This window comes from Crocuta crocuta, unplaced genomic scaffold, assembly GCF_008692635.1.
Source record: "Crocuta crocuta isolate KB4526 unplaced genomic scaffold, BGI_CrCroc_1.0 scaffold28, whole genome shotgun sequence".
Lineage (NCBI taxonomy): Eukaryota > Metazoa > Chordata > Mammalia > Carnivora > Hyaenidae > Crocuta > Crocuta crocuta.
In genome coordinates, this window is record NW_027533256.1 from 9,751,662 (window position 1) to 9,823,750 (window position 72,089).

The 72,089-nt window shown below is 44.8% G+C and overlaps 1 protein-coding gene across 2 annotated transcripts; it reads right to left on the reverse strand.

Annotated features, from left to right (window-relative positions):
* Positions 1–271: 271 nt before the first annotated feature.
* On the reverse strand, positions 272–27,599 carry TMEM273 (transmembrane protein 273). Of its 2 annotated transcripts, XM_077746483.1 has the most exons (6): positions 27,534–27,599; positions 13,005–13,058; positions 12,065–12,205; positions 10,822–10,852; positions 6,677–6,700; positions 272–1,878 (listed from the first exon to the last, which is right to left on the reverse strand). In XM_077746483.1, exons 1-6 carry the CDS (start codon positions 27,586–27,588, stop codon positions 1,854–1,856), a joined length of 330 nt encoding a protein of 109 aa, XP_077602609.1. In that variant the 5' UTR covers positions 27,589–27,599; the 3' UTR covers positions 272–1,853. The 2 variants fall into 2 exon arrangements, with proteins under 2 accessions (XP_077602609.1, XP_077602610.1); XM_077746484.1 differs by lacking the exon at positions 6,677–6,700.
* Between the last annotated feature and the right edge of the window lie 44,490 nt (positions 27,600–72,089).

Consider the following 72,089-nt stretch of genomic DNA (forward strand, 5'->3'; position numbering starts at 1 on the left):
AGCCCGACTCGGGGCTCGAACCCACAAACCGCGAGATCATGACCTAAGCGAAAGTCGGAAGCTTAACCGACTAAGCCACCCAGGCGCCCCGCTTCCAAACACTTTCATGAGCTCCTGCCCTTCGGAGCTCCTCTATCACCAGGAACTGGTACCATGGAGAGGGATTTTTTTTTTTTTACAAATAGTTTATTGTCAAATTAGTTTCCACATAACACTCAGTGCTCATCCCCACAAGTGTCCTCCTCCATGCCCATCCCCCCTCCCCCCCACATCCATCAGTCCTCAGTTTTTGTCAGCATTCAAGAGTTGGAGAGGGATTTTCAAGAGCAGATTCATAGAGCTTCCAATAGGAGTGCCACAGAAGGAAGTCAGTGAGCTTGAATTTGGGGTTTACGCCAAAGGGACCCATTGCAAAGAGTCCCATGCTGCCTCCCAGGGCATGTCAGCTTTAAAACCCAAGGAAGCAGCACTGGACTTCAGCATATTTCTCTGTGTTCTTCACCCAGGAGACCCTGTGTGGGGCTAAAGTGAAACCAGAATCCAGGATTGGCACTGGGGAAATTCATCATGACGTGGGATGGAGAAGAGGATCCTACAGTTTGGTTGCATCTATAGAAAATAAAATGATTACTGGGAATTCTGAAGCATTCACCTTAAGTTTATAAGTGTCTCTGCCATTCACCAACCAGAAGTCTTAATTAAAATGCTGTTAAAAGACGCAAATCAATTAACAGATACCTTACAAGATGGTTTATTCTATCTTACACACAGAAAATTGCTTATGAGTATCATGTTACCGCTTTAGGTTATCAGTTAACAAAGGCTGCTAATGAACTGCGTTGTTATCAAGTCAGATAAAAGACGCCCTGGGAATCCAGGCAAGTTATTATAACACAGTGCTTGGTTTTGAAATATTGCTCATCTTTCATCGCACACAAGGAAAGTAATCCAATCCAAGGAGAACCAGTCGACACACCTACTCAGATTTCTGTTGAATTGGGAAGACAAAGAGTATTCCATAGTGCAGCCCCAGAAACACAATGCTAAAATTAGGGGGAGAGAAATGCGAACAGGGCCTGTGTCACAGAACCTTAGGTTCATGTCCTCCATGCAAAAGCCATTCACGTTTGTAGTAATAACCACAAAATAATGCTATAAGCATAATAATAATCCCTTACACTTGTGTAGCTCCCTAAAAGGCACACCATCGGTTTTTTCGTTTAATCGTTTGTTGGTTCCATCATTCAAAGAGCTGCAGGACATCCCATGGTCATTGAGACCCCTTCTTCTTCATCAGCCTTTCATTTCTTTCTGTGGAAGATCAGTCTTTCGTTTATAAGGCTGTGGATGGCCCCATGGTCTTCATGTTTCAAGACCCCCGAATTTTTGCAGGGGACTCATGGCAACTGAGAAGCTGAGGCCAACAGTTCTAGAAAATGATGCTTCCCTGTTGGTAGATGGCAGTGCTAAGGAGGCTGTGTCTTGACTTTGGTCCCCATTTCTGTAAGCCATTTGTGATGGGCAGATTCCATCAATGTGGACACAACGTTATCATAGAAGCATGAACAGCTCCACCATGTTGAACCAGAGTAGGCAGTATAGATTTATCGGCTTCCGTCTTTCTTACTGCTGGATAAAGTGCTCATGCCTCACTTTATGCAGTCAGCTTCTTGTGTAAGAGAATTGACATTTTCCTTCAGGACAGAAACACTGTAGATCTGTTACTTGCCCTTGATATTGAGTTCCATATGAAGGTCCATCACTAGCTGTGGAAGCTCAAATCCAAGACATCTCTGAGATTGAAACTGGGAAGCTGTCCAGACCTCCCAACCTCTCCTGAAGAGGCCACTCATTTAGAGCTCAATCACTTGTGCATCTCTGGAAAAGAAGAGAAACATCTGGAAGACTTATTGACAAAGCGATTATGCTCTAACTAATCATGGCATGTGCTTAGGTAGCACACACAGTTAAGTAGGTATGAAAGAATTCATCAGCGTATCTTACCAAAACGGGACATTTCCTCATGCAACATAGAAAAGTACCTGAAGACCAGTGGCTTCTAGATAAAGGGAGAGTTTTTCAGATACAGCTCAACTGAAAGGCTGTCTTCTCTTGCCAAACCTCAAGCCACAAAACATCATGCATTTTGGTGGCAAAAAGGGAAGAAGCCATTCCCTAAGGCTAAGAGGCATATCTGCAAGAAAATGCCACTTCATGTGCTTGAAGAGAGAGCATGGATCTGGGAAGATGCTATAAGGAACAAGGTAGACAGACCTTTGCAAATGTAACTAGAAACTGATACCTTTAAGTCTGAACACGCGCCATTATAGTGAGACTTGTCCACACATAGCATATCTGCTCTACCTACATATCCATATGTATATAAAATTAGGAACACAGAAGAAAAGATGAGGTCACCAAAGCAGACCCCAGTATCATAGAGCTCAGGCTGAAAGTAGGGCACAGACCCTGCTGTGGCAACTTTCAGCTCAAGGTGTCACCGACACCTCCATGCACCGAGACTGAATTCACACCAACACTTCACTGTAGTTTCACATAACAGTTGTAATGACAACAGAATTACATTTATGTTTACATGGAATGCTGCATGCTTGTTTATGTCATTTGATTGTCCATGCTCATTCTCAATATCTTGCTCTCTAACATGGAAGAAGGGACAGCAGTAGCAGAAAGATAGAGCAGAGTGAAGCATCGATGGGATAAACCAAGTCAAAGGCCATAAAAAAGACAGTACCTACCTACCCCATGTGTGGAGGACCAAGGACACAGGTTGAGGTCAGGGTTACAGAGCTTGATGGCAGGCAACGTGGAAGACATACAAATTGGGACCAAGCAAGGATGGTGACAGAGAAATCTGACAGGATTCCAGGAGAGTCTAAAGGCTGTCAGATTTTCATGTTTTTCCTTTATAATATGGTGAGCTCAAAAAAACAGAGTTTAAATTGGATGGTCTAGAGGCCCACAGGCTCACAGAAGGTTCATCCATTTCTGTTCATCAACCCATGAACAAGTCCTGAGTTCAAAGGGCCCTTTCTGGTGTTGTTAGGAAGAGGATCCAAGGCAGTTGGATAAATGCAGCATTCGCCCTTGAGATACTGATGTCTACAGGAGACGGGAAAACCAGGGACGCAGCCTCCTCCTGTTCCGGGTCACCCTCAGCTGGGGAAGTGACACCTGTGAGGTACTCAATGGAGGAAGTTATTCTCCCACAGAGCAGCCATTCCTCTGCATACAGCCGTGTCACTAGCCCCTAGAGAGCCAGGCACAACCCACAAGAAAAGATAAAAACTGGGCAGAGCCTGGACTAGCAGGCGAATGAGGTTGCAGACCCGGGCTGGGTACCAAGAAAACGAGAAAGAGACATTTGGAGACTGTACGCGCCCTGTCTCCGCTATTACTAAACATAGGTGGTTTTAGCCAATGCAGTCAGAGAGGAGAACACAATCTGAGGCATTGGAACTGGGAAAGGAGATCTACAATTTGGAGATGACATAATATTATGAATATTAAATATTACAGAAAATAATATAACATTATGAAAACTCAAGGAGATCAAGAAGAAACACACACACACAGAGTAAAAGCTTTCAATAAGGCTGCCGCTATAACATTAACAAGCCAAAAAAAATCCATAAGCAATCAATGACTAAGTAGGAGACTATTTAGGAATAAACTTAACAAGAAATGTGGAAAACCCATAAGGTAAAAGCCAAAAGCTCTCTCAAGACACACAAACACAGGCTTGCAAATAAAGTCCCCTTTCCATGAAAGGCAGCTTAATGTCGTAAAGAAGTAGATCGTCTTCAGTTTAATACACGTAACTAATGCAACCTCAACAAAAATACCGAGGTGCCTGTTCTGTGGATAGACCCTGGAGATGGTTCTGAAGTTCATAGGGATAAACAAATATGCAAGAATGGCTAGCAAAGAATAGCAAGAACGTGCCCTGAATCAGAAGTGCAAGGGGAGCCCACCGGGTGGTGGAGCAAATCATGAAGCCTGCACAAGTAGGAGTGTGGTATGAGCACACGAATAATCACAGATATCACGGAAAATAACACAAAGTCCAGAAATAGTCCAGATAAGCAAGGATATTTATCATCCTTTTTTTAGATTCTCAATAGTTACTGCTTTGTCTTCCTGTATTCCTTTTACAAAACTATATTTAATTAAAATTATATATATACAATTTCTATAAAATTAAAACATATTTACATATGTACACACATATTTTTTCTAGTTGTTATAAGGTTTTGTGTTTTATTTAGATCTCTGATCCATTTGACATTTATTGTGGTGCGTAGTATGACATATGGATCCAATTTTATCTTTTTCCCAAGTGGCAATCTATTCAGCATCCTTACTGAAAATATACTTTCCCTTGTTTTATTTGCCACCTTTATGATGTTCTAAATGCCCTTGTTTAGGGATGCCTGGGTGGCTCAGTTGGTTAAGCGTCTGACTTCGGCTCAGGTCACGATCTCACCGTCCATGAGTTTGAGCCCCGTGTCAGGCTCTGTGCTGCCAGCTCAGAGCCTGGAGCTTGCCTCACATTCTGTGTCTCCCTCTCTCTCTCTGCCCCTCCCCTGCTCATGCTCTATGTGTGTGTGTCTGTCTCTCAAAAATGAATAAACATTTTTAAAACTTTTAAATAAAAATTTTAAAAAAGGAAAACAATACTCTGTGTATACAGAGGGCTGAATCTAAACAAAAAGAATTGCAAAGAAATCTTCAAGTTACTGCCAGTTTGTAGTTGTACACTGTTATGATTCTGGAAGTATTTTGTGTAATATTAGAGGGCAGATAAAGGGTAAAAACATTTAAATGGAACAGGGTTGTCACTTTGGAGGAGGCAAAACAGAAATAAGGAGCGAGGAAAGCTTAAGAAGAGCCTTCTGGTACAAGTTTGTGGTTCAAATATACATTTCCTGATTCTGTCTGTGAAGAGGGCCTGGAAGGAATGATGTTTCCAGAGCCCTGAGCACACACTGCATCTAGATCATGGCTTCTAAAAGCTATTCCACATCAAAAAAGAAAAAAGAAAAACAGGGGCTCTCAGGGGTACATGGGTGATTCCAGGTCTGAGCAGGGACAGGACACGGCGAGCCTGTGATGTTGTGATGTGTCAGCCTAGGCAATGCTCAAAAGCCACTAAGAAGTGACTGGTACTGGACACATTTGGGACAATTTGAGCATCACAAAGATCCATGATGGCAATGAATTATAATATATTGAAATCCACAGTAATGATACTCAACAAGTGAGAGAAAGAGAAAGGGGGGAAGGAAAAATTCTTTTTTTCTAGAAGAATACCAGCTATTAAGTGCAAAGAGGTTGCTAGCATTAGAAATTCCATATTCTTTAACTCCCAGGGTAATAACTGATTCAAACATGGATTGTGAACAAACGTAAAATCATTGGGCAAAGAATCATTGGAGGTCAGGATGTTCACATGGCCTCAGAGTACCCCCTTCAGATCATCAACTACTTACAAAGAGGAAAATTGGTCCCCCTGACACAGAGATCTAGCAATCGCTTCCTTAACCAAGCGATCAAACATAGCATTACCAACAGTGAGAGAGCCTGGTGTCATGATGCAATACAATAAAAGATGGCACAATATCACCTCCGTGGTATTCTTGACAAAATTCTCAATCTGCATCTACTCGGGAAGAAACAGTCAGACAAATCCAGAAGATAAGACATTATACAAAAGTACTCCCGTATGGACAAGGCAGAGCTGTCCAACACGAGAAGAGTCTATACAGAGACAAAATCAATACCATGTATCCTGGTTTGGAAGGCTTGAGCTATAAAACATATTCTGAAATAGACAGATTTGAACAGGGCAGTATAATAGGTGAGATTACTGAATTTTCTCCGTCATTCTCAGATGTGGTCATCATATTGTGATTATGCAGGAGACGCCTGGTTATGTATTTAGGGGTGAAATATGTCTACTAATTTAGGAGTGATATTGCTACTAATTTTTAAGTGGATCAAAAAAAATGTAGGTATACAGAGTCAAACAAATGGGGGAAATGTCGACTGGTGAATCTAGGTGAAGGATGTGCATGTTTTTATTACACTGTTCTTTCAACTTCTTGGTGGATTTGAAGAGTTTTCCAAAAGAAGGAAGGTGAGAGCACATGGATGGTACATGAGGTGGGGGCAGGTGGGTCCAGGTAATACGAATGGCGACCAATCCCACAAGCTCAAGCCTCATCCAGGCTGAAACCCAAAAGCAATGGGGGAAACAGATGCTTCAGCCAAACAGATAGCTTGATGACACAAAAGCTTTGGATTCTTTTCTTTTCATCGTGTGTACTAAGGTCGTTAGTTAATGGCTTGATTGGCTTTTCAAGGGAAAAATCTGATAAAGAAGAGAAAGTTAACTATCCTGCTTCTAAAATCCTGTTTTCTCAGCTCTGCCCAGGCAAATGTCCCACAGCGTCATTTTAAATCTTGCTGAAGTACCACTATATGGACTATTTTAGGGGGAAAAAGAAACCAGCCCCCGCTGATTCCTGGTTTCCCACCCATCCCGGCACAAGCAGTTGTGACTAGCAATCCCCTCCAGCCCTGCACCGGGGCTGCCTCCGGAGAGCCACTGTCTCTCTCTCTTTCAGAGCGAGCGATCACTCTTACAACTCACCTTTTGGAGAAATTGACGTGTGACCTGCAAAACAGGAGAATTGGATGTTCATTAACTCATTCCTACGTGACAAAAAGCACATGCAAAGTTTTGCTGCAGGAGAATGGCTTGCCTGCCCTTAGATTTTTCTTTCCGGTCTCACTTCTTCCTGACTCAGCCTGACTCCATCTAGTGTCAGTTTTGGAAACTTAAGTTGTGCCTCCCTTCTCTTCAAAAAGCCCTGTTTGCAGAGGAGCTCTGGTCTGCTGCTACATGCCAAGAACACTTCCCTGCACATGGTGCGGGCATATATCTCCCACCCAGCCACCCACCTCTCCCCTGCCCTTCATGTCTTCCTTCCTTCGTCCACCCACCCGCTTTCCCCTGCTTCCTTCAAGTTCCCTTTCCTGGACTTCACTTGTTCCATGTTTATTTTTGAATGACTATTCCAGCCACCTAGTCAGGATTATGGAAGTTGCCTCCTATAGTTGTGATGCTTCAAAATAATTCAGAACTTCCAAACACGCACACAAAACCGCGATGTTCTTCTGACAGGATCATACATGGGGACATAAAGCCACAGTGACTATTGCTTCAACAACAATGCTTTTAACGTGGTTTGTTTGACTGCACACAGCAGCATCTTCACATGTGTGTACACACACACACACGTGTGTGTGTCAGTCACTCGCTACGAGTCATCAGAGCTTCTCCACCCCCTCACCCCGCAGTACACACGCACACATGTGTGCATGCACCAGGATTGTAATTAGGATTTGTGAAATCTTCCATTTTTGTGAATTCCATGATTAAGACATCCCTGAAACAGGGTCTGCAGAGACTTCTAGGAGGCACAGGAGTTTCGAAGGCACAGTACCCTAACTCAAAGTGCCCCTCCATGCATGTGGGTGGTCTGGATACTCAAGGCGGCATGCCCAATCCCATGGGTGGGGGGAAGATCACTATGACCACTCCGTCACGACATGGGGCGAGAGCTGGCCACAGCAGTCTGTACCCACGTGTCCAGGGTGCGTCAGCCACCCAGCAGAGGTCCCCAGAGGCCATGCTGGGGAAAGACTCTTCACCATCACAGACATAGCCCATCTACCCCAAACTGACTCCCACCTTGTGCTCCCCATCACAGAGACCAGCTGGAACCCCAAAGGCGATGCAGGTTCTACGCCTGGGGTTCATCTATTCATTTCCGGGTCCCCTCTCCCCCTACCATCAGGAGCTAATCTTTCTCATCCCACTAGACTCAGTCCATGGCCTCCCATGCCTCCATCTTCCCAGAGCCCTGTTTGAGGCCCTGATGAAGGTCAGTCTGCCTTGACTCTACAGCGGGAGAGCCTGAGTCAGCACCCCGCCGGGAGCAGTGTGACTGCTGCCTGTGGCTGAGCCAGGACAAGGACGTCCTCCTGACAAGGGTCACAGCTGCACCCTCAGCAGAGCCCAGCACTGTGCCGATTCCCCGAGGGCTGAATGAAGACAGAGCTGCCCCTGCGACAAGGCCCCCTAGGGTGGGGAAAGACAGGGCAGTGAGAGCCAGCCAACTTGGAATTCCACCTTTCCTGCACGAGCCGTCTCAGGGATTTGGGGGCACTTGGGAGCTGTCTAACATGTGTTCTTTTATAAAGAGGAATGTGACACCTTTAGCCAGTGTGGGTCTGGGTGTGTATGAACACATGTGTGTGAGATGAGACACATGGCAATGGTCTCGCAGCCCATAAACGCCCCCCAGTACTTCCACACATTTTCCAAAGCTCCCTGGGACTGGTCCCCTGCCCCTCCTCTGCGTGAGACCCCCAGATGCAGGGGAGGTGACGTTGCCAGCAAGAGGAGAACTGTGTGGTCCCCCTGGGGCTTGGAGACCACTGCTCTATGGCCCCACTGGCCCCAGGGTGAACCCCACTAAACACAAGGTCCGGTGTTCCCAGAACTGTGCAGGTTCACGCTCATTGTCCCGACAGTTATTAGCAGGGTGTCTTCTCCACCTTTACAAAGTCCTGATTCGGATGAGAAGGTAATGGTCACCCTACTCACACTCCACTCTCTCAGGGGAGCCCCTTGCAGGGTGGCCAAATGGAGGCGGAGGTGATGGGACAGAGAGAAAGACAGTGAGAGTCAGAGGAGGAGGGGGCAATGCTTGGAGGAAGGGGTGATGAAACACGCCGTAGGGTCCAGAAACCAGAACACCTGGGGAGGAGATCCTCCGGAAAGTGACCTTCTTGAGAAAATCCATTTGCAGCTCACCACCCCCCACCCAGGCGTGGCCCTGATGACAGTGTGCCTGGCGTCTGTCTCCTTCACACGCAAATTCCTTCCATACTCATGACACAGCGCCTACTGAGTCCGAGGTCCCAGGGAGGAAGTAGAGGTGAGCCCATGCTCTGGGTCCCCTCTAAAACCTACCACCCCACTCAGCCCAGACCTCTGTCTGCATGCCAGCCTTCACTGAGCACCTCCTCTACTTGGAAGTCTCCAGAAGCCTCAGATTCACCGTGTCTAAAAAAGGAGTCGCCATCTCAGCCTGACAGCCCACAGCCCAAATGTGTTCTATCACCCACTTTCCAAGGGCAGCACCAGGCTGGGACCTTCTGACCCCCACAAACTCTGCACCATCTGGGTTCCTTCCTCTTGGTGGCTGCATCCTGGCTCAGCCCCTAGGCCCTGGGTCCTCCTCCTCAGTATCACCCGATCCTTGCTCCAGCAGGGCTTGCGGCAGGTCTGAGCCCTCTGGGGGCGTCCCTGCAGCTCTCCCTGTCTGCGGTGCGGCCCCCACTCCATGCTGCTACAGCATAAAAGATATTCCATCCCCCTCCTGCTTAGAATCCATCAGTGATTGACGAGAAGTTTCAGGATGGGGTCAGACCCCTTCACTTAGCATACAAGACCCTGAGTAGAGACTACCGATCTCTTCAGCGTCTTCTCTGCAGAGCTTCATGTGAAGCATTCACTCCTGCCACACGGCATGCTGGTTCCCTGGATGCGCATGCGGACACACGTCAGGGTGCCTTCTGCCTGAGTGCACTTCTCCTTCTCCCCCCGGTGAACTTCTCATCCTTCCATATGCAACCACACTCCTGCTCGCATCCCTAGATATCTTGCTTCCCAGCTGGGCCAGGCACCCGTGTGCATCACCAGGCACAGGCCTGGCTGTGTCACAGCACTGCCCTGACCCCAACACTGCAACGAGCACCCATGATGGGCCTGTGTCCCCTGCAGACTGAAAGGGAGCCTGTCTTCTAATCTTCAGCACCTAGCCCAGAGCCTAATGCCCATTCACTCATTCATTCAACACATATTAAGTGCCCACTCTGTTACAGGCACTGTGCTAAGTACTGGGGCTATAGAGATGGAAAAAAAAAAGAAAAAAAAGACCCCACTCTAAGGACCTTATATTTCAGGGGGGAAAACCATCAAAAGCANTACATATATAAGTGCCCACTCTGTTACAGGCACTGTGCTAAGTGCTGGGGCTGTAGAGATGGAAAAAAAAAAAAAAAAAGACCCCACTCTAAGGACCTTATATTTCAGGGGGGAAAACCATCAAAAGCAATATATCACATGATGTCAATGAATGGAAAATAATATGAAGAAAAATAAAGCTAGGGAAGGGGAAAATAATGATCAGGGGGAGGGGGCTCTATTTCAAACAGGCCATCTAAAATGAAATGGTGGCACTGAAGCAGAGATATGAAGGAAGTATAAGGCAAAGCTTGCAGCTATCTGGGAGAAAAGTCTTCCACATGACAGAAAACAACATATGCAAAGGTCCTGAGGCAGGATTGTCCTCGGAACACATAGTCTTTATGCAGAAAAGCAGTGTGGCTCATTGCTAGAGGGGAAGTCAGTTAACCTGGAGTAGGTCACATAGGCTCCCCCAGTGGGTTGGGGCAAGGGCTAGGGACCTCTCTCTGAGTGTTGGGGGGATGCACTGAGGGCATGCAGAGGCCAGCCCAAAACTCCTTTGGCTACCCTGTGCCCCTTCCTACTCATGACTCTTATCCACTGAACCAAAGAAAGGAAGAGGAGGCATGGGTGCATTCTGGTCTCCTAGGAAGCATTTTGGAGCAGAAAGAAGGACTAAGTTGACAGGTAAGGAAGCACAATGGATAAAACAGAAGGGAAAATGATACCCTCACTTACCACAGTAGCGACCTTACCTTGGGACTCTCTTCTTCACTGTGATGGTATCTAAACAGAGAAAGCAAAGTATGAGGAAGGAGACACTGGGATCTGTGGTGCAGCTCAGTCAGCGCCAGGCAAGTGGGAGCGAGTCAGAGCCAACCTGAAGCAGGCAGCTCTGAAAGGCTCCCTGGGTTGGGGGCACTGGGGAGGGGGGTGGTCTTGGGCTGAGTGCTCCTCATCCTTCCCCTTTGGCTCTGTTGCAGTTTGTCTATCCAGGTGCCATCTAGAGCCACCTTAGCCGGGCACATAAGTAGAACTGAGCCTTCCCTAGAGCCGCCCCCCCATCCTACCCTCTTTCTACCCCCATGATCCCCTTCACTTGCAGCTTCTAGACTCTCTTGCCCTAAAGGGATCCAGCAGGGCCCCCATTCTGTGAAGAAGAGGCTATTTCCTCTCCCCACCTATTCCTAAGGATACAAAAGCAATAGTAAGCAAACTCCTATGACCAAGTAAACCCCGCGTGCAGTTGGGCATGCTGGCATCTCAGAAAGCCCCCAAAGGCCGTGTCTCCTCTCCCTGGCCCAGACTTCCCCTTCTGCGTATCTTCGCAGATAGTAATTACACTTTGCAGAGACACAGTGAGGCTCCTTTCTCCTCATCCTCAGGAAAACCTCCTGGAAAACTGCATCATCATCTCATGAGGCAGACCGGGAATGATTTTTGCAAGTCCCGACTTGGGAGAAGAGGGATGCGAATCAATGTTGTATTTTGCGGTTAAAACTCACAAACTGCCTGCTCAGTGTCTGTGGGTTTCACGTCCCCGCAGATGCTATGGGACACCGAGAACCATGCCAGAGTCCCTGTGAGCCCAGCTCTGTTTGGATCAAGAGGACCCAGCACAGCTCTGAGCAAGACCAGTTTATGACAAAAAAGCAACTCGGCCCATATCATCTGAGCTCACGGCACCACCCAGCCTCATCCCCTCCTGCGGTCGATTTTATCTGCTCACATTTTTGGATATGAGAACAGACGTTTCTATCTGAAGCCAACTCCGCTCCCTTCCCTACCTTTCTCCAAGAAATCTGTTTCTTAGGAATGGAAAAGTACAGAGAGAGAGAGAAGGATGGGAGAGAGATGGACAGAGACGCAGAGAGCTCACTGCATTTCTTTTCTACCCAGTTTTTCAGTCTATCTCCAACCAAGCTTCCGAGCTCCCCGGTGCGTCAGGCTGCCCTGACCATCCTGGGCTGGCCCGGGTGAAGGTCACTGCCCCCTTACCATTAAAGCCCAGGTTTGAGCTTCTCAGGTCCGAGGAGTCATTATCAAACAAGTGCTTCTTGATCATGCAGATCTTCAGGGCCAGGAAGCAGGCCGATATGGCAAGGCCCACAGCCGTCCCAATGATGGCATACTTGATATCTGCAGGGCAGGGAGGAATTGAACAATGGCATCAACCAGTCACCAGCCTGCAAAAGTCTTATACAGCTCCTGTCACATTCCAGGTGAAGTCCAAAGTCATGTGGGGGACCCTACAATTCCACTTTCCAATCCGCTGAAGCTCAGGGGCACATTCGCTCCCTGCTCCTCGCCCACACCCTACCCCTCCTCCTAGAAGTCCATCCTGTTCTCTTCAGCTGTGGGAATCATTCCCCTGAGGCTGATGGCTCACTTCTCTGGCCTCCCACTTTCCTTCCTGACTCACCTTTTCATTAATTCATTTCTCGCATACGTGTTAATTGCCTGCTCTGTGGTGAGCAGGAAGGCAAAGGAAGAGAAAAGATCTGACTCCATCTTGAGGGGTCTGCGGTCAAGGGATGGGCTGGGGTGAGAGCCGGGAGCCTTCCCAGAGGAGGTGGTCTGCAGACTATACAATGCCTGCTGAGGCGAGCCCCTGAGGTGGAGAGGAGTTGGGACCAGCCATGCAGATAGAGGTGGGGCATGGAAGTATGGCAGAATGCAGGGCCCTGTGGGCCCTGGAGCCGCCCAACTTACAGAGAGCAGACAAGGACAGCTCTGGTGACTCATGTCCCTTTGAGGACAGGCTTTCCAGCAGGTAAAGCTGTGTTAGCTCCTCGGGCAGGTCTGGAGGTGAGTGCTGCCCCTGTTCTGGGATGACTGGCAGAAAACCAGCCACACACACCCCTGCAGGCCCCCACCTCGAGCACCCCCCTCCTGCCCCCTCAGCCCTGCATACAGAGGAAGTGGGGCAGCCACCTACCAATTTCGGCCCCAGCAGACTTCCCTGTTGCTAACACTTGAGCTCCTCCAAAATCTGTAAAGAAAGAAAACCCAGACTCTGGTTAGAACAAAACTGGTGGCTGCAATCAGGCCAGGGACAGAGGGCCAAGGCCCTGCCCCCCGCCACACCCTCCCCCACACCTGGGAAGGCCCTGTACGGGTGCCCCTCCTGCTTGGCCTCCAGCCTCGGAACACAGAGGCGGGCTGCTGGCTGCCACAGGGTGTCCTGGAGCCTGGCAGTGATGTTAGAGCCATACTCCGAACCCACACGGGAAGCGGGGTTCCCTCGAGTGCCCTCGGGGTTCCGCAGCTCTCTAACATGGTCTCCAAGACCCAAACTCTGACCCTTGCCTGCTGCTTTAGCTTCTGTCACTCCCACAAACTGGCCCACCCCAGCCAGACTGCACTGCCGTCCAGTCCCCCACCCTGGCCCGGGGCTCTGCTGCCCCTGGGCCATCACCTCTGCCTGGCCACATCTTCTCTTCTCGCCTCTCCTCCCTCCCCTCACCTTGATTCTGTGTTACTTCCTCCCGAGCCCCCACGCTGGGCTCAACTGCCCCACTGCATGCTCCCCACCCCCCCTCCTACCTTTCCACCCTCTCTCCGTGAAGCCATCATACCCGACCACACCACTTAGCTAACAATGTTACAGAGAACTGCTGTGTGCCAGGCACCCTGCATCCTAAGAGCCTCACAGCTATTAATCCATTGACTGTATCTTCTGGCCAGTCTCCCCACTGTGCTCTCCATGCCCTGTGGAGGGCTCTACCCTCAGTATTTGACACAGCGTCTGGGACGGAGGAGGTGTTAACAGATGTTCCTCAAATGGGTGAATAAGGGTGATAGAGCAGGGGTGCCTCCCTCTTCAGGCCAGGGCCTGACACCTTCCATCAGGAGACGTGGCTCCCAGGCCCAGAAGAACTAAAGCAGAGCGGTAGGTCTTGCAAGGGAAGGCACACATTAATTGGCCACTTACTTTGAGGCGATACTGGGTGCGGCACTTGCATTAATACATTTAACACTTGCAGCAACAACTGTGTGAGATAGGCTCTGTTATCATCTCCCTTTGATGAATGAGGAGCCAGAGGCATTGAAGACTTGATAATGGGCCCCAAGGCCAAGAGAAGTGGAACGTGGCAGGGCCAGGGTCTGAGCCACACCACTTGTACTGGAGAGCCCCGGCCGCCCTGCAAGTTCGAATCCCGGGGAACTAAAAGAAGGACCCCACAACCATTAAGGCCAAAGGCTGGAGGGGCTTGGGCTGGGGTGGGGGGTGGTGATGAGACCCAAGCCTGGTTCTAGGTACAAGCGTCCAGGCAGAAGCCGGAAGTGCCACGACCCTCACTGGGAGGGGCCAGGTCTTCCCCAGCTTAGCTCCAAGACAAGTCCACCTCCCACCCCCCGCCTCTGGGAGGCTGAACGATGGCCAAGGCACTAGCTCAGTAAAGACATTCCCCAGAAGGGCCACATATGCCGACGACGTTCAGTGCTTCCTGGGGTGATGTGTTGGGTGGACATCTTGCTCTGCATGTGTTTGGAGGGGAAAGGATCACCGTAATGGAGGTTAGGAATTTTCTGGTGGCCTCACTTGGTAGATGGATAAAGCTGGGAGGTTATGAAGCCAAAGTACCCAGCCTTGCTCTAATCACAGATCCTTTTGGAAATTCAATGACTTCTTTCTTCTGAAACACACACCCTTACCTGAGGCCCATCCATGCACACACACATCACAGACACCCCCACATACAGTATGACCTTGGTCTCTGTTTCTTTACGTTTCTTACATTAATCCTGCTGCTCCGGCTAGGTTGAAAACTAGTCCAGCAATGGGTCTCAGTCTTATGTGTTGCACCTAACAGATGGGCTGTTATGAGGGGCTGGGCTAGGAGCTGACTTCCAGATTGATGTCCAAACCTCAGGGCTGCATATGCTGCGTGCTCACCCCGGCTCCTTTCCTGACATCGGTCTGGCCCCTCTCCGCCATTACTGGGCACGGGGCAGAGTAAGGCAGGGCATCAGCAGGTGGGGCCAAGCCCACAAAGGGGTAGTCTCTCCCCTACCCCTTTCACACACGAACGCCTTTCCTGGGTCCTCCCCCTGGTGACCGTCCCTCTCCATGTAGACCATGCAGCATAAAAACGTTATATGAGCCCGAAATGAAACTTGAATAGAGAAGGGAGAAAGAACACAGAGTGAGATGGAAAAAGGAAACCAGGGAGAAAGAAATACAAAGAGGCATGGTTGCACAGGGACACACGGAGCCTGTGCGTCAGGAGCTCAGACCCCTGGCAGCAGGGCTGAGAAGGAAAGAGGAGAAAGAACATTTAGGGTCACAAAAGGCCAGGTCCTGCCCTGGCTCTCTGGACTTCAGACTCTCCTGCCATGTCCGAGGTCAGGGACTGAGTGAATGCCTTCCGTGGGGCCACTGCTTTTCCAGCTGCAGGCACAGGAACCCGGGCGGTGGACACATCCGGTTCCAGTCGTTCCTGCTAGCCAGCCAGATGGCCGCTCGGGGGCAGCCTTTCCCCTCCTCGGGGAGGGAACTCCCTCCATGCAGCCTTCCCCCTGCGCTCCGCGACTCTGCCCTGCGCTCTAACAAGCCCCTGGGTGAGGATCTGTCATTCGCACGCTAGCCCAGCTAACCCGACCCCCGCCTCCTGCCAGCGTCTTGAGCTAGAGGAGTCCCTCCTGGGCCATAGACCCCCTGCGAGCCCCCAGTGCTAATTTCCCGTGGTTCTGCAAAGTAGCTGGAGGATGGATGGGCCGAGCGCAGCCACAATGCGCCCCTGCACTGAGAACTGTGAGAGCCCTAGGAGGAAGCTGCAGGGCACATTCTCTGCCGGAATTCTCTGGGTTCTCTTGCAAGCGGGAGGAGGAAGCTTAGCATCCAGAGGAATGCTTAGCTCCAGCCCAGGGGAGAGTCCAAGGGGGCGGAGCAGGGGCTGGCCTTCCCAAGGCCAGGCTCCCTGGGGCCACGCAGTTCGCTGGGCGGTAGTGGGCGCAGTACTGGCCACATCTGAACTGACTGCCCGCACTCCCGGGACTGCCCACACTGAACCAGGGGCAGGGAGCAGGGACAGAGGTCCAGAGCCCGGCCCTTGCTGCCACCCAGCACAGGGAGCAGGGGGCTGCCTCCGGATGAGTCTGCACCCTCACAGCCTCCCTGTGTGCGCAGGCGCTCTCGCCAAGCCACACACCTGAGGCTATACTTGCCCAGGTCCCGGCTTCCCAGGCCTGCACATCCAGAGGATATTCGTCCCTGCCAAAATAGCCCGCCTCCAGCCCTCTTCTCTGCACCTCCTCCCACCTCGGTCATGCAGAGCACAGCCTGCTTCTGCAAGTGGTTTTCAAAGGAGAAGGAAATGGTCCTGAGGCCTTGAGGCTCCCTGGGTCCCTTCCCCTGATTAATTAGCATATTCCATCTTTCTGTCTGCAGTGATTGATTGGCTGAGAGGTGGGGCAGGTGATCCAATTCAGCCAATAAGGGAAATATGGAGGACATGGAGGGAAATACGGAGAAACAGGAGTACCTTCTGGAATTGGTAACTGTGGGGCTGTGAGGGAGGCCCACTGGGGTTGGAGAGAATCTGCTGGGATTGAAGCCCCCACAGAAGAGGGTCAAGCTGAGACCAAGTCTTAAAGACAGGCTTTGAGCGCCTGAATCCAACCATATCTGAAATACCTCCTCTTGACTTTTCAGTCACCTTAGTAAGGAAACACTTTCTTTATCTTAATCTAATCCAAGCTAAGTAACTGTCACCTACCATGAGCAGAGTCCTGATGACAGGGGTGGCAGGTCCTTCATAGAGCATCATTGGAAATCAGGTTGGCAAGGCAGGAGGGAGGGGAGCAGAGGAGGCTGGCTGTGAACAAGCTGCTCACAACACAGCCTCTAAGAAACCCAGCCAGGATCAGCAAGCAGAGCTACCATTGCACCTCTGTGCCTTGGCACATGCTGCTTTCTTTGATGTGATGCCTTCATTGATCCCATGGAAACCTCTTACTTATCCTTCAAGGCTTACCACAGGGCCACCTGGGTGGTTCAGTCTGTTGAACGTCCAACTTTGGCTCACGTCACGATCTCACAGTTTGTGGGTTCAAGCCCCGCATCAGGCTTTACACTGACAGTGTGGAGCCTGCTTGGGATTCTCTCTCCCTCTCTCTCTCTCTCAAATAAGTAAACACTGAAAAAATAAAGACTTAGCATAAAGCCACCTCTTCAGGAAGTCCCCCTTCCATTTGTTCAGGATCACCTCTGCCATCTTGTCACACCTCTGTCCCTACTCCACTCACACTACCCAGCAAGTTGTTCTATGGCACAAAGGACCCCCTTCAGGATAAGTAGTTTTCCTCCAGGACCAGGATGATATCTGAGATTCCTTGGAATTCAGATTCTCTTCCTGTGAGATGCAGAGAGAAGATGGAAGGAGAGAACCCTGAGCTGACTGGGAAACGACCCCAAAACTACTGACCATGAAACCAGAAGTGGCTTCAAGTGGTAAGACTGAGTATCTAGTACTGAGTAATAACGAGGGCTTGGAGGGAAGTAAAGTTCAGCCAAGGAGAGACAAGTGACCTTTGATCCTGTAACTCTGAGACCAGAAACACTCATGCAACACACAGGAAACGTACAGCTCACACGTGGAACACACGTGGAACACATGTGGCTGCCTTTGCTGCGGATGCCTCTGTCTTTCCTGCCCGAGGTCCCAGGTCAAGTAAAGTGCAGCCAGGATCCCGCTGGGAGAAAGGATCAGAACGGGAATTGGACGCACAGATGGAAAGTGAACAGTCCAGATATTTTTCACACAGTTTGATCCTGGGCCTCCCTTTTCTCACCTGAAAATGGGAACGTAAGACCCGAATGTGTAGAAAAGACTCAATGAGACAGCTTCTTTCTTCCTGCCCATTTGTCCTGAGCCGCCCTGAAATGCAAGCTGACCTTGGGGGCCCCAGCAGAACACGAGGTGTGCTTCTCTCATTGAGCTGGTTTGGTGCTTGTGGATGGGTGCACTTTTCCGAAAGACCAGGCCAATGGTCCTGGCCTTTTCCCTCCTCCAGGGGGCTGTTTGATGCTATGATTTAAGCACACAAGGTCCGAATGTGGGACGGAGGCTTCTGTGCTCTCCGAAACGGACACCGGAGGAGCCCTGGGTTGGCCTGGGTATGGATCGCTCCAGCTACAGGCGGCTGCTCGGTGTGTGCTGGGGTCTAGAGCCTTCCCCTGGCACAGCTCTGATTCACAGAAACCTTAGGCTCCCAGTTCACAAGCCCGGGAACCACCTGGAGCTGCTCTTCCTCGATACCTTTTTCTGATCTTGCTGAACTGACTGCAGCTACGAGTTCCAGAATTCGGCCGCTCCTCTCCCAGGGCGGAGGCGCTCCCTTCCCATGAAAGCTCCCAGACCAGGGGCAGAGCCCGCACCTGCCAGAGCCTGCAGGTTCCAGAGATAGAAAGCGAAAGGGCAAAGACAGCTCCAAGGGGGCCTCCGACCATGGCCAGAGGGCACAGGGGTCAGACCAGCAGCTCGGCAAACCCAGCTCAGCACCACGACTTGCAGCTGTGCTTCCTGGTGCCCAAAGATGCACACTGAGCCAGGAATTCCTCGCACGGGGTGCCCATAACACATGGAAACATGCAGCTGCAGCCATCCAGCCAGACCAAGGGGGATGGGCCCACCCCAGCCCAGGGGGGTTAAGCATTCTTTAAATTAAGAACAAAAAGACAAGTAGGACCTAGTGAAGACAGGGGGTGGGGGTGGGAACGGCTGTGTGGTGGAGCCACACAGGGAAGGGGTCCAGGCATAAGAAAAGGCACCAGCAAAGGCCAGGAGACTGGAGGGAGAGCCAAGGTTTGGGAATGGAGAAGGCAGCTCAGCAAGTCAGAGCGGCAAGGGCACACGGGTAAACCGAGGCTCTCAGGGTCTACCCTCATCCAGAGGATGAAGAAGTGACAGGACAAGGCCACCATGAGCAGGAACTAGAGTCAGGACCAACAGGAAGAAGGAGGGGCTGACCCCAGGCTCTAGAACACAAGGGAAAATGCCTCCAGCTTCCAGAAATAGCATCCTAATTAAGAGGAAAATAATGCTGGTGGGTGACCAGACAGTATCAAAACTTGTGCCCACTTTGTTTTTCCTGAGCAATCTTTGCTAATTAATTCTTAAAGATTCACACACGGGGATTAAAACACTCAGCTAGAAAAGCCAAACTGATCAATACCTTTCCAGGCTAATGGAGGGACTGGAGGCCGGGAGCCGGCTTCGGCCCAAAGCAGAACCAAGGGCAAGGGCACTCCAGGAATGAGAAGCACTCCCAAAGGAGCAGAGCCTCCCAGAGTGTCCCAAGTCCACGCTGGCCAGCAGGTGGTGACATCGAATGCTGTCACACCTAGCAGGGCTGCTGCTGAAATTCTGAGAAAGCCCGAGGTGCTGGAAGCCAGGGGGAGGCCGCCCGGGTGGGGTGGGGGGTGGTGTCCGGGAGGGGCAGCCAGAGCGCCCACTGTGGGAACGCCTGGCTAACCCTACACACACTGCTTGAGGGGGCTGGTCCACCTCTCAGTGTCTCTGTGGGGGCATGACAGCTTCATATGACTGAACGCACGGTGGATGGAAAGGAATGACACTTGGAACCACGACATCAGAGTCTCCATTCTGCCACTGCTCAGCCAGTGACCTTGGGCCAGACGTGACATGACGCCCAGCTCGGTGGCCGCTCTGCAACGACTGACCACAGGAAGCCTGCCGAGCCACACACAGGGTGTTGCAAGGACCCCCTGAAGGCGTGTGGGCACAGACCGAGGTGCAGGAACAAGCCCTCCTGTACAGGCCCCCAGCCACCCGCTTGAGACGGGGTTCTCGGCTTTCCTAGAGGCTGTGGGAGATGGGGGTGCATGGACAGAGAGTACCAGGAAGCAGCTCTGGGCAGAAACTCGGGTCAGAAAGGAGACTGTCCTCCCCATCAACCTTATCAGAAGCAGCAGAGCCGAGCAGAGGGCTNGGCTTCAGACCAGAGAAGGACTGTTTGCAAGAGTGCCTTTGCAGAGAGCACGGGGAAGGCTGGAAACAGTGCAGAATAACTAATTAATGATGGTAAAGTATTGTGGAAGGGGAAAACACTGCATAACCGCTAAGTGGTGGGGTTATTATTATTCATGCAATATTCATACTGGCTCTTCAGCCTCTGAGAAGCTCCGCTCCGCAGTCTTCAGGGACCGTGGAGGGAAGCATGTGCCCAGGGGGCGGGGCTGTGAGACGACAGCTGGCCTGGCCCACGGGGAAAGGGCCATGACGCTGGACACTGCAACAACACCCAGCCCACCTGAGAGCCCCAGGGGCTTGGCAATACCACACCACCTGCCTCCATCCACCAGGAGAGAGGTTCTCTGAGCCCTACTGTGTGGCAGGGTCTGTGTCAGGCATTTATCTTTTAAGGAAGCGCCTTAAAATTTGCAGGGCCAAGAGCATGCCACATGTCTAAATATTCAAAGGTTCGAGATCAAGACATACATGGCCCAACCCACTTGCCCTTCAGGGTCCTGCTGTCCACTCCCTGTGGGTTAGCTTTCCGAGGGGAAAACTCTTTTCTGCTGAGGGCCTGAAGGCTGTCAGGTCTTCTGGGCAGAACAGGAAGACGTGGGGCCTGGCCTGGGCCTCCTGGAATGCCAGGACCCTGCGGGACTCAGGACAGGGCCTGGCGCAGTCAGCCTTCCCAGCAGCCTCCTCCCCAACACCTTGATTTCCTCCCTGCNGGGCATTTATCTTTTAAGGAAGCGCCTTAAAATTTGCAGGGCCAAGGGCATGCCACATAGCATGTGTTCGAGATCTCAAAGGTTCGAGATCAAGACATACGTGGCCCAACCCACTTGCCCTTCAGGGTCCTGCTGTCCACTCCCTGTGGGTTAGCTTTCCGAGGGGAAAACTCTTTTCTGCTGAGGGCCTGAAGGCTGTCAGGTCTTCTGGGCAGAACAGGAAGACGTGGGGCCTGGCCTGGGCCTCCTGGAATGCCAGGACCCTGCGGGACTCAGGACAGGGCCTGGCGCAGTCAGCCTTCCCAGCAGCCTCCTCCCCAACACCTTGATTTCCTCCCTGCACTTCTGGCCAGCGCTGAGGCGTGCCTCCCAAACCAGCTTGCCAAGCAGAGGAAGGAAGTGAGATTTTCTGGGTATCTGCCAAGGAATGCCTGTTGGTCTCTGAAATGGAAGCAGCCCCTCCCTTGCCTTCTAGTTTCCAGGCCCCCACAAGGCTAGGTTTCCTCTCTGGACACACCACCCTCACTTTGGGCTGCCTGGTGCACACACACGTCCCCTTCCCATATGAGTGCGTGCTGACCCAGTTCTCAAACTTTGAAAGCACTTTATAAGACCAAAAAGGAAAAAAAAAAAAAGTCTTCGTATCTGGATATGTGTGTGATACGGGGGCCCTTTACAGCCAGAGTAGGGACGGGGGCCTCTCTTCCGGGGTCCATGGCCCTCATTTCTCCAGGAAGCCCCAGCAGATGAGGGCCCATCTCAGGGTCACATGCCTGAATAGGAGAGTTCTCGGGTGTGAGTCTGGGTCAGCCTGGTTCCAGGACAGGGACTCACACCAGCACACAGACTGGACAGTTTCTCAAGGTGTCATGTGTGGCCCAATGAGTGGGGCTCATGTGCAGCATGGGAGGTCCTCTATTCTCTGAGTGTCCCCTGAGGCCTTCCCCGGGTCAGCCCCCACCCACTGTGTTCTGTGGAGCTCCTCAAGGCCCAGCCACAGGCTACAACAGACACCAAACCTCAGGCCACATGCCGCCTCCGGTGGGAAAGTGGGTATGAGGTGTGTAATGTGGCCTCCAAGCCGACCCTGTGGGTGTGGCCCCAGACAATCCAGCCTGTCTTCTGTCTCCCAGGAGGGCTGCCCACAGCTGGCCCACTCGCCACACTGCAGCCGGCAGGCTCTTCCTCCAAGGCTGCAGCACAGGCCCTGCGGGATAAGGCTCGCCTTCCTCCCCCTGGCTCACCAAGCCCTCCCCCCACTAGCTTGTGCTCACTGCTCAGCCTCACCCCGAATTCCCCCCCAGGCCAGGCCACCCTCCCGCTCCTGCCCCAGCAGGGGCTGCCCTCTCTTCTTAGCGCTCCATCCTTCCTGTCCCAACCAGATGTGTGCCCGCACCCCATTCCTGCTGCCAGGTCCTGCAGACTGGCTCCTGGAAGCTGGAGGTCCGCTTCATGCATGAATAAACTCACCAACAAGTGCAGCTACTGGGCATGCGCTGGGAGGTGGCCAGGAGAGACACGGGATCCTTGCCCCGAAAGAAGTGACAGTACAGGGAGGAATGAGATCCCCAACAGGCACATATGAAGACAGATATGCCACTAAGATTGTGAGGAGCTCTGTGAGAGAGCATCTCCAGGACTCTGGGGAGCAGCGGCAAGAATCCCACCCAGAGCAGATGACTCGTGACGAGGCTTCAAGATGGGTCATGACATTGACAGACACCCCACCAGGTGGGGTGCGCTATGGGGCTGAGGAGGGACATACTAAATGCTTGGGCCTGTCCTGGTGGCAGGGGGAGGCTGTTAAAGGATTTTAAGCCAGAAAGGCACATACATGATTAACTCTCACTCAGTAAGACTCCTCCTCCAGGAAGCCCTCCCAACACCCTAGTATGGATCAGAGGCTCCTCTGTTTTCCTCCATGTTTCCTTTATCTCAGCACTCAATACACCACATTAGAACTGTCCTTAGTACAGACTGTCAGTTCCTTCAGATAGGGGCCTGACGTTGTATAGCAGCAGAGCCTGGTACAAATCAATATTTGCTTAATGAAAGAGAAAGCCCCTGTGTCCATGTGTCCCAGGATGGCAGGGTGGCCCAGGAGCCCAGCTCCACACCTTGCACCTCTTCCCCTAGACAGCAGCTCCTTGACAACATGGCCCAAAGGTTTGCCTCGGTTTCTGAGGGTGTCCAGCCAGATTCCAGGCAGAAATTCCCCAGCCACTCATCCGTTTTGTTCAGACGAGCAGGAGAGAGCAAGCCAGTTCATCTTACTGAGAACCATTAGCCCCTTATTTAATGGAATCAAATTTAATAAAAGGAGCAATTCAAGCAATTCTGGAGGATAAATGAGGGTCTGGATGTGACAGAGATGCTTACGGTGACTTTAAAGAGGAAGCACAAGTGGTTTAATTTGGAAGTGCGTGAAAAAGTCTGCTGATATGTGTGCCAGCCAGGCCAACCCCCTACAGGGTGCAAGGACCATGGGGAGTTCCCGGAAGGCACTTTGCTGAGGTCACCCCAACCGCCCTTACCCTGTGGGGCACATTCTCCCCTCAGGATCCCTCAGGTCAGTGCCGCGTGTTTGGGAGATGTCAAGTAGCCCAGACCCTTCCCCAAAGAGCTTCTCCAAATCACCCATCTGCCAGGCTCTTAAAAACTCATTTCAGGCCACCATCTCTGGAAAGCTAGAAAAGGCTTACTTTTCCCATTTCCTCTCACTAAGTATAGCTTAAAACATAGAGGTTATATGAAAACAAACAAACAGAAGAAGATCCTAAAAGGTGTAGAGAAGAAGGCAAACTGGCTGAGGACTTCGGGAGCCCTACTGGACACCGCATGTGGCCTGAGGTCACAGTGTGGCTGTCACAGCTCATAAAAATATGAGTCAATAAAATGGACTTTCACTCTCCTCTAAGATTTCTAGATTATGCGTGACAGTTCAGGCTACAGAATAACACGTCTATTGTAGTTCTCCGTCTCTGTAGAGGAAACATTGAAGAGAGGAAAGGGACAGAGACACAATTTCCTCTTTTCACTTGAACTGTGAAAATGTTGACAACAGTAGATGGTGAAATGTCTTGTATACATAATGTAATACCTACAGCAACCACTCAAAAGGCTATGAAAAGCAATATGTTCAAAACCACTATAGTCAAATCAAATAGAATTCTAAAAGATGTCCCAGTAACACACAGGAAGGTAGGGAGAAGAGAAATGAAACACAGAGAACAAGGAGAAATCAAAATATAAAGTGACAGCCTGAAAGCTCTGACATAACATAATGTAAATTGCAAATGTATACCAATTAAAAACATATTTATAAAGTCTAAATAAAAAATGATTGAGCCATATGCTGTCTACAAGAAACTCACCCCAAAAATGATGTAGACAGGCTGAAAGTAAAAGGATGGAAGAAGAAACGCCATGCAGGCATTAACAAAAAGAAAAGAGGTGTCAGTTCTATTAATATCAGATACATTTCAGAACCAAGGAAAGTATTAGGGCCAGAGATATTACACGACATTTTATTACACTACATAATGATAAAAGAGTTGATCCACCAGTAGACATAGTAATCCTAAATATCTATAATCAAACAACAGAGCTACAGAATATGTGAAGCAAAAACTTATAACACTGAAAGGAAAAATAGACTGATGCACAATTAGAGTTAAAGGCTTTGATCAGAGTGCCTGGTGGCTTAGTCGGTTGGGTGTCCAACTTCGGCTCAGGTCATGATCTCGCAGTTTGTGAGTTCCAGCCCTGCATCCGGCTCTATGCTAACAGCCCAGAACCTGGAGCCTGCTTCAGAATCTGTGTCTCCCTCTCTCTCTGCCCCTCCCCAGTTCACACTCTGTCTCTGTCTCTGTCTCTGTCTCTGTCTGTCTCTCTCTCTCTCAAAAATAAACATTAGAAAGAAAGAAAGAAAGAAAGAAAGAAAGAAAGAAAGAAAGAAAGAAAGAAAGAAAGAAAGAAAGAAAGAAAGAAAGAAAGAAAGAAAGGCTTTGGCGACCCTCTCTCAACAAGTAATAGAACAAGTAGACAAAAATCAATGATGATATGAAAAGAATTCAACGACACTATCAAGCAACAGGACCCTACATCAGCAGAATATGTTTTCTCTTCAAGCCCTGATGTAAGATATACCAAGATATCTAGACTATATTCTGCATCAAACCTCAACAAAATTAGAATAATTTAAATCAGACAAAGTGTGATCAGAATGGACTCAACTAGAAACTGACAGTAGAAAGATAACAGGAAATTTTTCAAACGCTTGGACACTAACAATACTTCTAAGTAATTCCCGGGTCAAAAAGGAAGTCTCAAGGGAAATCAAAATGTTTATTAACTAAATGAAAATGAAGACACACACATCAGAGTTTGTGCGGCACAGCTAACGCAGGGCTGGGAGGGCAATTTATACCACAAATGCTTTCATAAGAATAAAGGAAAAGTCTTCAAACAATAATCTAATATCCCACTTGAAGAAACCAGAAGAATATCAAGTAAAACTAGAAGAAGCAGAAGGAAGTAAATGATAAAGACAAGAGCAGAAGTCAATGAGTCTGAAAACAGAAAAGTAATAGATAAAATCAATGAAACAAAAAAACAACTCACCCAGTTCTTTGAAAAGATAGATCAAACTGACAAACCTCTAGCAAGACTGACAAAGAAAAAAGGAGAGATGACACTAATTACCAACATCAGAAGTGAAACAAGGATATCACTGCAAACCTTGTAGATGTCAGGGGGATAATAAGGAAATACTATGAACAAATCTACACATAAACACTGGGTGACCTAGATAAAATGGACTAATTAATTCCCCAAAAAGTACAAACTGTCATAACTCCCCCAGTATGAAACAGATACTTCGAGTAGCCCTGTAACTATTAAGGAAATTGATGATAATCGACAAACCCCAAAAGAGAAATCTGCAGGCCCATACATTTCGGGGAGAATGCTAACAAATGTTTAAAGAAAAATTTTTATCATTTATACACAAATCTCATCCAGGAAATAGAAGAGGAGGGTACACTTCCTCATTCATTTTATGAAACAACATTACCTAGACATTAAAACCAGAGAAAAAATGGTGCCAAAAAAAAAAAAAAAACCCGCAGACCAGTATCCCTCATGAATATAGATTCAAAAACACTTTCCAAAATGTTATCAAGTAGAATTCAGCAAAATGAAAGAATTATATACATTATGACCGAATGGGGTCTATTCAGGGATGCAAGGCTAGTTGGATATTCAAAAATCCTCTGATGTAATCCACCGTATTAACAAACTCAAGAATAAAATCACACGATCATATCAAGCAATGTGGGAAATGTATTTGACAGAGTTCTACAGCCACTGATGAAAAAATATTTGGAAAACTAGGAAAAGAAGGACACTGCTTCAACTTAATTAAGAATCTACCAAAAAACTTGACTGCTAGCATCATACTTAATAGTGAGAAACACAATGCTCCCATTTCAGATCTCATGGTTAGTGAGTTCGAGCCCGTCAGGCTTCTCAGTGTCAGCATGGACCCTGCTTGGGATTCTCTCTCTCTCTGTGCCCCTCCCCAGTTCTCTCTTTCTCTCTCTCTCTCTCTCTCTCTCTCAAAATGAACAAATAAACACTTAAAAAATTCCACAACAGTAATGAGAGAAATAAAGAATCTTAATAAATGGAAATACAAACCGAGTTCATAGAAAACACAACATAATGAAAATGTCCAATCTCCCCAAATGGATCTATACATTTAATATAAGTCCTATCAAACTCCTGGCAAGATTCTTTTCTCGAAATAGATAAGATTATTCTAAAATTTACATGGAAAGGTAAAGGAAATAGAATTGCTAAAAATGTTTTTTTTTTAAAGTAAGAGTAAAGTAGGAGGGATCACTCTACCATCCTGAAATGCATATACCTACAGAAATCAAAGCTGTGTGATATTGGCAGCAGAACAGACACACACATCAGTGGAAAAGAAACTACGACCCAGAAACAGTCCATAGAAGTATGATCAACTGATTTCTGACAAGGGAGCAAAATCACTTCAATAGAGAAAGAATTGTTTTTCCTACCGATGTTTCTGGAGCAACTGGTTATCTACAGGTAGCAATAATAACACCAATTAAACATCCTGAGCCAAACTCACAAATAACTCCAAATGGTCCATAGATTTAAATATACAATATAAAACTATATAACTTTATGAAAGGTGAAGTAGAAATGTTGTGACTCATGTCAAGGGTTTTTTTTAATTTCTTTTTAAAATTTTTTTACTGTGTTATTTATTTTTGTGAGAGAGAGACAGCATGAGCAGGGGAGGAGGGTCAGAGAGAGAGGGAGACACAGAATCCAAGACAGGCTCCAGGCTCTGAGCTAGCTGCCAGCACAGAGCCCCATGCAGGGCTCGAACACACGAACGGCGAGATCATGACCTGAGCCAAAGTTGGATGCTTAACCGACTGAGTCACCCAGGCACCCCTAATTTCTTTTTTTTAACATTTATTCATTTCTGAGAGACAGAGGGTGAGCAGAGAGAGAGACAGACAGACAGAATCCAAAGCACGCTCCATGCTCCAAGCCGTCAGCACAGAGCCCGATGTGGGGCTTGAACCCACGAACTGTGAGATCATGACCTGAGCTGAAGTTGGACGCCCAACCGACTGAGCCACCCAGGTGTCCCTATCAAGGTATTTTTAAAGGGAACCAGGAGGCCATGAAGGAGACAGACCGTATGCACATCCTCACCTGAATTTTTGAACTGGACCAAGCTACAAATATTGCGAGGACTCGGGCTGAACATCTACACTTGCTATATACAGGAAGAGATTGCTCATGGATAGCCTTAGCAACCAAGTATAGTCAGTCAAGATTACTCTTCTGCCGACGACACGGATCCAGCTTCTTTGTAAACAACATACAAGCATTCCCTTTGTCTTTGGACACCCTCGACCTCTGTCCCTGAAGGAGCACTATGTGGGTCGCTGCCCAAACCCCTGTGTTCCCTGCATTGCAATTCTGAGGCCCCAAATCAATGCTTTTGTTTTTATTTTAGCTCAGGCTCTTTTTTCCTTTCTTTTCTTTTCTTTTTCTTTTTTTTTTTTTTGGCTGACATCTTTTAAGAGAAAACATAAGATAAAATCTTGGAGACTTAGGGTATGCATGGTGAAAACTTCTCAAATGTGATATCAAAAGCATGATCCATAAGAGAAAAAATATCAGTAAGTTAGACTTCCTTAAAATTAAGTACTTTTGCTGTGTAAAGAACACTGGGAAGAGGATGAAGAGACCAGGTAGCGACTGGAAGAAAATATCTGCAGGTCACATGCTTGACTAAGGACTCATGTCCAGACACATGGAGAACTCTTAAAATTCAGTAGAAGAGGAAAAATGCAAGCAAACCGGTTAGAAATTGGGCAAAAGTCATGAAGAGAATTCTTGTTTGATCAGGACATTTTGCCTCGCCTTCCTGGGGTCACGACCCCTTCTTTCTTCACCTTCTGCTGCCCTTCTGAGTGACCCTAGTGTATTGTTTTCTTTTGTTACATTTGTTATAAATTGTTACACAGCAAAAGAGACCCAACAGTCAAGAATCCTTTCTTGCTGAAATCCACAGTCTGATGATTCTGAACCATTGTGTTGGCAGGAATCTGAAACAGGGGAAAAGCTGTCAGGAAAGATTTTTACAAAGATCTCAGGGACTAAGAGCCAAGGAATAAAGTGATGACTTTGACTTGTAAGATAAAAACGAATTTAATTCTCTTTACCCAGGCCTCTGCCATCTTTTCATTATAAATTAAGGCGGGGGCGGGGGGGGGGAGCCTCTGCTCTCTTCAATAACTCTGGCTCTTTCAGTGAAGAATGTTTTAGGAACGGGAACATAATTAAAGTGATATTGTATTTCTTTTATTATCATGATTATAATAATACATAGATTTCAGCGGGTGCTTTCCAACAGAATTAAAACGGAGACAGATGGCTACCGTTTGGGTTGGAATTGGAGTCCATAGGAATATTTTATATGGCAGCATTTTCAAAAGGAAGAAAATGCAAACCTCTAAGAAAATGCCTTAGAAATTTCACCATATCTTTCCAATAGCTATCCTTAGAACAATATTTTAGCAAAATTTAACAATATTGATTGGTTGGTAGTTAAGTGGCAAATAATTTATTTAGAATTGTGACAAACATAATCCAAAATCTAGTTGTAAGTCTTTTATCATCATATCAAAAGTTACACCAGGCTTTCTCGGACAGATATCTTATGCTTCCAAATGTGAAACCCTGAGAATTACCTAAGAGCGTTTTTGCATTTTCTAGCATGGAATGAATAACTGAAATCATTAGACTATCAGGCAAACTCAAAAATGAGGAATGTTCTATGGGGAGAAAAAAAAAAAGAGATGGAAGCTTCTAAAATATCAGTGTCATCAATGACAAAGGTTGTGCAGAGTTCCAGATAAAGAAAGCTAAAGAAATAAGCTTACCAAATATAACACCTTCCCCTTCCACTGGCTCCTTTGCTGAGCTCAGTGCAAGCAGCAAAGGGCGTTGGTGGGTGCACTGAAATATTGAACTGAAATAGATCATGTGAAAGGATTTTGTCAATGATAACTTTACTGATGTTGATAATTATGCTGTGGTTATGCAAAAGATTGTCTCTATTCTTACGAAATACACACTGACCCGGCTCATGGGTGGCTCACTCAGTTGGGTGTCTGACTTCGGTTTGGGTCATGGTTCAGTGGGGCTCTATGCTAACAGCTATCTCAGAGCCTGGAGCTTGTCTTTGGATTCTGTGTCTCCCTCTCTGTCCTTCCCCTGCTCACACTGTCTCTCTCTCTCAAAAATAAATAAAACACAAAAAAATATATACACTGATGTATTCAGAGGTTTAAAAAATGATATATACAACTTACTCTCAAATGGCTCTGAAAAAAAGATCTCCCTCCCTCTCTCTCTCTATGTGTGTGTGTATACATATATATATATATATAATATGTATTAATTTGTTTTATATAAACATATCTATATATAGAGAGCACAGAAGATAAAGCAAATAATGTAATTTGGTTAAGAAGTCAGCAAATCATATAGGTGTTCTTTGTATGATTTATTCTTACAACTTTTAAGTTTGAAACTTACAAATCTGAAATAGAAGGCTGAGAGAACAGTTTTAAAAGTCACGTCAGTTTTCCATGATGACACTACTACTTCCTATTCTCAACTGGGAGGCAGTTTGGTATTAGAGCTAAAAATACAGCTTTGTGGTATCAAAATATTTATATTTGAATCCCAGCATTCCCACTCACCTGCTATGTGATGTCTGGTAAGCTACTTTATCACTCTATGCCTCAGTTTCCTCATCTGTGAAATGGGCATGCTGATAAGAGCATCTGCTTTGTGGGCTATTTGTGAGAAACAAATGAGATCTACATAGAAGTGCTGGGTGAGGCACCATGCTCAGAATCAGCTCTCAGGAAGTGGGCTTTTATGATGTTTTCCAGGAAAGCATTCTACATGTAAGAGAGAAGACATAGTAAGAGCTGAGTTTAATGCCAAAGGAGAAGGACAGGGATAGGGACAGAAGAGAGCCAGGGAGAGGGAAAGGGAGAAGGAGAAGAAAGAGATGAAGGATGGGGTGCCAGGTGGTCGGTCGGTTAAGCGACCGGCTTTGGCTCAGGACATGATCTCAAGGTTCATGTGTTCGAGCCCTGCATCAGGCTCTGTGCTGACAGCTCAGAGCCTAAAACCTGCTTCGGATTCTATGTCTCCCTCACTCTCTGCCCTTCCCCTGCTTGAGCTCTGTCTCCCTCTCGCTCTCTCAAAAAAATAAACACTAAAAAAAATTTTTTTAAAGAGATGAAGGAGAAGGGATCTTACCTACAAGCTGTCGAGATTCATAAGCTACAGTAAATAAAACAGTGTGACATGACTCAATACAGAGATCGATACAAAAAGTGGCACAGAATAGGAATCCCATTAATAGTTCAAACATTCATCAAATGGGTGTAAAATAGAAGCAGCATTGAAAAGCAGGGGAGAAAGGAAAAATTGTTAAATGAATATATTAAGACAATGGATGTTTTATACAGAAAAAAGTAAAATTAGACGCTTTCTTTAGGCCATGTGCAAAATAAATTCCAAACGAATTAAAAGTCGGGTTGTGAAAAATACAACCACTTTAAAATTTTTTTTAAAAAGCCAAATTCTTAGACAAGACAGAAAAACCAAACACTCCAAAAGTCAAAGAATGGTAAATGTGATTATATCACATTTAGAGACTTCTGCAGAGCAAAGGATGACACAAAGATAAAAGATAAGCAATACACTGAGACAGCATATTTGCAACACATGGCAGAGCCCTATAATTAATAAAAAAAAATATGTAAAAGACCAATAACCAAAGAAAAATAACAAGAAACTTCCAGAAAAAGAAACCTGGCTGTCTGGTAAACATATATTCCATATTTTCACTAATAATCGGAAACATGTAGCCTAAAAACTTGGAGATAATATTTTACAACTCTGATAGGCAAAAATAATAATAATATTGAATATCACTAAATCTCTAGAGGGACAGATATATCCAGACCTCACTAATTGGGAACAATCTGACAATATCCAATAAAAGGAGAATCGTGCATCCTCATAACAGTGACCCCTATTCCAGATTGTCTCCCAAAAGAACGGGGTTCTAGAAGATGGAAAGGCCCGTTGCAGCCTACCATGCAAAAAGTTACAAACAACCTAAATCTGTCAGTACCAGAATGTATAACTACATTATGATACAATGTTTCATCAGAATGGAGTGGGCAGCTGAAACAAATGTATGTGATCAGAATGGGGAGTTCATGTAACCCGTTGAGTATGTTGTGGTGACATTCAGGTCACTGTTGAACACCTAGAAAGCAACACAGGAAGGAAGCACAGAGGTGCTGTTTCTTCCCGGAGAAGAGAAAAAAACAGGGCAGAGGAGGGGAGCCTAAAGGGCATTAACTCCATTTGTGACATTCTGTTTCTTTGATGGATGTGTTGATTTCTCTATCTCCTTTCAAATACATGTATCTAAAACAACGAGCTAAGTTTTTAAATGTGTTAATTCAAGGTGTTGGGTCCATATGTTCATTACATGGATCTCAGTTTTAAAAATAGTTGTAGAATCTTCGAAAATTACTTTTCCCAAAACTCTCCAGCTACTCTGTGTGTGGAAAATAGTGGATCATGCAAGCCTTGACCTCACTGGAATCAACAGACAGAGATGCCTACCATGTCCCTAAAAGTCCTCACACACAGCTCTCCCATACACCCTGGGGTGCCACCCTGGTCATCTGCCCTCGGTTACTAGATATCACTCCATAATCCTCCAGATCTGTTTCACCAGCTTGTAAAGGAAACTATTTCTTGGACCATTCAACAGGCTATCATGCTGTTTTTTTTTTTTTTTGGTGCATAGAAATGTATTTATTTGGTATTAAGAATATATATGATCATTATGAAAAATTTCAATCCAAAAAACTAAAAGATGCCTCATTATCCTATTTCCTAGAATGAGTAAAAGGAAACGATTAATGATTTGCTGTATTTACTTCCAGTCAATTTTTGGAGAGGCAAGCAAACATATTGCAAAATATAACAACCTAACTATAACTCTATAACTGTCACTTTGTCACTTCTTTGACCATGTCAGTCTGAGAAAGTTATGTCTTTCATGTAAACAGCTTGGATATCATTGGAAACATTCAAGCATAATTGCTTTAGCCAGATTCCGACTGAAAATCATTTCTTTCTGGTTTCCACTGGGGTCAGCGGTGCTGAAGAGAACCCCCAGTAAATATTTGGGGGAGCTTTTCTTTTGTCCTGTTATTTCATCAGGATACGTTCCTGAAGGTAGAATTTCCAGATAAAAGGTTGGGAACAGCTTACACTCTGCTACATGTTGTCAAATCGCCTTCTGAGACAATTAATTCAATCAGTGTTTCAAATATCCAACAGCAAGTGTTCCCCCCATGGCAGATACATGCTTTAAGTGCGGTAATAGACTGAGTTCTCTCAATAGCCCTATGAGGTCGGTACAATCATTATCCCCAATTTACAGATGAGAAAACTGAGCAGAGAGGATCGGCAACCTGCCCACACTCCTGGGGTGGGTAAATAGCAGAAGAGGATTAACATTCAGTGGGTGTAGAACTAGATAAACACTCCAAACGGCTACTTTCTCTACTAATAGTATCTGAAAACACTACTAACGGGTTGTGATGCCTTGGCCAGTGAATTAAAACCTCATCCTTAAAGTGCAGAAAATGGTGAGACCTATTTCATAAAACTGCATAAGGATGAAACGAGCTAATGTAAAATGTTTAAGGGAGTATGCAGCATGCCGAGTGTACTCAAAATGTTAAATGTTAAATATTTGTTTTATTATTTGCCACCTTGAGCATTTTCAAGATTTATTGTTTGTTTGGAATTCTTTACCAAGCTGTCTGTTTGTGTAATATGCACATTTTTTTCCACCGGATTTCTTAAATTTAACTTCCTCCCCACCCCCTACCCCAGGACACACTGGTTTGTATATCTATATAAGGTCAAAAGCAGAAACAGGTCAGAATATCTGCCACCTTCTGCCACTTTACAGAGCACACTTTGCATTTTCTGCCCTACACACACTTAGTTCTTGATTATTGGTTTTAGCCACCCCTCACTGCCATTGCCACTTGTTACACGTGTCCATTTCCATGTGTAAACTGATAGATGCCGAGGCGCTCTGATTGACAGGCTAGTTCCCAGAAAGCCAACGTTTTCACTCGCTCCCGGGCTGGGTGCAAGCTTCAGACAGACACCTGCCCATGGGAATAACACTGCCCATGTCCAGGATACGGGCTATTGCTTCCCCAGGCAGAAGATTCGATCTAAAGATACACTGCTTGCCTTTGAGTTTTGACCCAGTGCAAGTTCTGAAAAACAGCATCTTGATGTAGAGGGAGGATGTTTTGTTGCCTTTTTAAGAAAAAATAGTTAATTCCAAAGGGGATTTTGCAAACTCACGTGGCTGTTTCGTGGCTGTTTCAACTCTGTCTCTGTCTACACATATCATTCTAAACATCATTCTATGCCTCTATCTCTATCTCTCTTGGGTTTTTTTTTTCTCCCTGTCTGCTTCTCTGGTCTTCTATTTCTCCCTCTATATCTGGTCCTACTTTTCTATTAGTCCCTGACTTTCTCCCTTCTTCCTTCTTTTGATGCACAGAGTTAAAGATGACTTTAAAACACTGGGACACCTCTGGGTGACTAAGAGCCTACTCCACTCCATAACAAAACAGATTCACCACTAACTAGAAAAACATCTACATACCTACATTTTCTCATTTTATGTAATTCTTTCGGTTTGACTTAATTAAATCGAGCTTCATTTTCATACAGTCTTAGAAGATATGCTGTATTATCCCCCATTTTATTGGTTCAGAAACTGAGAGAGGGTCTAAGTTCACTGTAGTTTGTCAGCAACAGAGCCATGATTTAAAGCCAGATTGGTCTAGCTCCCAAACCCAAAGCTCTTTCCACCATGTGACCCTTTCCTGTCCTCTGGCCCAGAAGCATTTATAAGTTGCAGCTGGAATGAAAGAGACAAAATCATTCTTGATGTCTCATGTCTCAAACCGAGAAAAGCTGTCTATTTAAAGGGACTCATCTGTGCTCTCGGGACTGAGCCCCAGTGGGCTGATGCTCCCCCAGTGTCCCACTCACTGAGGCACCCCTGCCATGGAAGAGTCACATCCACCCCGTTTCTGCATTCCTCACTCACCTAGGAGAAGGAGGAGGGCTCTCAGCATGTTGGCCCCAGAGCCCATCCTGGCTCTCTGCTCCTGGCTTCTCTCCGAGCAAGCACTGTGGCTGTGTGACCCAAAGCTCTGAGGGACAGGAGCCAAGTTCCACGTGACAGACAAGGAGGAAGCTGCTGCCACGGTGGTGGGGAGGCTACTCAGTTCCTCTCAGCTCTGTTGAAGGGCAGGGCTGAGGGAAATGCCTGTTGAGCTTGCCCTGTCGGTCGGTGGAAGGGGGCAAGCCCATGGTGAGGGCTCACTGAGGCATGCTGGGATGCTAGCTATCACCCAGCACAGTCTCCCATGACCCACTCCCCACCACACACACACAGCATGGGAACAGAAGTGCACCTGCGTGCAGTTTCTTGCCAAAGACCCAGGATGATAAGTCTCAGAGGGGGATGTGGGCAAAGTTGGTCAGTGTGGACATCCAGGTCCTGCAGCACCCCCCACGGCTTTGGGTCAGGGCCAGGAAGCCCCCCACCAGCCCACAGTGCACTCCAGTCACTGTTTTGTTGACGTAGACACCTCTGAGTCTGGGGAGTTCTATGACTTTCTTCTCCGAATCACATTTTTGATGTCCAAAATAAAGTAGCTAGGATCATAAAAGAAACCAGCTATACTGAAATACAGTTATCTAAATATTTATTTTTTTTTTATTTTTTTAATGTTTTATTTATTTCTAGGAGAGGGAGAGAGACAGCATGAGCAGGGGAGGGTCAGAGAGAGAGGGAGATACAGAATCTGAAACAGGCTCCAGGCTCTGAGCTGGCTGTCAGCACAGAGCCCGATGTGGGGCTCGAACCCACGAACTGCGAGATCATGACCCAAGCGAAAGTCGGACGCTTAACCGACTAAGCCACCCAGGCGCCCCATTTATCCAAATATTTAGAAAGCAGGCTTATGACGTAGAAATGTATGTGCTTCATTACCTGCACAGCCATGAGCAAGATCTAACGCTGGTGCAGTAACTACCACCATCCTGACCTCATGACAAAGGTAAACGATATTTAGAGATATCTGCACCAGATAAAATGTGGATGAAAATATCTGCAGTTCCTACTAGCAATGAAGCTCACCCAGGTGGTAATAGCACTGCTGTTTCTTGGCTACCCTTATGTTGAAAAGAACCGTTAAGTTTCCATCAGAGGCTAGAGGCCTGAGAAGTGATGTTTTTCCCAACCACATTCACAGAGCCCATGGTAAGCACCTTACACTGGAAGGACCCTTGGTTGCCAACGCAAGCTCAACCAACAGATTTTGGGGCCACGTGTTTCCATACTTCTCCTTGACACCTGCTTGACTGTCAAGCCTTCAGTTCAAATGGGCAAGAAATCTCACTTTTCAAAATGCAAAGCCACTTAATGACAGTTGTTGAGTCCCATCCAACTGAGTGGACAGCAGTTAACTTCTTGGCCATTCTCAAGCTCCCTCTGCCAAAATCCCTGAAACAGCTAATTCACTTTTGTCCTTCTGAGTCTCAGGTCAGTGATGGACATGAGCAGAGTGGGCTGTTCACCAGAAAAAGCAGTTTGCTTCGCTTTGGTGCCTTAAGGTTCCATCCGTCTATCCAGACACACTTTATTTCATACCAAACAGTTCAGGGCAGTCTTCACCTACACCAGGAAACATACTCTCTCTGTCTTCTCTTGAAACATGTGAACTTTTTTTTATTATTATTTTTTAAGTAGGCTTTACGCCCAGCACAGAGCCCAACGTGGGGCTTGAACTCATGACCCTGAGATCAAGACCTGAGCTGAGATCAAGAGTCCCACGCTTAACTGACTGAGCCACCCAGGCAGCCCATGAAACATGTGAACTTTTTTTTATTATTATTTTTTAAGTAGGCTTTACGCCCAGCACAGAGCCCAACGTGGGGCTTGAACTCATGACCCTGAGATCAAGACCTGAGCTGAGATCAAGAGTCCCACGCTTAACTGACTGAGCCACCCAGGCAGCCCATGAAACATGTGAACTTTTAAAGCTTTCATCCTGTTTAGTGGAGATGTTGGAAGAAGAAATATTTCACTTCCTAAGCAAACAATAAGAACATGCCAGAGCAGACACTGTAAGTCATAGGCAGGGGCTGGGGAGCTTGCAGGAAATGCATCAGGGAGCTGCAAGCAGGCCCAGAGCTTACCGGCACACGAAGAGGTCCTCTGTTTTGTGAAATCATATTTGTAAGTGCTGGTACCAGTTTAAACAAAATTTTTTTTCATGGGGGTAGGTCAAACCAGACATCGGTATGTAACTTCACCTCCAAAATACTTCTTGAGAATGCTTCTAGGACTCAATCTTTCATATATAAACCCAAGACAGGATGTTCCTGTGGTAACTTCTGCTTTTTACCATGCCACAAACTCCTGAGCCAGAAAAGTCAGCATCTGCTACATACTTGCATGGAGAAGAGGGAAATACAGATGCTCCACCGTCCCATAAGCTAGACTCTGTAAAGATGACCTAGCCAGTGCACCTGGGTGTGATGGGGGGGTGTCTCAGTGCGGTGTGAGGTCCCTCCCACAGTGGGTGCCCCACCCCATGCTAGTTCTTAACAAATGCCTGGTTCTTAACCTGAGTCTGCTCCTGTCACAGAGGTTGGGATGACCCCCACCGGACCAGAAGCCTGTGAAGGCAGGGGCCAGAACACCTAGTTCAGTGACTGACACGGCACAAGATCTCAATGATGTTCACTGAATAAAGGATTAGTTTACTTGCTTAGCTCCCGCCCAGGCTGAGCCAGCCCAGCCTAGAAAGGTTGTGGACCTTGCCTGTGATGGGGGGAGGGGAAGTAATCTGCTCTGCCAATCCCTAGAGAAGGAGCCTTCAGCTCTGATATTCCTCAGGGTGCTGCCCTTCCTCCAGCATGGTCACCATCAGACCTCGGGAACCCCTATCCTCCCCTGGCACCTCAGCCACAGAGCACACAATTCACAGCCCAGGTGCCTGGAATCCAACACGGGAAAAACCATCAGATCCACCATCATTACAAGAGATTTTTAAAAATTAAAGACAGGGAAGACTCGAAACTCTTCACCTGACAATTGGAAAAGTTATTCTTCTCAAGTTCTCAAGCATGCATGCAATATTTACCAACAAAACAAAACAGAAAACAACTACATCTGGGCCATGAAGTAATTCTCAAAAAATTCAAAGAATGGCTGACATACAGATCACATTTTTTACACAGTGCAATTGAATCAGATGACAGTAACAAAAAATACCTGCAGTGTCCATATGTTTGGAAACTTAAAAACATATTTCTAGGTAACTCAGAAGTTATATAAAAAATTACAGTGAAAGTTAAAAATAGCTAGAGCCTAACAATAATGAAAATGTTTCATATCCGATTTTGTACTAAAGTAATAATTAGAAAGAAAGGATGTAAATGCTTAGAAAAGAGGGCTGAGAAAGGGATGAGCTAAGCAAGCACGTGGAGAAGTTTGGAAAGAATAAGCCTAAGAAAAGGCAAGAGAAAGGCAATAATAAATATGAAAGCAGATCTGAATAAATCAGAAAGCAAATATTCAATAGGGAGGATCAATGAGTCCTAAAGTTTGCCTTTATTTTTTTTTTAATGTTTCATTTATTTTTGACAGAGAGAGAGAGAGAGCATGAGCAGGGGAGGATCAGAGAGAGAGGAAGGGTCACAGAATCTGAGGACAGGCTCCAGGCTCTGAGCTGACTGTCAGCACAGTGCCCAACGCAGGGCCCGTACCCACCAACCGTGAGATCATGACCTGAGTGAAGTCGGACGCTTAACCGACTGAGCCATTCAGGCGCCCCTAAAGTTTGCCTTTAAAAAGCTAATAATATGACAAACTCTCACAGAGTAGAAAAAAAGAAAATAGAATAAACAGGAAACATATTTTTAAAAAATTACACCACCACCAATAATATGTTTGCCTATACACAAATACATATGGAAAATAATAAATTATACATGAAAAAGAATAAATACATTTAAATATAAAGTTATATATTATTTATATGTTATATATTATATTTATATATTATATGTGAATAATAAATATAATTATAGAAATACTTATATCTTATATGCTATAGAAATATATTTTTATATAATATAAACATGTAAAAAATATCATATAACATATATATTATAAATCTAAACAAAGTTACTCAAGACTTGCAAGGAGAAAAGTTAACCACATTAAAGAAGACCGAAGCAAACAAAAAGTGTGTCATCACATATAGAAAAACTAAAAATCTTAAAGATATCAATTCTTCTTAAACTAATCTCTAGTATCAGTTCAGTCCTATACTCATGCTCATTATTAATCAGAAAAATGCAACTCAAGACCACAGTGTGATAGCATTCTACACTTTTGAGATTGGTAGAAATAAGAATCTGAGTAATACATTTGAAACAACATAAATGAACCTGGAGGACACTATCCTAAGTGAAATAAGCCAGATATGAAAAGACAAATACTGCATGATTTCACCTATATGTAGAATCTAAAATAGTGGGGCACCTGGGTGGCTCAGTCAGTTAAGCATCCAACTTTTGACTTTGACTCAAGTCATGATCTCATGGTGGTGAAATTGAGCCCCAAGTTGGGCTCCATGGAGCCTGCTTAAGGTTCTCTTTCTCCCTTCCCTCTCCCCTCTCCTGCTTGTGCTCACTGGTGATCTCGAAAGAAAGAAAGAAAGAGAGAGAGAGAGGGAGGGAGGGAGGGAGGAAGGAAGGGGAAAAAAAGGAAGAAAGGAGGAAAGGAAGGAAGAGAAAGGAAGAAAGGAAGGAAGGGAAGAGAAGACTCTCAGATAGCCAAACTCAGGCTAATTTGAACAAATCAGGACACTATATAGATGCTGGTAAGGATGTGGAGAAAAGGGCACCCTCCTACACTGTTGGTGGGAATGTAAACTGGTGCAGCCCCTCTGGAAAACAGTGTGGAGGTTCCTCAGGAAACTAACAATAGAACTCCCCATGACCCAGGAGTAGCACTGCTAGGAATTTACCCAAGGGATACAGGAGTGCTGATGCATAGGGGCACATGGACCCCAATGTTCATAGCAGACTCTCCACAATAGCCAAAACATGGAAAGAGCCTAAGTTTCCATCAACGGACGAATGGGTCAAGAAGATGTGGTTTACCTATACAATGGAATACTACATGGCAATGAGAAACAATGAAATCTGGCCATGTGTAGCAACATGGATGGAACTCGGTGTTATGCTGAGTGAATTAAGTCAGGCAGAGAAGGACAGATACCATATGTTTGCACTCATATGTGGAACAAGAGAAACTTAACAGAGGACCATGGGGGAGGGGAAGGGAAAAATAGTTAAGGAGAAGGAGGAAGGCAAACCATAAGAGACTCTTAAATACTGAGAACAAACTGAGGGCTGATGGGGGTGCAGGAGAGGGGAAGGAGATGATGGGCATGGAGGAGGGCACTTGTTGGGGATGAGCACTGGGTGTTATATGGAAACCAACTTGACAATAAACTATAAAAAATAAAATAAAATAGCCAAACTCATAGAAGCAGAGAGTAGATTGATGGTAGCCCAGGGAGATGATGGTCAAGGGGCATAAAATTTCAGATATGCAAGATGAATAAATTCTGAAGATCAGCAGTATGAATGTAGTTAACCATACTGTATTACATGCTTAAAACTTGCTAAGAGGGTAAATCTTAAGAGCTCTCATCACAAAAAAAAAGAACATGGTAACTGTGTGAGGTGATGAATGTGTCAATTAGCTTGATTGTGACAATGAATTCACAAAGTACATCAAAATGTGTAAAATTTTATTTGTCACTTATACCTTAGTAAAGACAAGGGAAGCAATCTTGGGTAATGCTAAAATTAAAGTGAGGTTGTGGAAAAAATAGGATATAATATCTTTGTACACAATGTTTTATTCTCTGGGAAGTTGAAGATTTATTTATCATAGAATTGAACAATTCTACTCCTGGAAATATAGCCAGGGATACTCTGAGATCTGTACCTTCAGAGATATACAGAACAAAACATTTATAGGGCATGGTTTGTAATAGCAAAAAAGACCTTGAAGGAACATCAACAAAAGAATGGGCAAATATGTACTGTTATATAGCTATAAAAATGAATAAACTACAGCAACACAGACAACTTAGAGAAACCTTAGAAATATAATATTGTGTGAAAAATCAAATTGCAAAAGGAAACAATTGGAATGATGCCGTTTTCATGAAGCACAGAAATAAGCAAAACTACACAGTGAAGAGTTTAGGAAATACATATATTTTCATTAAATAATATTTTTAAAATCATTAGAATGATAAACACAAAATTCAGAAGAGTGGGAAGATACGGAAAGAATACACAGTAAGATACAGAAGTCATGTTCTAGCTTTTTAACTGTGAGTGGGTGCATGGGTATTTTTGTTATCATTGTGATTCATTAGTAAAAGATTATATGCTGAGTTTTTCCTGGATAAGTCCTGGTTTATGTGCATTATCTTGGTCCAGCTATAATAGCATTTCTTTTCATTCCCAAAGGGTTGACAAAGGCCAAAAAGTTTAAATCATAAATTATATGGTCTCTTTCTTCATAACTCCTTATTAAAGATTCCATAATTTAAGTGTAATTAAAACAAATATTAATGCTAACAGAATTGTTTTTATAGAAATTTAAATTATCTCAGTCATTCTGGTCATAAGTGTCAATAGCTTTAAAAATTTACACAAGTTTTGACACATTAATCCCACTTTTAAAAAAATATGGAAGGAAATGATTGAGCAAATGTAGAAGGATGTATTATTAAGGATGCTTATCACACAATTTTTGAAAATTAAAAATCAAACGACAAATAAAGACAAGAACCAACCTAAACTGGCCCATGTATATAACGAAATAGCAGACAGAATAGCGTGTACTGGTGAATGTATACCTTTACCTTCATCAACAGACTTGAGTTTCTAAGCAAATTTGCATATATATCTGTTTCCAAAGAACAGTAAAGATTGTAGGCAAACATTACCAGTGGTACAGCCCACGCATCCAAAACTTTGCGCAAATAAAGAACAGCACGACTTTGGACTGTGGTTAGCAGAAGTAATAAGGTAAAGTAAGATATGTGTGCATTCGGAGGTTGGCTACAGGGAGTCATATACATAAATGTGATCCCATCTTACCATAAATACATATATATGTGTTGTTGTTTTAATATTTCCTGGTTATAAAAATTATATTTATGCCTTTACATATATATGGCTTAATTTCTTTCCCTATTTTTGCATGGCTGTACATAGCTCCGTTGCTGACCCAAGAATAATATTGTAATTCTAAATTTCCTCAAATACGGCCAGGTCATGATAAAAGTATAAAGTCCATTAAGATACTAATGCAAATTTCATTATTAAAGTAATTGATCTTGAAATAATGAAGCAAAAATTAAAAACTAAAAGCAACTTACATTCTGGATTTCTCTCCAGTGCCCCATGGGAGCTAAGGAGCTGGACATTCACCGAAGAGACTTTGCGGAATAAAGCCCTGTTCAACAACATGAAGCCCTTTTGGCTCAGGGTCTCATGGCCAAAAAATCCCAGGAATGGCCTGATAAGATCCCAGCTCAAAGGGAGCTCAGGGAATGGAGCATCTTCCTCAGGCTGGGCATCCAACCTCATTCTCACACTTGGCCATGTGAGAATTAGGACACAATGGTGTATGCAGTATTTCCCACACTATTGAAAAGAACTTAATTCTCAGCCCACATGTCTTACAAAATTGCAAAAGCTTCAATTTATCAAACTGAAAATCGGCAAAAATGCAGACTACCCAGATGCCCTGTTTCTTGACTTCAACCTTTTGTAAAGGATTGTCTAGCATCTGGGCACCTCAGGTGACGATGCATGAAGCTTCCTGAAGAACACTAGCAAACATCTCACTCTGCCTCATTTTCTCAGAAGGAGTTAAGTTTTTTCCTGGCTTCTCTGCCTGAGATATGAGTCTTGAATCATCTATAAAGACCCAATTTACAGATGGGATTCTGTCTTGGAATCACAAGAATTTAACATAAACACCATTTTCTTTGTATTAACAATGTCACCATATAAATAAAGATTCCAGGGGCACCTGGGTGGCTCAGTTGGTTAAGCGTCCCACTTCAGTTCATGTCATGATCTCGCAGTTTGTGGGTTCGAGCCCCACATCAGGCTCTGTGCTGACAGCCAGCTCAGAGCCTGGAGACTATTTCAGATTCTGTGTCTTCCTCTCTCTCTGACCCTCCCCTGCTCATGCTGTCTCTCTCTCTTTCTCAGAAATAAATAAAACATTCAAAAAAATTTTTTAAAAGATTCCAAAAATGGGACCTGTGTGAAAAATCTCTTGTTATCAACACACACCCAAAGATCTAACTCCTTGGGGAATATTCCCACCAGGCTATTACTAACTAAAGCACTAAGATTTGGGATGGAGGAGACAAAATTTTGGAGAAACCATTTGGCACTGAGTCAGGCTTTTTAAAAAGAAGTTAGAGTCAGCTATAAAATGCCATGACCAAGAACACAGACTGAGGTCAGATGACCTTGACCCTAAATTTAACCTCTCTGCATCTTAGTTTCTTCATTTGTAAAAGAGAAATAAAACTGTTATGAGGGTGGTTATGGGAGTGAGGTTTGTTATGAAGACTAAATGAATTAATATATCTGAGTCTCCTAAAAATGGTTGCTACCTTGTAAGTGTAAGTATAAATGGTTGATGTTATTGCTATCTTTATAACATTGACTTACAAAGAGTAAACTCAAGTGTGAGTGACCCATAAAATAAATATTACAAATCTGTACAATGGGTGACTTAAGCAACTGGAAACTTATCAAATTCCCTCACAGACTAGCATAGGGTCCCTCAAGGACCAGACAGGCCTTCTTGCAGAAAAGTGAGAAGACTGGGGAATCCCAAGGGTCTAAAGTAAAAATTGTAGGGAAGCCTCACGGAGACAGAAGGCAGTTGGGTCTCAGTGTGTACATGTAGGAAAAGGTGGTCTAGAGCTGAAAGACCCGGTTTAGGCTGGTGGGGAACTTTTTACCCTCCCCTAAATTGTCCAGATGAAGAAAAAAAAAAAAACAGCACGCCCAGCTGGAGTCATGAGTTGTCATCAGGGCAGCATTGAATGGAAGGGCACCAGTGACAGTAGTGGATGTTGACTGACCTACACATTCTAACACTACTTTCACCCCTTCCTCACTCTTGATACACAAAGGACTTCACCATGGAGGCCACTTGATTCTTAGAACTGAGAGGAAGGCCAAGTTACTGAGCAGTCTCATGAAGGCTGCTAAGCCTGGTGGTTCAGGAGTAGGGGAGGCATGCAAACAAGTGCTTGAACCCAGGTTATAAAGCCAAGCAGCCTCCACTTAACATGCCCCGACTCTCAGGGAGGCTCACATGCAGCTGAGATTGTGTTGCAGCTCTGGTTTGTGTCATGAGGTGGGGCAGCCGGTCCTCCTAAGGTCGTGAGTTCACAGGGAAAAATAAAGAGATATCTGCACAGCAGGAGCACTAAGTATGAAAAGCAGAAAAGCTAAACATATGATGACAGAAGAATTAAAATTAATAGTACAGGAAAAAACAATAATTTAGCATAAGCATAAAAAACATACCCAAAGAGATCAGAGAGGATATTGGAAACATTAAGCAGAAACAAGCAGTTATGAAAAAGAAGAAAAATGAAATCACTGGGTATGAAAGTATGTAATTAAGGAACACTAGAAAGGAGATGAATAGAAGGAAAATACAACAGGAAAATCAGTCAGTAAAAGCTTTGAAAAATCAGGTTTTGGAACTCTCTCTGAAAGGATCAGAAAAAGGAAAAAGAATAATAAGATAGATGCTAAGAAGCTTGAAGGACAGAAGTGAGAGTGTCAACATTGGTGTAACTAAAGTATTGAAAGAAGAGGAAAAAAAAAAACCTAGGGGATATTTGGAGAAATGACACATTAAATTTCACAGGTATAGAGATTAATGATTTCAGACTGAGATGGCCCAAGAAACGTTAAGAAGGATGTCTTAATGGAGAAAAAAAGATTTAAGTATGTTTTATTGAAATTAAAAACATCACAAAAAAAGAAAAAAATCCTAAGAGCTTCAAGAGAGAAAAGATACATCACTGACAAAGGAAAACAGATCAGGTTATATCCAATATCTCAAGAGAAACAATGGATGCAGCAATAAAATGGAGTACTCAAAAGAGAGGACTCTAAATCAAGAATTTTATATCCAGCTAAACTCTCATTTAAATGCAAAGATAAAGTAAAGATAGTTTCAGTAGTGTAAAACTTCACAATCTCTTTCAAAACACTTGCAAGAAATACTGCAGCAAAAAGAAATAGTTAGGAAGCCAACAAAAGTTACTGGAAATTAGGGTTAAAATACTTTAAAAGTCTATGACCAAAATGTGGAATTATCAACAGAATGGAGAGAAATGGAAATATCTATAAACACATTTTAAATGTATACATTTTTTAAATCTATCTTTTCTCCATTCTTCATTTCCATCTCTTTTTATTTTTAAAATAATTCAGGATACACACATACATAGGCAGACACACACACATGTTATAATTAAAATTCCTGATGATACGCATGGGTGGTGTTGGGGGAGTAAAGATAAAGACAGGAAGAATATCAGATGAAAGTAATCATATTCTAAAGTAATTACCTATTCCAAGGAAGACAAGTATTGGCAAGCTCAAGAAATTGGGAGAAAATCATAGGGATAATCATGAGAGGTTTAGGGATAAACATCAGAATGACAAAAATAGAGCGTGTGAAGTTTATTTTATTTTTTTAATGTTTGTTTATTTTTTAGAGAGAGAGAGCAGAGAGAGAGAGAGACCGAGCATGAGTGGGGGAGGGGCAGAGAGCGAGAAGGAAACACAGAGTCTGAAGCAGGCTCCAGGCTCCAATCTTTCAGCACAGAGCCCAAGGCGGAGCTCAAACCCACCAGCTCAGACCACGACCTGAACTGAGGTTGAATGCCAAACAGACCGAGCTACCCAGGCACCCATGACTATGTGAATTTTAAATGAATAGAAGAAAAATTACTGTAATGGAACATGGGAGAGGAGAATAAAAAACAACAAAAAGTTAAGTGAAGGGAAATGAAAAAAACATAGGACAGAAATAAATTATAACCTAAAATAATTACAAAATAAGTAAAATAAATATATGTGTAAAAATAACATTGTGACTTTGAAGTAGAAGAAAGACTTCTTTAAAAAGACACAAAACAGGGGCGCCTGGGTGGCTCAGTTGGTTAAGTGTCTGATTTCGGCTCGGGTCATGTTCTCATAGTTCATGAGGTAGAGCCCAGCAGACTCTGCTCTGTTCATGTGGAGCCTGCTTGGGATTCTCTCTCCCTCTCTCTCTGCTCCTCCTCCACTTGCTCTCTCTCTCTCTCAAAATAAATAAATAAACTTAAAAAAAAAAGACACAAAACATAGTAGAGAAAATTTTATATATTGCAATTTATTAAAACTAAGAACTTTCATGCATCAAAAGACATCATTTAACAGAGCACAAATGCAACTCACAGAAGGGAAAAAGATACTGATAATGCATGTTTTTGACTCAGGCCTCCTTTCAAGGCCTTGATATTTTTATAAATTGGTAAAACTAGACACTCGATAGAAAAAATGGACAAAAAACTGAAGGATGCACTTCACACACACAAAAATACTCATGGCCAAGAATTATATGAAAAGATGCTCAATTAAATTTATTAGCAGAGAAATACAAAGTAAAATTTCAGCATAATTCTACTACACCCCACCCAGCTACAATGATAAAAGCAGAAAATGCCGAAGGTTGGTGAAAATGTAGAACCACCAGATCCCTCATATATCAATGATGGGACTGTAAATTTATACAACTAAAACATGCTTAGCAGTATCTTCTAAGGTTAAATATATACATACCCTGTGATCTGGCAATTCCACGTCTAGGTATATACCCAAGAGAAATGTGTATATGTGTTTGCACGTGTATACTGGAAGATATGCACTAGAATGTTCATAGCAGTCCAAATAATAATAACAAAAATCAGGAAATCCTCAAAATGCCTAATAACTAAGTAGATAAATAAACTGTATATTCACACAATGGAAATCTATACAGCAGTGAACCTGAACAATCAAAGTATTTACACAACAATGTAGGCTGATCTCACAAACATAATATAAACAAAAGACAGATACATTTGAGTAAAGTACAAAAACAGGTCAAATTCATCTATGCTTTCATAAGTCAGCATAGTGTTTTTCTTTGGTGGGTGGTGATGACTGAAAAGGAATGCAAGGGAGCTCCTGGGGTGCTGATAATTAGCTGGGAACTTTACATGGATGTGCTCTTTTTGTGAAATTCTTCAAGCTCTGTATTTTGATCTATATACATTTTCTGTATGTAAATTGAACTTCAATAAAAATTTAAGTATATAAATAGAGACAACTCACTAATTCCAAGACAGAAACACTAACATTGGATTTTTTTGAAAAAAGTGTCATCCACCTGTTGTTAAACAAAGACATATCTTAAAAAGAAATTCATATAAGTTGAAAATAAGAACTAAAAAATAGCAACCAAATACAAAAAGCAGGGTAGCAATTTCAATATGGAATAAAACAGAGTTTAAGGTGCTAACTAAACATGAGAAGGAAAGATGGATATTACATATCTTGGTAAAAAAAAATAAGTTAAAGAATATAATGATAATACACATATAGGTACCTAAAAATATAATCTCAAAATATATAGAACATCAACTGAAAGAATTACAGGGAGAAATAAATGGTTATTTGTGGAGAATATCACATGTGTTTGGAAACTACACTATCAAGTAGGTGAAAATAAGTAAGAAGTAAACAATTTGAGCAACATTATAAATAAGCTCATACTAATACATTTATATTCAACAAACACAATGTAAATTTTGTGACACGTTATTTTGCTCACATCTTTTTGGCAAGATCTTAATTACATGACCAGAACTAACAGCAAAGAGAAATATTGTCTTACATGCAAGTGTCCTACATAAAATTGAGGAATTTATTACCAAGGTAAAGGGGAGAAAAAAAGCCACATAATACAAATTATTAACAAAACTGGTTCATTATGCTTACTAATACCATAGACCTCGAACAAGATCTATGAAAAGGGAAAAGAGAAATAACATAAAAATAAATAAAATATTATCACATAATTGATAGTTTTTTTTAAAAAATATAAAAGGGCACCTGGGTAGCTCAGTCAGTTAAGCAACTGACTCTTTTTTTTTTAATTTTTAATGTTTATTTATTTTTGTAACAGAGAGAGAGCAAGCAGGGAAGGGGCAGAGAGAGAGGGAGACAGAGAATCTGAAGCAGGCCCCAGGCTCTGAGCTGTCAGCACGGAGCCCGATGTGGGGCTTGAACTCACAAACCGTGATATCATGACCTGAGCCAAAGTTGGATGCTCAACCAAGTGCCCCTACAAGTTTCTTTAGCATCATCCTTTATTATTAATGCTATAAAAATGTTTATGTGTATTGGCAAAATTGGAAAATCTATATCAAGCTTCTTTCATATATGAACTATAAGATTTGGAAGAATTTCCTATAGATGTGTCTCTAGCTTCCATATGTTTCAAATCTTTTATTTGTCTGCTTGCATACTTGTTTTTCTCTACACTTCCAGCATGGCCACCATAAGCATGTGTATGCTAAGATGTAACCTTGAACCTTATACCTTTGTGTCATGGCAAGTCGCCATAATCAGCAGGAAAGAGCACTACTGAACACTGTTCATATAATGGTATATGTGAAAGTGACCATGAACCACAGAATTCTATTCTATTAAAAACCAAACTAGATGAATTCCTAACTCACCTTCCCTTTGATCTTATCTCCAAAACCCCAGAACGACTCTAACACCATCCATTATGGTAGCTAGTATATAGAGGGAAATCAGAGTGGGGGGGAAAATTGGCAGTCAATCAATATCTTACTAGTAGGTTAAAAAAAAAACAAAACCTATGACGAGATGCCTCAGAAGGGACCCATGAGGGTGAGGAGCCTGGAGTTTCAGCCTCACTGGTGGCACAGAAACCCGTCCCTGGTGGTCTATTTTATTGCTGCTCTTTCCTTCTTTTTCTTGCTGCTTAGAAGGTTTTCCTTTGTTTTATACTTTCCACTAGTTCTACCTTATTCTGTCTAAGTGTGGTTTTATTTTGATTTATCCTGCTTAGAGTTTTTAGGACTTCTTCAATATGTGACTTGATGTTTTTCATTAGTTTTAGAAAAGACTTCGTCATTATCTCTTCAAATATTCTTCCTGTTTCATTCTCTCTGTGCTCTCCTTCTGGAACTCTAATTGCACATATTTTAGAATATCCCAGTGTATCCCCTATGTTTGTTATAATATCTTCCATGCTTTTCACCCTTTTACCTTCCCGTGCTTCAGCATAGATATTTTCTTCAAAACTATCTTTGAGTTCACCAATTCTCTCTTCAGATGTGTGTAATCTGATGAGTTAATTTTGGTTACTGTAACTTCCAGTTCTAGGATTTTTATTTGAATCTTTTTTATAATTTCTAGTTCTCTGACAGAATTCACAATTGTATCTTTTATTTTGTTGAACAGAGTAAGTAAAGAATATACTTTCAGAGTCTATATTCGGATAGCTCCATTTCCTGGATTAACTATGGGTCTGTTTTTACTGTCTATTGCTTCTCTTGCTTTTTTCCTTTCCACTGTGCTTTATCTTTTCATTTATCCATTTTTTATTGACTCCTTGATATTATATATGAAAAATTAGAGAAATAAAATTTTAAGTCTAGGATCATGTTATCTTCTTCCATATGGATTTATATTGCTTTTTAAAAATTTCCAGGATTTATTAGCAAAAAAATGCAACACCTAAATATAGTGCCAGAGATTAAGATGAATGAAGGCTGGATTTCTGTCTCTGTGAGGGCCAGTTTATTTCTGGTTTACCATTTCTCCCAGGGACTAGCCTTTCAAAATCCTGACTCAATGTTCAGAGGCTTCCTACATTTCCTCTTCCTTCATAGGTTCTGAGTTCTATTTCCTCAAAGCTTTTGAGAGCTTTTCTCACTTCTTAGCTTCTCAGCCATCTCTTCCAGAATGGAAAGATGCCTCTGGAAGAAAAACTTTTCAAATTCCAGGCTCATTTGGAGTTTCTTCTCCCATATCTTGTTCTTATGTGTCTTCATTGCCTTTTTACCTCTTTGATATATTTCAACAGATGTTTAAGATTATCTGTTTTGTCTAGCTTTTCCATTCATTCTCAGTGAAAGGAAAGGTGCAAATTACTTAGTCTATATTCCCAGAAGCCCAGCTCCTCCAAAGCCAAACTTGTTGCCATGCATGACAATACTTGTGAATATAGAGGTACCCTCCTCAAAGCACTCTATTCATGGAGACTCAAGACTTTGAGTGGATGGATTTCATGAGATGGCTACCCTGCTGCAGAGACTCAAAAGAGCCTTATTGTTTATATTAGCATTAACTGATTAAGCTTAATGAGGTTAAGATTAATAGATGAAATCAGTTTAAAATAAATTTAGGATTTAATTTAAGATATAATAAAACTTCAGGCCACCATCCCTAAGCAAACTTCTGGTGGCAAGGTCTTCCCTTATCCACAGAACAATAAGCTAGGCTCCTCAGCCAAACAGAACTTGAAAGGAACATCTCACACCCTAAGCTCATCACCTTAAGCTTTGACCTCTTTGGTGAGCACTGCTTCTGCTCCTAAGAGATCCCAGATTCTGAGCATCTCATCTGCTGGAAGGAATCTAGTGTCAGTCTTTATTCATCCAATCCCAGACTTTCTTGCCTAAGAGAATATCAGCCAACATGTTCTCTCTCTCTCTCCTTAACTCCCTCCCCACCTATCTGCTGCAGCTCAGGATATATACATTTAATTAATTCAGCTTTACCTCCAACCTGTAAATAGTGGAAGAAGTGTCAGATTTATATGGTGGATAAATAACAAGCATTTTCCCGGGAGACCCCATCCTGGTGAAAAAGGGTAACTGTAATTTTCAGCTGTGAGTAATTGTACATAATATAATCCTAAATGATTTTTCTTCTGTAATTTCATTAGAGTTTAGAAATTTAATTAGATTTTGAATCACTCTGAAATAAAGTAGCAAAACACCGAGAGACTGAGAGCGGTGGTTATTTTGTCCTTTGAGGCCACATTCTTGGTCTCAAATTGGCATGTCTTCATTAGGAGGAAGTTTGCAGAACTTCTTGATATATTATTGTCTTTCAGAATGGACTCTGAATAGGTCTTTGGAGAGCATTAGAAGAGTACACAATTATTATGCACACTCTTCTTGAGGTTTAAGATCATCTGCCTTGCATACACTTAATAAAAATATGTCTCTAAAGTTGTTTAAGAAACTGTGGAGATAGGAAAGATGTTCCTTGAATGCCCCAATGCTGTTCCTGGATTATTAGCAACTACCTGTACATTATGATGCAGTGAGGGGCTGTTTGCTTAACTTTAATGATTATGTAAGGTTTATGGTTATTTTTATTGCTACAACATATGAACTGTCATGGTGGCTGTAATTAGAGGCAAGCTAAAGCGTTACTGCTACAATCCTCTGGGACTGGGGAGAAACTACTTCCTTCTTATCAACTTTGCCTCTCTGCAATTGTTGGCCAAAAAAAAAAAAAAGGATTCAAATCGAATGAATAGTTCTTACATCAAAACAGGTTATGACACTGAAAAAAATGAAAAGAACATGGAAACTTCAGGGCAACAGCTTGCACCTGATGAAGCTGCAAAGAAGCAATCTTCTGTTCCCTGAAATATCCGCATTTGTTGAATTCTCAAAAGGGCTGTTGCCTGCGTCTTTTCCCAAAGCCCGTCCAAGTGGCGTGATGATGGTGGAAAATGCTTGACGGGCTTCTGTGTATCTCTGTCACTCTGCTGCTGCCTCTACCCACATATCTCCTCTGCTCCCCAGGCCGGAGGCTTAGAAATTCAGCACAGGCTGAAATGCATACAGAAAACAGCCCAGAGGCTCTGGGAGCTCATGTAGGAGTCCCCAGGCTGCCAAAAAATAAAGTCAGAAGCACTAAGGGATAAAATGGGTTAGATAATCCCAACTACAATCAGTCTGAAGAAGGTGGGATGGTTTGGGTGGGTGACTGAAGGCACAGTTATGAATTTAGGGGAGCTGAGAGTCCGTGGTATAAACAGGAGAATCCAAAGGGCACTGGGATAGAAGCAAAAGGAGAAGCATCCTGGAGAAAGGAGAGACATGGGAGCAGCCCCAGGGGACACTGCGATTAGGGAGTGGGAACCTGAGCCTGGTCGGAGCAGAGCTGCAGAACTGAGATGGACGGGGCAGTGGCAGACACAGGGAAACATGGCACCTGGCTCCACCTCCACCCACACAAACCATGCTCGTCCATTTCCTGCCTTCTCTTCAAGATCATGAGTTCTCTGAGCAACAGAGATGTGTCAGATCCATTTTTTGTTTCCACTACGCACACAGCAATTCCTGGGCTGTGATAGAGATTCAATAACTATTGAATGAGTGAGTGAGTGAGTGAGTGAGTGAATGAATGAATGAACAAATGAACAGGATCAGAATGTAGCAGAGAGAAGCCAAAGCTTCTGCTGTAAGTGGGATCTGATGGAGACTCAAGGTTCACCGTTGGATGGTAAACGAGGTAAATGTGGGGGGGGGGCCTCCTGAGGTCAGTTGGTAAATCTTGACAAAAGCTTTCAAAATGGATATGCTCTTTGATGTGCAAATTGTACTGTTGGAGTTCTTTTCTAAGAAAAGGAACTCAAAGATGGAAAATAGCCCTATGCACAAATGTATCCTCTAACAATGAAAAATGAAAAATAACCCAATGTTCAAAGAGCAACATACCAAACCAGGACACACACACTCGATGGGATATAGTGCAACTAGTAACAATAATTTTTATAAAATAATAAGATGGAAAATCCCATTTGGGAAGAACCTAGTATACAAAATTTGTTTAAATAGCGTGATTATAAAAACTCACAGAAGATGGGGCATCTGGGTGGCTCAGTCAGTTAAGCGTCCAACTTCAGCTCAGGTCATGATCTCATGGTCTGTGAGTTCAAGCCCCACACTGGGCTCTGTGCTGACAGCTCAGAGCCTGGAGCCTATTTCTGCTTCTATTTGTGTGTGTGTGTGTGTGTGTGTGTGTGTGTGTGTGTCTACCTCTCCCCCACTCACACCCTATCTCTGTTCTGTCTCTGTCTCTCTGAAAAATAAATAAACATTAAAAAAATTAAAAACACACAGAAGAAAAGACTGTCATAAAACATCAAAATGACAGGAACAGCTGTGTTTGGACTACAAGCCTACAGGAGAACCAGTGTCTTCTCCTCTCAACTTTTCTGTATTTTCCAAACTTTGATCAATGCCCCAGCAGGTGTCCCACTTCTAAAAGAGCCCTTAGCCCAGGGCCATCATCAGTAGCCACAGAATGCCTGCCAACCCAAAGGCCCAACCAGCAAGCAGGCTTTCCTGGGGGGAATTTCCCAGGAGAATTTTTAGTGAAATTTTCACAGAAGAACTGTCTCCTGTGTTCAGCTACCCCCACCCCACCCCACACCCCCTCCTGGTGACTGCAGCTCACCAACACCTAAGTCCAACCCTGTTGAAAATGTACCGCAGCTCTAAGGCAAGCGGCTGAATGAAGCTTTACGTATTTTCCCTTTGCTTTCAAGATTTCATTCCATTTTATTTTATGCAAGTCACCAAGGCTCCATTTGTTTCAAACTCCTGCCTGGGGTCCCAATTGGGACAATTATCTACCACTTATCTGCATCCTTCCGTCATTTCCACTGGAATTTAGTGTTCTCATCACATCCTGTTCTGAGCTTCACCTGCTTCTGAGCAGTTGGGAAGAGCTTTCTCCAGTGTCAAACATCATCTTCCAGCACGGCTCTGGTGGTTCCGGGGGCGGCGTTATCCTCTGCTCTGCTCAGAGGTTTGTCTCCCCAATTACCTGAGCTCTAAGCCCTGGACCCTCTCCTTGGGCCATTTGCTCTGTGAGGAGCCAAGAGACAGAAGCCGTCAGTACCAGGGGAGCTGATGGAAGGAACGAGATCATGAGTCAGTTGTGAGCTCTAATTAAAGTTGGGGGTTGGGGGAGGAGGCAGAGCCCACAATCAAAAATAGACAGGCAGGAAGAAGTGAGAGCATCATTACGTTAGAGAAACTGTTCTCTGACAAAGAAAATAGAGGAAGCTGAGCTATAACCTGTGTCTGGGGCTGAGACCCTGGCGTCCAGGCTGTTTTTGGAGCTTAAAGAAGGGTTCCAGGCTTTGGAGCCATAGAGGGCTGGCTCAGAGTTCTGGCTCTGTCCTTACCACTTGTGTCTAGGTGAAGCAGGATGAATGGCGATTTTTCTACAGGGTTGTCGTGAGGCAGCGCCAGCCCCAGAAGGGAGGCAGCCTCATGCATGGTCAGGAGCTCCACCCTAGAGCCAAGCTGTCTGAGACACAGTCTCCACATCCCCACTTACCCATGGGTCACCTACGGCAAGTCACATAACCTCCAGGGGTTCAGTTTCTTCATCTGTACCATCAGGATGGTGTTAGCTGACACACTAAGCAATGAGGACTGCACCTGCTGCACATCGATGACTCATACACCCAGCACGGTGTCTGGCATATGGCAGGAACACCTCACCTCTAATCTCCCTGACCTCAGTCCTCACTGACTTCCGGCTGTCTCTAAAGCAGGGCACATGCATGTTTCTCTCTTTCTGGTTCTTTCTGTTCCCAGATCCAGCTGTGCCTGGTTTGGGCCCACTCGTGTGCTCCCACCTTCCCAAGCTGGGCAGCTCTAGTTTAGTGATGGCCCACCTGCAAGCGCCTGGCCAGCTCTCATCCCCACCCCACCTCCACCCCCCAGTGACCAGAAACAAGGGGCTCACGCACACCCTGCACCTGGGCTGGCTCAGCCTCCTCTCCAGACACAGCCAAATGCTGGTGACAAAGACATCCTGTGTCCCTGCTACTCCACATCCTCCCTCACGTCACCTCCCTGCCAGGGCCTGTAGTCTCAGCAACACCTGAGACTTGCAGCTGGCTCTCCGTGGCCACCTCCCACCCCCAGGTGCATGGGAGCAGAGCTCCTCTCTGGCCCATCCTCTCCTCCCTGAGGAGAGCAGATGGCAGCGCCTGCATCTCATCTGCCTTTGCTACTGGTGTCAGCACAGGGCCCCGCCGCGGGGAGCCCAGCACACGTTCAGATACTCCCCCTCACTTCTGCACATGTAGACACTGAGCCGGGGATGGAGGTGGAATCCCATGTTTATATACAGACCCTGCCTTCAAAGAGGAGCCACAACAAAGCCACAGCCCTTCCTGTGAGAACCGCTGTGGTGAAAGAGAACATTCCAGAAAGATTTGTCTCTCGGGCTTCAAAGCTTTGATGAGAACTAATAGAGAAGATTCTCCATCCCTCAGGGCCTGGGTGGCAGGAATGCTTTCTCTTGGAGGCCTGCATTTTCCTTCTCTTTGCTCAGAAGCATCATTTATAATTGCAGCTATTATCAATGTATTGAGCCTGCCATCCCTTTTCCAGGTAAGGAAACTGACTCTCAGAGAGTTGAGCAGCCCGCCCAGGGTCAACAAGACTGGAACTTGGCTGGCTGACTCCCAAGCCTGTGTTCTCACAGAAAAGACCTCCAGTGCTGCTGGAGGGGAGTTTGGAGCCGTTCGTGAAGGCAGAGCCAGGGTATAATAGCCTTCAGCCCAGAATGGTCACTTGGACTAAAGCGTGGCATCTGTAGAGCACACTTGTTGGGAGAGAGCAGCTCTCAGACTCTGCCTGGCTGCCATTGGCCAGCCTCATTGCCAAGCTGAATGACTGAGGAGCAAAGTGATTCCCTCCCAGCTTTGCAACCATGCCCAAAATGGGACCTCTCCTTTGCCCAGAGAAAACCCTGGGTTCCATTAGTGCTGCCCTCCATCCTCCTCCCACTGTTGAAAACTAAGAGGGAAATTCTTCTCCAGTGTTCTGGATTGGAAATGTCATCCTCTGGTCTGTCCTGGGGTGGGGTGGGGTTTCCTCCTTGGCAGCTTTGATGTAAATGCCCCCTAGTGGGGCAGTGAAGCATTAAAAAATATCTGTAGAAACTACAAGATAGTATATGGCCACTGCCACCAACTGGTGCTGTTTAGGGGACGTCCATCATCCACCACGCAACTGTCATGGAAAAAAAGTCTCAAATCTACTCTGCCTGAGCTCATGAGCCAGGCCTTCAGCCATGGAGAGTACCCTGGAGCAGGCAGAACTGGAGGACATAATTCTACAGCAAGTCCTCGGATCACTTATGCACCTCCCATGGCCTGAAGCCATTCACGCAACATGGGTCACGGGTCAGAAGTTCTCGGTGTGGACTTTGCCAAGCCTTTCTTCCTGGGAGAAGATGTGGTACAGAAGCAGTGGCTGTGAACCTGATTTGCTAACGGGCAAGAGGGAGGTCACTAGCTTACCTTACACTTGTCTCAGCTATCACTTTATCCAATGGCCATTGAGTCAGGTCTGTAGAAACTGCTTTCCATTTCAAAGGCAGGAGACAGCCTAGCAGGTTTGGAGTCAATCATCTCAGACTGGGCAGAAAATTGTATAAACAAGAATACGAGGGATTCTTGAGTTCAGTTCTCAATACCAAGGGCAGATGTCAGGCACAGCCTCACAGCCTTCCTGAGAACTGATTTTCTCCATTGGGAAAGAAACTAATAACAGTTCCAGGATGCATTCAATACATGCTTCTGTTCAGAATGATTTTGTTTGATCATATTGTTTTTTGGAATGTACAAAATTACATAAAGGAAAAAAAAGAAATGTATCTGTACATTTCCCTGTATAAACAGCTTGCAGCTTGGGGCAGATTTTATTGTTTTCAGCCAAAAGCCCGTGACAAGATTTAGACTAAAGAGCAAATAAGCTGTGATCTTCAGTGTGGGTTGGGATTACAGGGAGCAAATGATTTCTGAAGCGCAACTGGAAAGATATTTAGCATTCCAAAGGAAGTTCATAAAAGGAATCATTGTAGTATCCACTGTATTGGTTTATCTGGACTGTCTAATATGTCTTAGCTCTGATTTTTTGAAGAGCCACTGCACAGAGAGAGGGACATCAGAAGAAATGAATCTGTCAGAGTCGGCAGTTAGGAGCCAGCCTTCTGTGAGCCCGTTTCTGTGAGTGCTAGTTAGAACAACATTGGATTCTGGGTGTGGCTCTAGAAGAAAAGATAATATGAGGGTTCCATTATTTTAGGGTGGAGGTGACAAGTTCTTGGGTGGGGTTAGGGAAAAGCTCTTGATTGTTCAAATGTGTTCCATCCTTCTTCACCTTCCAAAGTATTTCTTGCTATAATTTGGTTTCCACCAGGTCACCACACCTTGCGTGTCTTCTTTTTTGTTTTTTTTGTTTTTTTAACATTTACTTATTTGGGGGAGGGGCAGAGAGAGCGGGACAGAGGACCAGAAGAGGGCTTTGCACTGATGGGCTGACAGCAGCAAGCCTGATGTAAGGCTCAAACTCACAAACTGCGAGAATATGGCCTGAGCCTAAGTTAGATGCTCAACCGACTGAGCCACCCAGGTGCCCCACCTTGAGTGTCATCTTTACGCCACAGTGCCCATGGGCTCTGTATCCCCCAGACAATTGATATTCGTGAAAACCCTCCCAGGTGAAGATACACAGACTGATCAGGCAGGAAATACCTTGCAGAATAGCTAAGTCCACCCACCTGGAGCAGATGAGGTCTGGAGGTGTGAAGGAACCCACCCATGCCACAGCGTTGGCAGGTGCCCTGGCTCAGGCCTCCCTTCTTTTAGCCCCATATCTTGCTGATCCTATTTCTGGATGATGTCCTCTGCTTCTCTTCAAAGGAGGCGAATTCCAGAAGTGGATCTGATTTGGGAAAAGAGCTTACATCCCCCGAGGCACAAGTCTAGAATAGTAGATGAACAGTCACAGGTGAAAGGTGATGAGGTTCAATGAATCTTTCCTACGACCTACTTATGATCAGCCTATGCCTTACAACTTCACTCCATAGATGTCACTCCCAGAAGCTTTGAGGAATCTGAAATGACAAAACAGCTCTCAGGGTTGCCATTCACCATCTTACTCGTCCTTCAGGATCCTTGTTGCAAAGTGTTCTTTCTTTCTCTCCTTGCTGTGCATAGTCCTGACCCTACCTTCTGTTCGTTTTCCTTACTGAAACATTGCAAGCTTAAAGAAAGAGAATCAGAAACAATGCAAAGCTTTCTTGCCTGGTAGAATTGGGGAATGAGCTCTTCTTCCCCACGTGACCCAGCCAAAGTCCCTCCTGTGGTGTTGGGAGACACAAACTGAAGATTTCAGGGGTGCAATGGGGAGGGCTGGGGATTTGTCACTGCTAACCCAAAGGGGAACCAGAATACAAATCTAGGCATATTTGTCTCCAAAATCTGTGCCTTTTTTTTACAATACCATGATTCTCTGAAGGAGAAACATTAATAATAAAGTCAGCTAAAGGGTTAGCCTGAGGATAACGTCTGTTTCCTGGTGTTTCAGGAAGGGCGGTTGCCCTGGAATGAAGCTTATTTCTATGTTGTGTTTCCAAGCATGGCTGCTAACAATTTGGCCACTTTGAGAGGCTCTTCACATTTCCCAAAATAGCTCTACATGTCTCTTCTATTAATTGCTGGAGGGGAGAATGAGAGTTGTAGAGTCTGCTGGATATAGAAATGAAGCCAAATAGCTATTGAGACTCTATTAGTATGGAGACAGTGATTAGCTCACACCTCTAGTCTCGTGATTTCATTTGGACAAAACATAACTCTATTTCCTTGGAAGTATGTCACCAACATGTTCGACAAGACAGTTAGGAGCCTGACTTTCCACACATGCGGCACACATGTGTGGTCCAGAGGGTGGAGACCACTTTGTCAAACTCAGGTCACAGAGACCCTAGGGATGCTCCACTTTGAAAATTTGCCATTGTAAGCTTCCTGTATTGTGCTGTTTGTCATTATGTGTGTTTAGCAGCCCCTATGTTCACATGGAAGTGTGTATCCTGAAAGCAGGAACCGGATCCTGCACATAATAAACATAATAACTACAAAAAGCTTTTGTCCCAGATGCTGTTCTGATACTTTTTTGGTATTAATTTGCTTCTTCAATGGAAAATAAAAAACCACTATGAAGTAGTACCATTGTGAGCCAGCACTATCAGTGTTCTCTAAAAACTGAGGGAGAGAGAAGTTACTTCTTAAGGCCACACAGCTACTGGGGGAAGGAGTGGCAGAGCTGGGTTGTAAGTTCGGGAGGTCTGGTCTAGAAGGTGGATCTTAATTGCTATTCTAGACTATCTCTGAAAAGGGGTATCAGTAAATGGCTGGGGGTGCCATGTCTGATATCATCACACCAGCATGAGCATGATGATGATCTGGGAGAATATTTCTCAACTCAAACTATTCACAATCTGATCAACGTTCACATTCTCTACTAAAACCCCTGGAGTAAGACTGAAGCTCATGGTGGAAGGTGGGGGGTAGAGAAGGATGTGATGCTGTCAATGAGGGGTTGGTAAATACCAAAAGATGGGTTACCATGAACCACCTTTCACTCTTTCTCTGGCTCAGTTTCCCAACCTCTAAAGTAGAACAATAAGGACAGACTCAAAAGGAGGGGTTCATTCAAGCAGGACAAATACAAAGAAACACGCACCTACACACATCAAAGTAAAACTATAGTAAATCAAAGACAAATAGAAAATATATAAAGAAGTCAGAGGAGGAAAGAGACACATTACCTTCAGGTGTACAATCATCAGACTAAGCACTGATTTCTCAACACAGATGATGGAAACCAGAGGATAATGGGAATTATACCTTCAAGGTCCTGAAGGAAAATCAACTGAAGAACTAGAATTCTATACCCAGCAAAAATATCCTTCAAAATTAGAAACAAAATAAAAATACTTTCAGGCAAACAAAAATAGGGAATTTATCACTGACAGACTAACCACTAAAGTATTAATAGGTTTCCTTTTGACAGAGGAAAATGATTCCAGATAGAAGCAGATAGGCAAAAAAGAATGATGAACAACAGAAAGAAAAGAACTGTAAGTCAACATAAATGACTCTTGATTGTGTAAAGCAATAATAATAATGCCTGTGGGAGGGGCACCTAGATGGTTCAGTAGTTGAGTATCTGACTCTTGATTTCAGCTCAGTTCATAGTCCCAGGGTTGTGGATTGAGCCCCATGCGGGGCTCTGTGCTGTGTGTGGAAGTTGCTTGAGATTCTCTGTCTCCCTCTCCCCCTCTCCCCTGCTTTTGCTCTCTCTCCCTAAAATAAAAACAGAAAAGGGGTACCTGGGCAGCTCAGTCGGTTAAGAATCTGACTCTTGATTTCAGCCCAGGTCATGATCACAGGGTTCATGGGACTGAGCCCTGAGTGGGGCTCTGTGCTGACAGTGTGGAGCCAGCTTGGGATTCTCTCTCTCTCTCTTTCTGCCCCCCAACTCATGCTCTCATGCTCGCTCGCGCTCGCGCTCTCTCTCTCTCTCTCTGTCTCAAAATAAATAAATAAACTTTAAAAAAATGTAAAGAATATTAATAATGCCTGTGAGATTTGAATAGATATAGAATTGAAATGCATGACAACACATAGGGCAGGAGGGGGAGATGGAATTAAAGAGCAACATCTTCCCATTTTCTGAGAAGTGGCAAAGGTGTCAATCTGTAGTAGACATATATAAAGTGCAATATCTAGGATAACTATCAAAATTGGCTAAATGATATGTAAGAAACCACCTAATAAACAGGAAAAACAGAATATTAAACAAAATAATCCAAAAATACAAGAACGGAGAAGACAAAGGAACATGGAACTGGCAGAACAAGTAGAAAGGTGTGCAAGAAGATTCACTCCCAACATGGAGCCCAGTGCAGAGCTTGAACTCATGGCCTTGAGATCAAGACCTGAGCTGAGATCAAGAGTCGGACAGTTAACCAACTTAGTTAGCCAACAAGTTAGCCACCCAGTCATCCCCCTCAGGTCTTCTGGATTCTAAAGCCTCTTTGATCCTTTCCATGTGACCGTCTGTGAATAGTGGAGATTGTTGTGGTCACTGAGCCCTGCACCGCATAGCAGGCAGTGCCACAGGCTTCACACTCATCACCCTGCTCAGCGCCCACAGCAGTACACTATGGCTGAATGTACTCTCATTATCACCATTTGCACACAGAGGAGCCGAGGCTCTGGGCTTTACTGGTCGCCCAAGTCAAACAGTAGTACACAGCCAGGCCAGGATTTGAACCCAGGGCTCTGTGATGCTATAACTCACTCAGAGTCATGCCCCCATCCTGCACATTCCGCCCATCTTCCAACAAATACAGCTCTGGAATGTCAAAAGCAATAAGCTTTTGAATAAGAATGGGTAAAGATGTAAGTAAGAGTAAATAAGTGGATGTAAGAGAGGATGTAGGAAGAGCAGAGGGACTGGTGTACTGAACAGACTCCAGCTAACACTGAGTGGGGTCAGGGGAGGTTCAGCTAGCCCAAGATGGGCTTCAGTTCCCACCTGCTCACCCACCCCCATCAGAGTAGCTACAGGGAGATCCAGTGGGAAGCCAGGACCAGAACCTTGATAGTTCAGGATTTCCCACCCCGTAGCTTCTGGACTCTGGAAGTCTTGCAAAGTACCTTATCTTGGGTGGAGCATTAGGTCATCATTTCTCAGCCTCCCCTGAGGCAGATCGTCATCCGTTCTGACTTATGCCTGTTTCCCTGATGGAGTTGGCATTGGGCCTCCTGTCATTTGGTGCAGGTGACTTCATGACACCTGCACTGTGATACAAAATCTCTTCTGGATCCAATGCTCCATGCCCTTCTCCAGCAGAGGAATGTCTGTCTGCTCTCTCACATAACACCCAGGCCCAGGAGGCTGAGAGTGAGCAGCTGATAGCCAGGGAGGGAGGGTGGAACCTGGGGGCCAGATCATCATGGCCAAGGTCAGGAAGGTGGGTGCAGGCAGTACTCTTAGGGGACTGCAGACCTGGAGAAATGGGGAAGATGAAAGAGGTCAACTCAGGACAGTCCAGAATAGATGGGCAGGACTTCATTATATCCCCAACCTAGTATCTGCCTCCCTGTCCCCAGGGTGCTGTTTCTCACGAGAAAAGTGTTCTCTGTTCATCATTAGTGCAATGATTCCCTGACATGCTGTGTGCCTGCTTTTACCTGCCTCCTCATTTGTAAAATGGAGTAGGTGGCCAACTAGTCTCTCCAGACCTTCCAGCCACATCTGACATAATGTTCACTCCCGAGGCCCTGTCACTTCCCTTCTGGAGAGATGTGACAAACACAAGACCCATGAACTGATAGGTGAGCAATGGACTGGGGTCACAGGATGCAGAACTTGCATCAAGGGATCAGAATCCTTACTACCTGCTGAGTGGCCCCAGGCAGGCCAGCACCCCACTCTGAACCCCATTGTGGTTAGGTGATGTCTAGAAGAAAGCCTTTCCAGTCTTAAGATTAAGTGACCAATGAAATATTACTTTGAAAACATAATGCTTCTTTTCCTCTAGTCAAAGAGCTTTGAGCACCAAACCTAAAAGCTGTTACCTGATTACTTGTCCTCTTTCCTGTCCGTGAGCTATGACAAATTGGCTACAATTGGAATGGTTCCTAGGTCAGCTTCCAGACAGACCCAGGGACAAATTCCAGGCAGCCCACTATGTGATTGTTGCTTTCCGATAACACCACATGGCTCTTAAATAGTTCTCCCATAGATGCTGTCACCTTCAAATATGTCAAGACAAAGGGTAAAGAGAAGGATACAATCGGATGCTAGGGGCCACTTCTGTATCCTGCTCCCTGGGGAAAGGATCGGCAAGGAGGAGTAGACGCAGGAGGCCACCCCTGCAGCCAGCAAGGAACGCAGCTCCGAGGAGCCACAAGGAAATGAGCACTGCCAGCCCCTGACCGGTATCCTTCCATGCAATGAATGCGGCGCTCACTATGACCCTGATGGAGGCACAGCCAGTCGCCTGCTCAGGACCCTTTCCAGCTGACAGGCTCGGTGCCTCCTCAGTGCGTGCCCACGCCTGCCTCAGAGAGCCCATCTCTGTCTCCTACAGGACTTCTCGCCAACTTAGCACCCAGGACCTGCCCCTCCGTCACGGCTGGGAGAGCATCAGATCTGCAGAGTCCCTTCCTCTTTATCAGCATTGCATCTCCTGCTGTCTTGCTGACTGTGATGTGTTCGTGGAAATCCATGGATTTCTGCTGTTTCATTACATTCTATTTCCAACAACCCAATGTGGCATGGAAACTATTTCCAACCATGCATGACCGTCTATAGGAGTTCTTACAAGATTTTTTTTTTCTGGGCATATTCCTTAACCTAACAAGGTCACTTCCTTTCTTTGATAGTATAAGATGGTGACGTTCTTAGCGACATTTTGCCTCCCACCCCTGGTCTGTGGAAGAAAGTTGGTGAGGCTTGGACTTGGCAGCCAGCAGCAACATGTGACCAGCCCCTGTGGATTAGTGACATTAACATCAGGGTTCCATCTGTGGGTCAAGGGAGACATGTTGAGCTCACGTCACAGATTGGTAAGTAGAGGCTCAACAACTGGGTCAGGGCCACAGTGAGTCAGCTCCAGAGTCCAAAGCTTTATACCGACCCCAGTCCTTTTTCACCATGTGAAACACCTTTTCACTTGTTTTAGACTCATTCTTAGAAGACATCTTGCAGAGTGTTTGGGGTGATGTGATCAACATTTAAATGATTATTTTCAATATAGGAGGTAAAAAACATATATGTATATAAATCAGGGAATCCGAGAAAGACATGATCAACTAGGACTCAGAAGACGGGAACCCAGCCAGTAGCAGCATCCGTGGGCTCAGCAGAACCTTGCTGGCCTTCCCTTCTGGAGCCCGGCTATGGGACCAGCACAAGCCTCTGCCCTTCTCTGAGTCCCTAGAAAGAATATGATTGGGCATACTTGCTCAGGCGCCTACCGGTGGACCGTGGAGGCAGGCTTTCCCTGGGGCATCTGTGTTCCTAGAGAAGAAAGAATTGTAAGCTTGATGATCCTGCCTACCTCAGCCCCTAAGAAGGGTCTGCTATAGTAAAAGGAAATCATTTTGGGGCATTGTATCCAACCTTTAAGGTCTCAAATTCTGCCTCCTTCCTGAAGGTCTTCCTGATCTTCCCCAATGGATATGATGCCTCCCTAGACCCCCTTCTACCTACTACTATATGGCACTTACTTTATTCAGTCTGGTGGTCTTAGGAGATACCTTTTACCAACGCTCTCAACTAGAACTGTAGGTTCTCTGTAGGCAGAATTGGGGCCTCCTTTGTGGAGTCTGTCACTGGGCCTCGCCAGGCCTGATACAGGGAAAATGCTGACTGTTGCTGTAGCAAAATGGGTGTTCATGGAGAGAGGATGGGACCCGGGGGAGGAGGAAATGGATCTGAAGTTCTCAAGTGCCCTGGCCAGTCCTGGGCAGAGGTGTGGACATAGAGTCAGGGTCTCATGGGAGACAGTGCTCAGCTCCACATTGAGCTCTGCGCTCATGGGCCCCAGTGCCAACCAGTGCAAGGTTTGGGCCCTCTCTCCACTCCCGAGAAAGGGCCCATGGGAGGGACCACAGATTCTGAGCAGCTGCCCCTTCCAGGAGGTCGGAGAGTCTTCCAGCCCTATCTGTCCAGAGTGACGAGAGCTCTGGCCCCAGGCCTGGGAGCTGTTCTGTGGGGACCCTTCCTGCCTGTCACATGGGCACCTCTGGGGGCTGTGGGCATGTGCTCTGTCTACAAGGATATATCCAACAGGGGGAGTCCTGGGTGGAGGCAGAATTAGGAACCTGTGAATGACCTTGGCAAACAAGCCTGAGCCAAGGACCCTCTAGCCTTAGGAGAAAGTGCTAGAAACCCAGCCGCTAAACCCTGAGGCAAAGGAGTAGGGTGTGCAGCCATTAGCTGCTGCACAAAACCACAAGGTGGAAAGGAAGGGAGAGGATTTGCCTCCCAGCTGCTACCTTGAAGGACCAGCCTGGTCATCTCCAGACAGACTGCGTGCGGGGACCTGCCCCTGACCCAGAGGTCCAGCCCCGAGACCCTCTGCGGAGCCTTCTCACCTTTCTCTCAGAAAATGCCTTTCCAGGAGCCCAAGAAGTCATTTTCCAAAAGGCCTGAAGTACCAGGTAGTGTGGATTGGCCTGCAGGACTTCTGAGGGAGCAGCTCCTTCAGTTATAGGAGCAAAGCCATTTGGTTTAAAATCCCCATAAAAGCAGCAATGCTCATTTCCTATATTGGGTCGTATTTCCTAATTACCGTCCCAGAGGAAAACCTAGCGAGAAGGAGAGAGAAGCAGCCAGCCCCGCAGCCTTCATTTGTACATTTAAATAAAGTGTGATTAAAAAGCATACCCTGCACATTTCCCTGAAACACACCTTCCTTTGGTGGACATTTCTGATGAACACAAACTGGAATCACTTGAAAAAATTATTAGCTCAGCTTGAAAGTAATTGCCACTTATTTTGTTTATAAGGCAAGGTCTGCTGGTGACATCAGATTAGACTTAACTGCATCCTGTTTTGATGCTAACTAATATTTGCCCTAATACGAAGCATAAATAAGTAGAAATTTCTCCTGAGACACCACAGATATTACATCTTTAATGGGACCTAATAGTCAGAGGCAAGCCAATTGCCCTGCTGTGGGATCATAATTATGTGCTCTCTTTTTTCCCCCTTTTAAATTTCACGATCTGAGAGGAGCACTAGAAGCCATTAGGCTTTCTCTAGAAACATGGGGTAAAAATAAAACCACCCATGTGCAAACTCCACGTCATCCATTCCGGAAGGTGACGGCGTTCCAAACGCTCCGTCAAATGCACTGCCTTTCCCAAGGCTTCTCGGTAAGTGCCTCATGCCACTGGCTGCTGGCAGGAGGCTGGACATTTAGAAGGAGACACGTCCGCAACGGGGCTGGGAGCCTGCTTTTCGGGTGGCCCTTGCCCTCCACGACAGGCCCTCCTTGGGGATCTCTGGCTTTGGCCCCACGACTTATGGCCCCATCTTCTGTACGCTGCTGCTATTTTTCTGTGAGGATGTTTGGTGGTGAGAACTCAGAGCTTGCCCTGAAGGACACTTGGGTCACGTGGACAAATAGGGCCCTAAATAAGATCTTGTTCAGGCTGCTAGCCCAGGGCCTGTCCCCTGACCCTGCCCTACACACTGCTAAGAATCTGGGATCCTGAGACAAGAGACACAGCACTTTGAGACAAGGACTGGAGACCACTGGTGATGCTAGAGGCAGAAGGTGGGCTGTAGATGATGTAGAAAGAGAATGTCGAACTTGCACTATCGGGAGCCTCACCCACACGAATCGGAGCAATGGGCAGAGAAGCAGTGTGCCTGCAGGAAGGGAGGCAGACCCCGAGCTGAGGGTAGGAGTGGGCCAGAACAAGGCAGCCAGGCTCCAGGGGGCTCTGCCTTCCAGAACCTGCCCTGCAGACGGGCAGGGGTAGCCAGGGAGAGAGAGCTGAGGTGAAGCTGGCATCTGCTCCTTTCTCCTTTCCTGCCGCTGGAGCCCTGCACCCTCTGTGGATCAGCATTGGAAGTGGTTGTCAAGAGGGCTGTTTTACAACCACTGGCCACATCCCTAACCTGCCCCCTTCGAGACATCTGACAGGGCCCTAGTCCTGTATTCCCCACCTTGGCTCCCCGGGCAGTCTCAAGTAGACCCTTTTCTGTGTAGCTGTTAGGCGCCCAAGGAATTCCACAAGCCAAAGAAGCCCATCTTTAGCCATTGCTTGATGCCTGGGACCCTGCCAACTCTCTTCTGGCTTCTCCTCTCCTTGGCCTTCCATCAAACTAATGGCTTTGGTTAATAACTTCGTCTGCACCTGACATCGAGGTACTCAATAAGCAGTAGCTATTACTTTATTATTATTTTATAGTAGGTATGGAAGAAATGCGTGGTGCATGGATAATACATGACGCAGGAACTCAGAGGGGAGAGAGATTACCGAGCACAAGGGGAGGCTCACAGAGGGGTCGATTAGAGTCGGGAGAGTGGGGAGGGCATTCCAGGCCAGGGTTGCCCTCAACTGGGACCCAGAGTGGGGACATATGCTACAGGAAACACCATGTGGACTATTTTGCCCTAACAAAAGGTTCTGTTAGGAGAATGGAGTTGGGAGTGGTGGTGGTGGATGGGGGGCAAGAAAAGGAAGGAGAGGGATGGGGAGGGGGTGAGGACATGAAGGTTGGATTCAGATTCAGAAATGACCACAGATGTTTGGCTAAGTTATTTCGATTTTTGTCTCACCCTCAATAAGTGACCACAGAGAAATTTTATGCTAGAGGACGGCAGATGCGCAGTGGCATTTAGGAAGGCCATCTGGAATCCTACACACCATGGATTGGAGGGAGAGCCAGAGGTGGGGTGGGGAGTGGCCGTGAGGAAAGTGGCATCACAGCACACAGCAATGTCTGCCTCTGGGGAGGGAGGCAGAAGGAGAAGGAAGCTGGAGAGTCTAGGGCTCTGCCACTAACAAAAGGGCAGACAGATTACATCAGAAGAGGGGCTCGAGACAGCCTCAGACTGCAGGCGCCCATTCGGTTCCCAGGAGATGCCATCTCTCCAGGCTGGTGCCCACTTCAGTGACACCTGCCAGTCGAGACAGAGCCTTCACGCTGTGGCAAGAGTCTTCATCCCTCAAGGGACCTGCTGCGTATGGCTTTTGGGACAAATTTTTGCTGCTGCTAGGCAAGATGTTTCCCTTCTTTCTAATTTTTGGAATTAAATATACATATATATTTAATTTCTGTATATATTTCTGTATATATATATATACATATACAGAAATTAAATATACATATATATTTAATTTCTGTATATATTTCTGTATANAGACCCTTAAAATTAACCATCGTGACTATTTTGGTATATTTCTTATCTGTCATTTTCTGTATTCAAATACTTTTTAAAAACTTGCACGAGTACTATATTAATTCTTTTTATTTTTTACCAAAGTTAGAACATGTCAGCTAAAATAAAGGCCCTCTACCCTCACCCCAACCCAGGGGCCACCTCTGTGCAGAATTGTTGCTTTTAACTCATTTTTACAGTTTTGCATAGAGAGATACATATATATCCACAAAATATAAATACATGTGTTTGGCATGTTTCTATCTGGTAACTGACATGAAAGTGGATTTTTCTGTATGTGGTTGTTTTCGATCAGTGTTAGGTTTTTAAGATTTGTCTGCGGCAATTCAATAGCTCAAATCTGCGACTTCCGCCTGCTGCGTGGCGTTCTCACATGTGTATGGGACACATTGAATTTGTCCTTCCCCCACGCACACCGCCTTGAGGTTGTTGCTGTGTGTTATTACCGCAGACAGTGTTGCAATGCATATCCTTGTGCAACTCTTCTGGATTCTACCTTCAAACTGACACAGCAAATCACTTCTGTCTTCAAGGCTATGAAAACCATTACCCAGAGAAAGATCATTATTTCACCAGGGCTACTACCCAAGTGGAATTGTCAAGTGAGAGGGTATGTGCATTTTAATTCCTTTCTTTTTTATGAAGGGATTTAACTGGCCACATACATTCTCCCAAAATAAACCCCTCAGCCTTCAGAAAGTTCAGTGCACTCTCAAGAGGAACAGTAAAGATGCTATCTGGGAAACTAAATTAAAAATCTTTCACATGGAGATGCCATTTGGTCTCAGCTTACTGCTGATATTAGTATCTACTTTTATTCTTATATATTTATATTTTTAATTACAAGTATAACATGACATCAAGCATGGGAGGAGATAAAGTGCCATTCACAGAGACCTGGAAATCTCAGCTTTGTCATTCCCAAGGCAGTGAGTGTAGGCAATACTCCTCAATGACTGCCAGTCCATTACATGGAAGGTGGACAGGGAACTTTATAATAACAGAAACTGACATCACTTGTCAGTGGGGACTGCTCAATCCGCACTCACTGTGATTCCACAGACACGATGCTCCCTGAGTGATATGATATGATGTAATAGGGAGAACACAACACTGTCCAACAAGGGTTCCTTCTGGAACAAAACAAAACCAAACCTGAACATGAGCAGGTATCTAGGTTTAACTGCTGGTTAAAGGGAATCTGGGGGCTAGACAAACACATTAAATGACACATTCTATCTTTAGGATAAATCAGCCAAATCCACAATGTGGAAGACTCACAAGATAGATGACCAGTTCTTCCATAAATAAATGACGTAAAAAGGGGGTGCTATTAAGGATTACTTAAATAACTTTAAGAGGGGCATCTGGGTGGCTCAGTCAGTTAAGCATCCAACTTTGGCTCAGATTATGATCTTACAGTTCACAGGTTCAAGCCCCATATCAGGTTCCCTGCTGTCACCACAGAGCCTGCTTCAGATCCTCTGTTCCCCTCTCTGTTTGATCCTCCCCTTCTTGCACTCTCTATTTCTTTCTCTCAAAACTTAAAATTAAATTAAATTAAAAATAAACAACTTTAAGAGACTTATCACCAAACAAAAGGTGCAAAATTTATTTAGGTCCTGATTAGAAGAAATCAACTATAAAGACATTTTATAGAAAACCAGGGGAAACTGAACACAAATGGGGTATTAGACAATGTTGAGAAATTATTACTGGTAGCCAAGATGATGAAAAGGACCAAATCCGAATATCCCAACATAACCTGCAAACAGAAAGAAAGAAAGGAGGGAAGAAGGGAGGAAGGAAAAATAACACTACACAAAACCCATACTGTCCACGTAATTAGAAGACACCAACTTCTCACTTGATTAAATAATAAATATATCATAGGCAGTGAGAGCTAAATTTATTATTAAGGTCAGAGACAGGAGTCACAGATATGGAAAGTGAGAAAGACAAATGAAATCATGGTGTAGGACTGGATTTAGAGACATCAGTGTAAACTCACATATACCAGGCTATATGTGTATATAATAGCTATGCAGATATATAGACATGCATGTATGTGGGTGTAGTAGTGGATGTGGGGGCGTGTGCATACATATATTTCCTAGCATGGCCCACTGGGAGCACCCAGAAGAAATGATACCCCAAAAGCAATCCGCATACCCAGCACCCAGATCCTAGTTTTTAAATACCATCTCTAATAAAAGGAGCCACCTCTCCTTGGTAAAATAGCTGATTCCAAGGCCGGATTATGAAAAGCACAAAATCAAACTGGAATCTACTATTATGTTAGAAAATTAGAAAGTGCTCAAAATACTATGGATATGTCAAAAGGACACAGGATTCAATATGAACGGCTTTCAGTGACAAAATATGGGACAATTAGAACATCATAATAAACAATGGAAGAACTGATAATAACCCATTGAATAAATTAAGAATCTACAAATTCATGCTGATATCAATCAGGCAATCAGTCAATGGAAAGAAAAAGATCTTCCTTTCAGCAAAAGGCCAACTAATAAATGTAGAATACAACTTAAAACTAGACAAGCAACCACTGGGCACCATTGCACAGATCACATACCCATGACTGTATGTAAATTTCCTGGCTGTACCTGTGGACTCCAGTTATGCAAGATGACCAACGTCTTTGGTTCTAACAAGTACAGTCTGTAGTAGGTAGGGATAAAGGGGAATTATATCTGCAACTTATTCATGGTGCTATGGACTGAATGATTCTGTCCCCCAAATTTATATGTTGAAGCTCCATCCCCAGTGTGATGGTATTTGGAGGTGGGACCTTTGAAAAGTGATTAGGTCATGAAGGTGAAACTCTCATGAGTGGGATTAGTGCCTTTATGAAAGAGACCCCAAATTGCCCCCTTGTCCCTTCCACCATGTGAGTAGACAGCAAGAACACAACTGTCTATGAACCAGAAAATGGGTCCTCACCAGACACTGAATCTGCCAACACCTTGATCTTGGACTTCCCAGATCCAGAACTGTGCTATATAATTGTTGTTTAAGCCACCAGTCTATAGTACTTTTGTCATAGCAGCCTGCACAGACGTGCATCAAGGATTTAGGGGGGAAATGCATGTGTATGTGGAGGGGAAGGAAGACAGAACAAATAAGGTATGACATTAACATTTGGAGACTTTAGAATGGACTACAGAAACTCTTTGAATTATCCTTCTAACTTTTCTATAAGTCTAATGCTACATCAAAATTTTTAAAAAGTCATACACACAGGAGAATTATTTTATTTGTTGGTAGGACAACAGTGTATTAGTTATACTTTTAAAAAAATCATTGTCTATTAGAGATTTTTTAATATATATGAAGCAAATATTGCAAAATGTTAGTAACTGTGAAATCCAGGCAGTGGGTTTATGGGAGTTTATTACCTCCTCTGCCTCCATGTTGTGTTTGAAATTTTTCATAATATAAACATTTTTAAGGCATTCTTCATTCCATGAGCATCTCTCCAAAGACTGGAAAGGAATACTATTTTTGAATATCCCATCTAGTATTTAGAGTGATGCATGTATTTTTGTCCAAATGATTCAAATCCTGACTCTTTCATTTTTCAAGTTACCAAGATCTTCTCAATTGGCTCTTCAGTAGCTGAATATTAGTTCATGGGGCAGATAATTTGTTAAATCACTCCCCTGCTGCTGAACTTATTACTTGCCTATATGGCAGACTCAAATATATCATGCTTTTCCAGATATGGGATCCTTTCTTAGTAAAGATTTCCAAAAGTGGAATTTCTGGATCTTAGACATGATGATATTTGTGAATCTTGAAACATTTATGCCAGATTGCTTTCCAAATAATAGTACCAACTTATGTTATATGAGACTAAGCATTGGGACTTGGCCTTAATTTTTTTAACTGGTCCTGGGCTTGGGTCACTTGCATCTTTCTGTTTCCTCTTTTGTGAGCTGTTCTGTCTCCATGCCTCTACTGGGGCCTTCATGGTCTTCAAAATCTTCATGAACGGGAAAGGCAAGATGGCAGAGAAGTAGGGAGCTCCATACATTTCACTCACCCCCATCTCTCAAACAGAGAAGACCTGAAGCCATAGGAACCCTTACAGAATCCAGGAGTTTGGGAGGAAAAGGAGACAAAGTCCTCTGAGAAAACCTTATAGCGGCTACCTCAAGAAACAAGCCAAAGTACACATGGTGGAGAGTCCCAAATACCATTGCGAGCAGGAAAATAAAATAACCAAGATCTCAAAAAGAGAGACAAAGAGACACCATTCAAAGAAAACTTCCTGAACAGACAGGCCCTGGACAAAGAGCCTTCTTTATTACGGCAGTACTCGCAGGTGCAGAGTGCACAGCAAGGTTTTAAAACTAACAAGAGATAGAGAGCTAGCCAAAATGACGAAATGGGAGAACTCTCCTCTAAAGAAATTCCAGTAAGAAATGACGGCTAAAGAACTGCTCAAAACAGATATAAGCA

Bases quoted from the DNA above. Each gene is read 5' to 3' on its own strand.
- TMEM273 (XM_077746483.1), bottom strand. From the start codon at position 27,588: ATGTTCAGCCCGAGTCCTCGCAATATTTGTAGCTTGGTCCAGTTCAAA. The intron at 12,206-13,004 runs GTAGGTGGCTGC...CCTGCCCTGCAG, and splicing joins GTCTGCTGGGGCCGAAATTG to ATATCAAGTATGCCATCATT. The intron at 6,701-10,821 runs GTAAGGTCGCTA...CCTGTTTTGCAG, and splicing joins GTGAAGAAGAGAGTCCCAAG to GTCACACGTCAATTTCTCCA.